The sequence below is a fragment of the Idiotropiscis lumnitzeri genome, chromosome 8 (genome assembly GCF_059441095.1).
Source record: "Idiotropiscis lumnitzeri isolate Australia: NSW breed Sydney's pygmy pipehorse chromosome 8, RoL_Ilum_1.0, whole genome shotgun sequence".
NCBI lineage: Eukaryota > Metazoa > Chordata > Actinopteri > Syngnathiformes > Syngnathidae > Idiotropiscis > Idiotropiscis lumnitzeri.
In genome coordinates this window covers 2,411,885-2,483,973 of record NC_142398.1, presented here as the reverse complement: position 1 = coordinate 2,483,973, position 72,089 = coordinate 2,411,885, and the positions used below count along the sequence as shown (strand labels likewise).

General features: G+C 42.9%; 1 protein-coding gene and 1 pseudogene across 2 annotated transcripts; both read left to right on the top strand.

Annotated features, from left to right (window-relative positions):
• Positions 1 to 230: 230 nt before the first annotated feature.
• Positions 231 to 2,002, top strand: LOC148331490 (uncharacterized). The gene has a single exon (XM_088301722.1). The coding sequence runs from the start codon at positions 664 to 666 to the stop codon at positions 1,975 to 1,977; it is 1,314 nt and encodes a 437-aa protein (XP_088157848.1). The 5' UTR covers positions 231 to 663; the 3' UTR covers positions 1,978 to 2,002.
• A 36,714-nt stretch (positions 2,003 to 38,716) lies between these two features.
• Positions 38,717 to 57,412, top strand: LOC148331489 (neuropeptide FF receptor 2-like; annotated as a pseudogene). The gene is made up of 4 exons (XR_015844770.1): positions 38,717 to 38,861; positions 45,691 to 45,877; positions 46,069 to 49,086; positions 53,909 to 57,412. The product of XR_015844770.1 is annotated as a neuropeptide FF receptor 2-like (transcript).
• The last annotated feature ends 14,677 nt before the right edge of the window (positions 57,413 to 72,089 follow it).

Sequence of the window (72,089 nt, the reverse complement as noted above, 5' to 3'; positions counted from 1 at the left end):
TACCCTATTAGGGGTCTCTCGGCCGATATGACTTTCGCGTGGATAAAGTTTGAGATTTTGTGTTGTGCAGCCTTGGTTGCAGTGAAAGCTTTGTATACACCAACATATACACCGATAAATAATAATAATGGACATTCAACTGAAAATCTTAGGTTACCTGATAAGATGGACTTTACATCATGCGCTAGGAGCAACAGCATTGCTGACTCAGCAACAATGATTTGTTTGCCGACTAACAAGGTAACAACTGCTATTATACCATGGTCTGAAGTTAAATTGAGTGAAGCATCCGTTTTCAAAGTAGGACAACATGCGTATAGTGCGCAAAGTTATGGACGCCGGTACACATGGTACTTAACTGTGAGAACTAGAAGATGGGATGGACTGGTAGCAGAAACGGGACAAGACTGGTCTGACTGGACGACTGAAAAATGTGCAAAAACTTTGCGGAAGAAACTTTCATTAACACACGTAGCGATAGGAATTCAGTTAACTATTAACTCGACAAATTGGGGATGCGACAATAATCCGTGTGAAGAATTAGATTTAAGCCCATATTCTCAAGGGGTAGATCCTTATCATACTATTGTAATTTGTGTATCTACCATTTTAGAGAATCCCGTTGAGGCTACCCCTATAAAAAATATAGAGACCAAAACTTCGATGAAAAAACGATCTAAAATGGTGCTAAAATTTAAAGGAAAACTCTCTGTAGATGATCACTTTTTGGCTGTTACAGGAGTTACCCAATTAGGAAATAATTGGCTACTATTAATGGAATCAGCTGCTAAGACTGCAAATTCTAGCTGTGTTTCATGTATGGGCCCGAGACCATTGCTACGAGTAATTCCAGCAGCTCTTCCATCAACATGCCTTTTAGAAGTAATGACAAAATTGACGCCTAATGCGGATTGCATTGCTTGGAATGATGTCTACCCGGCTACGAAAGCAACGAAAGATAAGCCTATCTTTTCGACCGATGTGGCAGTGGCTAACTTTACTTGTGTTAATCTTACAGGAACACAAAATAGAGTGGGAGGCTTATCATCAGCGTGGTGCAAAACAACTCTGCTCCAATCAGGTACACTACTGCCACGCAGCGATGTGTGGTGGTGGTGTGGGGGTACTAAATTATTTGATTCATTAAAGGACGCAGTTGGAACTTGTGCATTGGTGTCACTTCTCTTACCAGTGTCTATTTTTCCATCCACAGCAGGGGACATTCAAAGAGCAGTTGAAGGCCACGAATCCCCCTATTATTACGCCAGGAAAAGACGAAGTGCTTCCTGGAGGGATGGTGATATGACCTATTTGGATGCAATTGGCCAACCAAGGGGCGTACCAGATGAGTATAAGTTGGTAAATCAAATCGCAGCGGGGTTCGAGTCCATTCTCCTTTGGATTACACCGAATAAGAATGTGGATCGAATAAACTACATACACTATAACGTGCAAAGATTGGGGAACTTCACTGAAGAAGGATTTATAGCTATTAAAGAACAATTGGCAGCAACATCACTCATGGCATTTCAAAACCGCATCGCGGTGGACATGCTGTTGGCAGAGAGAGGAGGGGTTTGCGCCGTGATTGGGGATCAGTGTTGCACTTTCATTCCTAACAACACTTCTCCGGAAGGGTCCCTCACAAGAGCCATTACAGGCTTGCGCGCCCTGAACCGAAAGCTGAAGGAACACTCAGGTGTGAGTACCTCTGCATGGGATGAGTGGTGGAACAAAACGTTTGGTAAATATAAAAATTTGGTATTTTCGGTAATGATTTCTATAACAATGTTCACCTCAATCCTTGTACTGTGTGGATGTTGTTGTATTCCCTGCATTCGCGTTTTGATTGTCCGACTTATCTCAACAGCTCTCGCTCCAACAAATTCCAAACTACAGGAAATATATCCTTTGATTGATTACAGAAGTGCTGGTGATGGAGGAGACACTGATGACCAAGTTGATGACGACGACTGAATTTACCTGGGAGATACTATTCGTTAATCCAAAACGCTCAAATAAAAAAAAAATAAATAAATAAAATAAAAAAAAAAAATTAATAAATAAATAAAGAATGATAAAGGGGTCTACATTTGCTATCAAGCTAATGATTTGATGGAATTAAATCCTTGGAAGTTCCATTGATGATAATTTTTTGGGGCAAATGTAGAATAAACAGGAGGGAATGTTAGAATAATATTAAGAGGTTATTATACATTTGCCGTGATGCAGCTTATTTTAATATGTAGTGCATATAACATGTTGCAGTTTAATATAGTGAACTATGCTGAGTGTTTGCAGTGTGACGGGGTGATACAGGGAGACACCTCTACTGCAGGGAGGTGTCTGCAATTGGCGGGGCGGTGGCACTTCTTCAGAAGTAAACAACATCCAGAAGAGCCCTGATAAGTTGGCATCGAAGTCTGAAGCAAGCAACTGGGTCCTGATAAAGGATGTTGACGTCAAAGTCAGCTGCGATCCATGGCGACACCCCAATGATAAACCGGACTGAACCAGCTTTTGAGAAGACGAACTGTACCACCCTTGAGTGTAATCTGATTCCCCGATGTTATAAAAGGGAATGTGTGAAAAGCATCGAGGAACAGAAGGAAGATAAAGTTGTCAAATAAACTTTGTTTAACCTTTCTGTCTCCACTTGAGCTGGGTGTCTCTCCTTTTAGCTTACGAACACTATATGTCAAATTGGCGAACCTGACAACACGGAACTAAATAAAGCTGCGTCACGGCAAATGTATAATAACCTCTTAATATTATTCTAACAGTAATGCAATAAGATATGTCACAATTCACTCCAATTCCTATTTATGAATCATGGCAATTATGATAACATTAGCTGGGTTTACTTGGAGGCTTGGATGACAAATTAAACCAAATGGCCAAACAGAATGAAAATGCTCCATATAAACACCTCAATCAGAGTGAAAAGGCCAAATAGGAACTGAAGATCACTTGTACTCAGAGTAGTGTTGTGTCGTTCACAAACGATTCATTCAAAAAGAACAAATCTTTTCAGTGAACGTGTGTGAACGAATCACTTTTCTCAGTTCATTTGATCTCAGCTATGTGCACGTTGTCAATCTTCACGAACAACCAACGCTATTGGCGTTCACAAAGCAATCTGTGACGTCATTTCCCGTTCGCCAACCATTCGGTGAGTGAACGTGTCGCTGCTGTTTCTGGTTCACGCGAATGAGAACTCCATGCAGTACATCAGTTCAGTCAGTGAACACTGTTTTGTTGAGAATGATTCACGATTCGGCAAGGAAGGAACCACTCACCAACTGCACTCATTTCGTGCTCGCGGGCACACGCTTTCAATGGCATCCGTTTCTATAAGCTAACGGCTAATGCTAAATCCATCCAAGTACCGGGAGCAAGCGGCAAGCGCATGAAAACAAATAAGAGCGAATGACAAAATTACAGTCCCTCGCAGATCGTGATGAGGCGCGCCAGTCTGCAGCAGCCGGGAGAGGACGTTGTTATAAGGGACATCGTCATTTCAAAACATTTATTGCAGTACATTTCAGATAGCACATATGTGAACTTAAATATTATCCTTTCTGTCTACTGCAACTATTAAGTGGTGCAATCATCAAAATCCTTTTTACCATTAAATTGCACCTTTATTTCAAAATTGTTTGGTTGCCCGAGTGTTTTTTTAATTCTCGTTTGTAATTAAAGGCAACAGAACGTTTAACAACCAGACATGCACTCATCCGTTTAATTTGACAGCCTGCACTTCGGAAAGCGTGAAAAAAAGAACACACTCGTGAACGATTCGGTGAACGATTCTTTTTGATGAACTAATTCTAATGATTCAGTTTACTTAAAAGAACTGTTATGCCCATCACTTATTCAGAGGGGTGGTATGTTCCTTTTGACAATCATAACAGTCATCGTGTAAACAAATCATAATTATCAATATATATTTTTCACGACCATTAGGCGCACTTTAAAGCCCCAAATCTTCCACATAACAGACTAGGTGCCCAGTTGTGCCATACGCCTTGTATACTGGCCATGATTATGTACATATACTATTCACTCTAGTAGCAGGTCTGAACCCCTATTGAGCATTGCAAAGTGCATGTTGGCACACCCTGCTGGTCAAAGTCTGAACAGACCAGTATGTATGTGCAGGACAAAGGGGGCGCTGTCCACGATGTCGTAGCGGGGATCACCTCTCCGGGTCTGGTGCGAATAGGCAGTTTCTTTTAGAGGGCTTGGGAGCGTGTACACAATCACTGGACGTCTCGTCCCATTGGCTGTGGCTTCTCGTTTCCGTGCGGCGGCATGGCGAGAGTGCTGCATAGAGAGGATTGTGTGTGGCGGGCGTTCTGCGTACAGAGGATCGTGCGTGGCAGGCGTTCTCTGGCAAGCGTCGTACGTGGCGGGCGTCGTCTGCGTGGAGCGAGTTGTGCGGGCGTGATCTGCGTGGCGAGAATCTCCCGATCCTCCGGTGGCACCGTCCTTATACGCTCAGCTCATCCCTGCCTGGCCCATCGGGCTCGTCAGGTACCTAGGGAAGAAATTCACTCTCACGTGCTAGCACGCACAGACGCACGCACAAACACCCCCCCACACACACACATTGGCTGGCAACCAGTTCAGGCTGTCCCCCGCCTACTGCCCGAAGATAGCTGGGATAGGCTCCAGCACCCCCGCGACCCTATTGAAGAGAAGCGGTACAGATGATAGATGGATGGATGGATGAATAAAGCGGAACTAAGTGTTGTGTTGTGACGTGTAATGTTCCTGCACGGACACTGGGGAATAAGGACAAAAACATAAAGAATACTGCTGACTCATAACTCATGGGGTCGTCTGTCTCTCACGTACATAGCAAACATTACATGGTGTTAGAAGTGAGATGGTAATAATGGATGAGGGGGACGCAGCACAAAGACAGTACGGCTACGGAGGGGCGGCGATGCCTCAGTTAGCCGCGCCCGGGTGACTGAAGCGTTTCAAGCGCTACAGAGTAGCATCAGGACTGCATAAGCAATCGCAGGAGTTCCAGGTTCATGTACGCTGCCAGCAACGATGCGGAGGAAATTTTAAACGTCCTACCAGTGACGGATGCCGAGAAGAACTCCTACGATGCCGTTACAAGGGCTTTCACGGCGCATTGCGTTAGCAAGCGGAACATCATCTTCAAGAGGGCGCACTTCAAACGGCGGTGCCAGGAGCAGGGAGAAACTGTGGAGTCCTTCATTACAGCGGTGCACACGCTAGAAGAGTTCTATGAGTTTGGTGTTTTGAGAGAAGAGCTCATACGAAATCGCATTGTTGTGGGCATAACCGATGCTAAATTGTCAGAGAACTTGCAGTTGGATGCAGATTTAACATTGGAAAAGGCTATGACAAAGGTGAGACAGAGTGAAACAATAAAAAGGCAACAGCCTGTCCTAAGAGGGGTTGCAACCGGGACAAATCGAGACAATACAGAAGAAGTCTTCAAAGCAATTTAAGGCAACTAAAGACAAAACAGACGCCAAGACAAGTGAGTACACTAGGTGTGGACTGTGAAAGACGCACCCTCGGTCTGAGTGCCCAACACGCGATGCAGAATGTAGGAGATGTCACAAAATAGGACATTTTGCAGAAAAAAAGTGTTGATCTGCCGGAGGAGTGCACAACGTCACAGAACTCCACGACAAAGATGGAGATGAAGAAGAGTTTGCATTCCTGGGTGAAATGGACAGCATGGGGGAAGAGGAGTGGAGTGAAATAATGCACTTAAATCAAGGTGAAACACTTGAAGTTGGACACTGGAGCAAGTGTTACAGCGATTCCAAGCACCATCTATTCCCCACAAAAACAAGGATCATTGCGGGCGCCACGAAAAGCACTGTATGGTCCAGGCAGACAGAAATTGAACGTCGAAGGACGCTTTAAAGGTAAACTAAACAGGGCTCAGAAGACAACTATACAGGATGTGTACGTTGTTAATGGACTGTACAAACCATTGCTGGGTCTCCCTGCGATCAAAGCGCTGGGGATGGTAAAACGTGTCAGTGCAGTGCAGGCACAGGCAGAAGAATTTAAAGCTCAGTATCCAACAGTGTTTTCGGGGCTGGGGAAGCTGGAGGAGCCCTACAAAATAGAGCTAGAAACAGGAGCTGTCCCGTACGCCCTGTCAACTCCCCGCCGAGTACCTTTGCCCCTGCGAGACAAAATTAAAGAGTCGCTGGAGTGCATGGAGAGAATAGGCATGATTCCACCCGGTGACGCAACCCACACCGGGGTGTGCCGGTCTTGTCGTGGCACCAAAGGCACGGCCAGATAAAATCGGATTGTGTGTGGATATGACCCAACTGAACAAGTGGGTGAGAAGGGAGAGACACATCCGTCCAGCTGTAGACCACACACTAACCATGCTGTCCGGAGCAATGGTGTTCACAAAACTTGATGCCACGTCCGGGTTTTGTCAAATCCCGTTGGCTGAAGAAAGCCGGCTTCTCACGACGTTCATCACCCCTTTTGGCAAATATTGCTTCAACAGGCTACCATTTGGGATCTCATCAGCACCAGAGCACTTTCAGCGTTGAATGTCGCGCATGCTGAAGGGATGTGAAGGAGTAGTCTGCCATGCCGATGACATTGTCGTTTTTGGTGAAGACATCACAATGAGAGGTTACACTAGGTGCTACAAACTCTCAGGGATCGAGGACTGACGCTGAATGAGAAATGTGAGTTTTTAAAAGACAGAATTCTGTTTCTGGGACACTGTGTCACATCTGACGGCGTGTCGCCGGATCCAAACAAGGTCCGCGCCATCATGGAGATGCCTGAGCCAACTGATACAGAGGGTGTGAGGAGAATTATGGGCATGGCCAACTATTTGGGAAAGTTTCTCCCTCATCTCGCATCCTACACAAAGCCACTGAAGGACCTTCTCAGCGAGAAGAATGAGTGGCACTGGGGCGTGCAACAGAAGGACGATTTTCAGACATTAAAAACAGAATTGAGCTCGCAACGCATTCTTGCTCCATACTCATAATGGCATAGACGTTTGGCAGCTGACGCCTCATCCTATGGGCTCCGCGCTGTCCTCACACAGATGCAACCAGAGCGAGCATGGAGACCTATAGTGTTCATCTCAGGAGGCTTAACAGAAGCCAAAAAACACTATGCTCAAATTGAGAAAGAGGCTCTTGCGGTCACATGGGCATGTGAAAGATTAGCGCCATACATTCATGGACTGAGATTCAAGCTAGAGACAGACCTCAGGCCTCTTGTGCCTCTGCTTAGCACAAAAGCGTTGGATGAGCTCCCACCCAGAGTACTAAGGTTTCGCCTTAGGCTGATGAAATTGTCCCGGGGAAAAGGTTGATAACTGCGGACACCCAGTCGAGAGCGCCAGTTAAACACGTCCCGACACGGGATGAAAGGAACAAGGAGCTGGAGGTCAAAGTGTTTGTGGACACGGTGATTCAAAGTACAGTGAAACCCCGCTACTTCGCGGTTCACCTTTCGCGGGTTCAGTGCTTCGCGGGTCTAAAAAAAATATTCAAAAATTAAAAACTTTTTTGCCCGGGCACGATCGGGGTTCTCCATTCGCTCCGCTCCGCGGGGGCATTGTAGTTTCGCCGAGCGGCACGACGGGGCGCTGGAGCGGTTAGACGGCCGGCGTGCGCCGAAGAAGAGCGTGGGCGAAGAGGAGAGTGGACGAAAAAGAGCACGTTCCCCCGGGCACGATCGGGGGCGACGTTTCGCGCGGTTCGGACCGTACCAGAGCTCCGGCCGGCGTGCGCGGCAGTTAAGCCGAAGAGGAGCACCTTCCGCCCGGGCACGAGCGGGGCGACATTTTGCTCCATTCGGGACCGTACGAGAGCTCCGGAGGTGGCCGGCCGGCGTGCGTGACAGTTACGCCGAATAGGAGCACCTTCCACCCGGGCACGAGCAGGGCGACATTTCGCTCCGTTCGGGACCGTACGAGAGCTCTGCAGGAGGCCGGCCGGCGTGCGTGACAGTTACGCCGAATAGGAGCACCTTCCCCGGGCACGGGCGGTGTCAAGCGACCCCTAAGTTTAACCGAATGGAAGCTCCGGAGGAGGAGGGCATGCTCGCGTCACAGTTAAGCCGAAGAGGAGCACCTTCCCCGGGCACGGGCGGTGCCAAGCGGCCCCTAAGTTTAACCGAATGGAAGCTCCGGAGGAGGAGGGCATGCTCGCGTCACAGTTAAGCCGAAGAGGAGCACCTTCCCCGGGCACGGGCGGTGCCAAGCGGCCCCTAAGTGTAACCGAATGGAAGCTCCGGGGGAGGAGGGCGGGCGTGTGTCACAGTTAAGCCGAATAGGAGCACCTTCCGCCCGGGGCACGAGCGGGGCGAAATGAAACCGAGTTCAACCGAACGGAGACACGCTTCGGGGGAGCAGGTCCGGCGTGCGTGACAATTAAGCCGAAGAGGAGCACCTCTTCCGCCCGGGCACGAGCGGAGCACGAGGCTGTCAGTTATGAATGAATAAATAAATAAATGAAGAATGCGTACCAGCAGGTAAAAGTCGAAGTAATTAAATAAATACAAAAAGTAATTGAATAAATACAAAAATAATGGCTGGGGAATAAAAAAATAATAAATTTTAATAATAATTTTTTTTTTTTGTTATAACATGAATTTCACTCTCTCTCTCTCTACCCGCATTCTATATGGTGTACTGTATACAGGGGGGTATACTGTATACCTGTATAGTTTTTTTTTAAGCATTTTTGAAGGGGCGCCGCTACTTCGCGGATTTTCAGTTTTCGCGGGTGGTCTCTGTCCCCATTAACCGCGATAACCGGGGTTTCACTGTATACCAGCTACCGCTCCAAGGCTGAAAGAAATTCAGCAGAAGCAATACACAGACCCAGTCTGTGCCAAACTCATCCAATACACCTCTGAAACAATGGACTTTCATGCCGGGACAACAAAAGTCACGCTGGTGGCTCCTATCAGTCTACTACTGCCATTTGCTCTGTGTTTACAATCATGACTGCCATGATTACATGATCCCCCCCCCCTTTATTCCTTTGAGAAGAAGCATTGTTTACCGAGGGATTCTCTAATAAAATAGAGGGCTTGTTTCTGCCTCCGGCCTTCCTGTGTGGAGTTTGCATGTTTTCCCTGTGCCTGTGTGGGTTTTCGCCAGGTACTCCGGTTTCCTCCCACATTCCAAAAACATGCGTGATGAGTTGAGTCGATGCGCTAAATTGGCCCTAGGTGTGATTGTGAGCACGAGTGGTTGTTGATCTTATTGTGTGCTGCGATTGGCAACTAGTCCAGGGTGTATTGCGCCGACTGCTCGTTGTCCGCTGGAATAGGCTATAGCACGCCCGCGACCCTCGTGAGGAAAAGTCAATTAATGGATGGAACAATGTTTCTGTGTGCGAGTGATAATGAGGCCTAAAATAGGGTAGCCCATGAAGCATGAAAGGAGCTGACACCTTAATGTGATTGTGTGTGTGTGCGCGCGTGTGTGTGTGAATTGGGGTGTTTGTGCGTGTGTGTGCGTCCGTGTGGGCGTGTGTGTGCGCGCGTGTGTGTGGGGGTGAATGGGGGTGTGCGCGTGTGTGAGTGTGTGAGTGATAGGAATGGACACTGTTATCTCATCAGGGGTGGGAGTGTTGAAACTCACCTTAGTCGAAGTGTCACATCGATGTGACACCTGCGCATCTCAACTCCCTCGAAATGCTCGGCTCGTTACAGCTGCAACTTTGCCTGACTTTTTCATGTGTGTTAACTAATTATCATTTTATTTTTATAATCAATTAATCTCTCAATTGTTTTGTTTGTGAATTTGATTTAAAAAAAACATGTTTAAATGTCCGTGCCTTTATTCAAAAACTGTTTTTTTCAAATTGACAGTGGTCAAAATGTACAAAAAATGATTAGGATTCAGTTACTGGTTTTGTCCGTAACACGTCAGAAAAACAGGCAAAAATGTTGTCACTATTGTCCAAAGTAAAAGTGAATGTTTACAAATGTATTATTTTTAACCAACACGAAGACTAATAGTATTCTTTCATTTGGGACTACTTGAGAAGCTGACATTTTTTGTGGGCAATTTTGAATTCAACAAGGTACACTTAGTTGATTTGCAAAATAATTGAATTAAATGTTTTAATAATTGATTAGTTGTCCATTAATTGTTGCATCTCTTGCAGCAGCAGCAGGGACAGCAGCCAAACAGCACTAGCAACAATAGGACTCAGCAATTGGAAACAAACTGTTCAATAAATGTATGGACCTAAACTGGAATCACGACTCGACCAGCATTATTTTGGGTCTAAACTGCTGTGGAAGGATCGCTCCAGGCCTGTGAAGGAACGAGCCAAGGAAACTTACAAACACATAAAAAACTGATTCTGAAAATAGTTGATTTGAATGTGAATTACATAACTTGAATATACTTGAATTGAAAACTTAATCATTGAATTGAAAAACTGAATCTCAATTAGATGCACTGTATATTTATTCTTTAATTTGAATTGTTTGATCTGAATTTTTTTGTAGGAACTGAATCACAATAAATTTGAAAATGAATGTGTTTTTAAGTCCTCAAAAAAAGTGCACCTCACTAAAAATTAAATATTGCATATGCTCATATTCGGTTCGCGAAGTAAAAATTCAAACTTCAGTGACAGACATACGGCAACTTTAGGGTGCCTCTAGGATGAGCAATGGATACATAGGTACATAAGAATGACGATTAAAATATGTGGTATAAAGAGGTACAAAATATTGATGAAACTTATGGAAAAGTACCCTTACAGTATTTATCCCAGCACCGTCCATGGTAATTCCAAATTGTTTCTGTGTAAGCTATGCAAAGTGAGAGACTTTCAATGTCCATGCAATGGTGGCTGGCAATACTGATGATGCAGGTTTCGGCCTTCAAAACAAAGGTGCTGATCGGAGGAGATCTATGTCTTAAATTCATTTTCAAGTTTATTGGGATACAGGTCTTAACCAAAAAAAAAAATTCAGATCGAACAATTCAGATTCAAATGAAATAATAAAGATACTATGTATGTAATTCAAATATAGTTTTCTATACAAATATTCAAATTAAGCGCAATTCACATTCAAATCAACTATATTCAGATTCAGTTTCTAGTGGCGCAAATATCAGCCCATACAATACAGCTATTTCACTACAGTTGGCGCTGTAACAAAGCGCTTTCCATATGCTGTCACATAAATTAGCAGGAAATTAGAAACAAACTAAAACACATGACCAATAGATACCAAAACAACAGCAGAACAGCGACAGTCTCATGTTGTGTCCAAAGCTAAAGAATAAAAATGTCTTCAAACAAAGTGTCTTCAAACAAGTTTTAAAAGTGGACAATGAGGGGGGCTTGCCTAACATTTAATGGAAGCTCATTCCATAGGGAAGGACCTGTAACAGAAAAGTTGTGATTCCCTTGAGACTGCGCTAAATCCTCAGCACCTCCAGCCGCATTTGGTCGGAGCCAGGATTGGGATTATGTGATCCATCTTCCGAGCACAAGTTAAAAGACAAGTATTTTGGACCGGTTGGAGGGGCAACTGGTTGACTCCAAAGTAAAGTGCTTTCCACTGACATTGATTAGACGAACACCCCCAGGGAATGCTCTCGTTCATTTTCGGGACCAGATACTTGAATGTCGCCTCCACGCTTTGCCTTCTCCTCGCATCGTACTTGGACCGTTTTGTCATTTCCTCCTTGTTGAGCTCATGACATCTCGCTTCGTGACATTCACATACTGTCTACCAGTGCGGTGTAAGATGTTTTTTTTGAAGGTCAACATGGCCCCTCGCTGACTCTGTCAATAAAAGGACCTCATTAGTTCTTCCTTTTATCCTCAGAACGCTGACATTTGCTAAATTGCCTAGTGAAGAAGCAGTCTTAGCAAGCTGACTTAAACTCATCACTATGGATGAGCTTTGGCAAAGTTTTGCTGATGCTGCATAAAACATTGTGTCAACACATGGTGGTGCTAAAGTGTCTTAAATGTATATCTTTGGTCACAAATTTAGGTACACAGAAGTGTGCAATCGCACTGCATATTGCCAATTTACAGTGTGCTGGTTTTGTTGGGTTACAAGGAGTGGGATACAATGTGTGTTACATGTTAAGGCTGGGTGCTTGTGGGGGAAGAAAATCATAATCATCATATTCTGATTGATTTTGAAATCATGATTAAAACAAATGATTAATCATTTATTTCACAACATAGTATTTCGTACAAAATGTCCTTGTAAATGTGGAATGTGAAATTCAAACCTATAGCATTTCCATTCTGCGGCAGTACCACCTTAACCGTATTGCATCATTCCACATATTGAATCCATGAATAAGCAGCCGGCCTTCGTCTATTGTTCTATTTTTATTTTCACAAATCTTGGGATTTACTGGGATAATCTGGGATTGTCAATTTCTCAAATTTTCACGAGGTTGACTTGTTTGTCAATGCAAAACTACAATAGTCTGGGACCTCATGGATCTCCTTCACAGAAGCTTTCTCATTGAAGCCACTTTTGTCTTGCCTGGAGGAAATCAAGACCTCGATGGCGCTGAATTTCTTGAATTTCAATGGAAAGAAAACAAAAGTTAGAGTGTTTAGTTCCAGTTGCCCTTGTATTTCTCATCCTGCTGACCTAGCCCCACTGGCTCTGCATCTAGAGCCAAAAGTCTCGAACTTTGGTCTTAAACTGGACAGTGATTTATTATTTTTTTTTTTTTTGGGGACCACCAAAGTGGTGCTGTTGTTAAATCTTTTTTCAACTTGGGCAGCTGGCCAAGGTAGAGTATCTCCTTTCTCAAGAGCACTTTGAAACAGTAATTTAAGCCTTTGTCACATCTTGGCTAGATGACTGTAGTGCACCTTATTTTGGAGTCAGCCAATCAACTCTTGGGTTTGCTTTCCCGGCAGCGGAAAAGCAGGACTGGACTCTAAAAACGCAGGCTCAGAGAAGAGAGATTCGTAATCAAGGAATTTATTACTCCAGTAGCAAAATCTACATACAAAAACAGATCTATACAAACAATTACGCGGTACCGAAAGTGGAACATTAATCGCTGGTGGAAAAATCACACCAGGAAAACTACGCGGAAAACAGAAAACGCTTGCAAAAGGCAAGGAACAAAAACCGAACAAAAATTGCTTACCACCAAAGGGTAAGATGAGCCAATTGGCGAGCAAACACGGCCGAGAAGGACAAAGGCTGGGTGCATAGTCAATGGGCAGAAACGAGGTCGAGAAACACGTAAAGCAGTTAACAAGAATGGCGAGAATAAACACTTGGAACATGGACATGAGCACAAGGGAAAAATCCGACGCTGAGACGTCAGCGCGGCGCGTTTAAATAGCAAGGTAATCATGGTATTAATGGGCAACAGTTGCGTGGCAGGTGGGCGCGTCTCTCCAGCCGTGACGACAAGACAGGAAACAGGTGCTGGAGTGAACGCCCCCACGTCAGCTGAGCAAAAAACAACAAAAACATGAGGCATGACAGAAACGGATCATGACAGTACCCCCCCCTTAACAGACGCCTCCTGGCGGACCACCTGGCTAGCCCGGGTGCTTAGCGTGGAAATCCCGAATAAGCGAGGGGCACATGATCCAGGAGCGGGGGACCCATTGACGCTCCTCCGGACCAGAGCCTTCCCAGTCGACCAGATACTGGAACCCCCTGCCCCTGCGCCTAGAGTCCAAGATCTCCCGCACCGTGTACACAGGACCATCATCGATGATCCTCGGCGGCGGAGGTGGGGTGCATGGAGAAACCAGAGGGCATGATGAGACCGGCTTGAGCAGGGACACGTGGAAAACCGGGTGGACTTTCATGGTGGGAGGAAGCTTGAGCTTGACAGAAACGGGGTTAATGACTGAGTCCACCTCCAGCGGACCCACAAAGCGTGGACCCAGTTTGCGGGACGTTCCGGCCAAATTGAGGTCGCGGGTGGACAGCCATACCTTATCGCCGGGCTTGTACGTCTGGGCCGGGCATCGACGGCGATCAGCGATCCACCGATTGCGTTCGGAGGTGCGGGACAAGGCCGACCAACAGGTGCGTGGCAGGTGGGCGCGTCTCTCCAGCCGTGATGACAAGACAGGAAACAGGTGCTGGAGTGAACGCCCCCACGTCAGCTGAGCAGAAAACAACAAAAACATGAGGCATGACAGAAACGGATCATGACATCAACCAAGCATCTCCAGGTGGTCATAAATGCTGCTCGCCTCTTGACTGGTACTCGTAAAACGGAGCACATAACTCAGACTCTGGCATCCCCTTCAGTGGTTCCCTGCACATTTTAGAGTTCCTTTTAAGGTTATATTATCTGTTTTTATAACTTTAAATGGACTCACCCCACCTTACCTCTCTGAGCTCCTCTCCCCTTATGCACCTGCTCGATGACTCACCGCAGGCTCAGAAGGAATCGAGCCTTTTCAGTTGCTGGTTCCTCTCTTTGGAATGACCTCCCACTAAATCTTAGGCAAGCCCCCTCGCTTAAACTGGTCTTAAAACTCATTTTCATTCTCTCGCATTTCACTCAGCATGAGAGTTAATTTTTGGTTTTACTCTTTTTGTGCTTGATGGCATGGTGACCGACTGGTTAGCACGATGGGCTCACAGTGCTGTTGTCGTAGGTTTGATTCCGGCTCCGGCCTTTCTGTGTGGAGTTTGCATGTTCTCCCGTGCCTGCGTAGGTTTACTCCGGGTACTCTGGTTTCCTTCCACATTCCAAAAACATACATTGTCGGTTGATTGGACACTCTAAATTGTCCCTAGGTGTGAGTGTGAGTGTGAGCGTGGATGGTTGTTCGTCTATGTGTGCCCTGCGATTGGCTGGCAACCAGTTCCGGGTGTACCCCGCCTACTGCCCGAAGATAGCTGGGATAGGCTCCAGCACCCCCTGCAAACCTAGTGAGGAGAAGCGGTACAGATAGTACAATACAACTTTATTTATGTAGCGCATTTCACAACAGCTGGAGCTGTAACAAAGCGCTCATAGATGGATGGATGTTTTTGTGCTTTTTACTGTCTTCATTTTTAATTGTTTTATTGTGTGTTGTTCTGGAACTTACTTTTGCTCCATTTACAGCACTTTGAATACAGGTTGTCTTAAAGTGCTTTATAAAATAAAATAAAATGGGCGCCATGGCTCATTAGAGTAGAGTGGTTGTTTCCCAACCCAAAGGTTTTGGGTTTCATCCCTGGCCATTGTGACCATGCCAAAGTATCCTTGCGCAAGATACTAAACCCTTAGTTGCTCCTGATGGCATGTCATCAACAGGTAGATGTGACAGCAGTGTGAAGTGCTTTGAGGGCCTTAATAGGTGTAAAGGCACGATACAGGTGAAAGACCATTTACCATTTATAAATACAGCTGTGTTGAGTGAGTTGATGTTTTTTTAATGATAACACCAATCCTCATATTTTCATCTTTAGCTGCAACATAGGTACGTTGGGACTGTATTCCTAGCTTGAAAATGCAATTATATATAAATTAATTGGTAAGTGCACAAGAGACATCAAAGTGCTGAAAACCTGACTTGGCACATACGTGACATCACTCCCCCAAATGATAGTGCATATATGACATCTGACCATCCCATGTAGCTTCATGGTTCCCTTTATTGCTTTAATATTTCATAATGTCGACTACAGTTGTTTGTGGTGAGCCTGTTGGTTAGTAAAAGGGCAGTTTACCGTCTTAATTTTATTAATTGTTAACTATTATATTTTTCTTATTTTTTGTCCAAACTATGCATGTAACAGACAGTGGAATAGTAATTTGCAACTTTAATTGCTACATTACATATATTAATGTGTTAGTTTCTAGTTGTTAAATTTAAGTAATGTGTTATTTAGTAATGCGTTGCCAGCATCAATGGTAAAAATGATGTAATGAGTACCATAGCACATGGTTGATATATTGTTGGAAATGTGATTATACCAAAACTTCATTTTTGGACTTTGGGTGACTGAGACTCATTGGCGGGTCACATATGGTACATTGTGTGCTAGATACATGTAACATGTTGTATTACAGTGTAACTATAACTATATTGTATTACAGTGTAACTATATATAAAACACTTTTTTTTGTGATTACACTATTGCCCGGTAGTGTTTGTAACATGTTTCCCCTCACATGATGCATGTCCCTCGCATATGAACAAACTGCAGCATGTGTACCTAATGAAGTGACCCACAAGTGTGTGTCATGTGTGCATTCAGATTCACACGTGTAACTCCCTTATTGGCAAAACAGGAGCAATTTATGCTGGCCGGAGTTTGTGCCATCACTGGGGAGGTTGTTGATGGATGTGTGAGTGAACGCATGTGCGGAATGCTGCCGCTTGGCCATTTGTCGTGCTGCATGAAAGGCGATAAGAATCACACGCCAACTCATGGATGCTGTGTGTGATGCATTTACACTGTCACTGTGTTTGCGCATTGCTAGTCCCAAAGTATTTCCTGCTGTAAGGAGAGGAAATGTACTGTCACACACATACACATCTAGCACGCTCTCCTCATAATATACAATATTTATTTTGTACTGTGTTTCTAATGTACTTCCAGTTGTAAGTAGATGTGTTTTCACACATGCACAATTGCCACGCACATCCTAATATGGAATATTTATGACGACGGATTCATTTTGTGTGTTTATGTTGCACCGCTGTTATTTTCTGCCTATCACAAGGGATTACAGCAATGCTTTAAAATGTTTACTCCATATACAAATCCTCCCATTGGCACAAGAGACACATGATTAATATTCATATCAATAAACCATATCAGCTGGCCTCTCCTTGCGTAATGTAATATTTATGGATGTTTAACATACTGTTTTGCCCTTTCAACATTATAAAAAATCACATTGAAAGAGGTTGTTTAAAAAGATTTATTCCAGTGGTCTAAATGTTTCTACAGGGTCACCGTAGTTGTTCATGTTTGGTAGTGCGGAAACCAGATAAAACATAAACAAATTTCATCATCTTCTTCACATCACACATCATGTTAACAAGCTACATTTTCTCTCATGTTGCTCATTTATTTGTCCATTTACTTACGAAACGTATTGTCTATAAATCGGTGTATTTAACATTTAAAGCGAATGTAATGAGCCACTTTGATTGGTCCTGATTAAAGTCAACTGTGACCATTTGCATAGCAGAGTCTCCCACTCCCTCTTACAGTTCCACTGGACTGGGCTTGTCTACAAAAGTACCAACATCGAGTCCACCCATAGGCAGTGGTGTAGCAATGGACATGTTTAACAAGCACATAATGTTTGTTTGTCAAATCTGTTTGTCCATTTACACAAAATGTTTTTTAAGTTTTTAATAAGCTAGACTCTTTGCTGTATCAATTTTCCATTTACATATATTAAGCACAGTGTTTTGTTTGTTTTTTGGGCTTTTTTATACACAGATAAATTGCCGTGCCTCTCAAGAATCGTTTTCTTTGTTGCATTATACATCATTTTCGTCTTTCACACACACGTATGAACCAGTAACACCAGGCTGACTTGCTGTATTTGTTTGTCCATTGACACACGCAATGTGTATCATCTGTTGTGTTTAACAAGCAACTGTTTGTTTGTCTTGTCTGTTTGCCCATTTACTTGCATAATATGAATGAATGCGCACCTTTAGCAAGCGCCATTAGGTCTGTTTGAAAGAGCAATGAGATGTTATTTGTGAATCAATGCGTATTGATCATGGGCCGTCCTCCCTCACTATTTGGATCGCTGGGCTCAACAGAGAGCACTGTTCACACTGCAAAAACGCTGCATGCTTTCAATCAATGCTGTATTTATTGCTATTGATACCTGAACGCCATGACAAGACAGGATAATGGATTTTATGCCATCGAACAACAACAACAACAAAAAACTTTTGAAGCCAGCTATTTTTTTTAATCTGGCACAGAGATCAAAACACTTAAGAAGAATGTCCTTTCAGTTGAAAGAATGTGTTGTAGTCAGACAAAAGGACCACATTTATCATGCAGGCTTTAATACAATAGAAAACTATAATAATTGGTTTTAATGATAAGATAAATGCATTGTTTATCCTGCGATGCTTGCTGAACTAAGTTAAGTGGCGTGCAACTAGCCTAGATTCGTATAAAAAAAAAGTGTTACTAAGCCAAAAGATAGAACGATTAGATGTGCCTTAAAAATTGCAAACAATGTTTGCTTTTGTAACAAAAGGCCGACTAATATAGAATAAACATAGGGCTTAATTCACCTTTGGTGGTTACAATACATCAGGAGGGATTCTTAGCATTAAAGAAATTATTTGGCAAGCAGGGAAAAAGTAGACAAATGTCTTACTGATTTTTTTTTGTTGTTATATGTATGTGAATCCGTGGCCATGTGACCGACTGGTTAGCACGATGGCCTCACAGTGCTGTTGTTGTGGGTTCGATTCCGTCTCCATGCCAGCGTAGGTTTCCTCCAGGTACTCCGGTATCCTCCCACATTTCAAAAACATGCATGGCAGCTTGAGTGGACACTCTAAATTGCCCCTAGGTATGACTGTGAGTGTGAATGCTTGTTCATCTATTTGTGCCTGGTGATTGGCTGGCAACCAGTTCAGGGTGTACCCCACCTACTGCCCAAAGATAGCTGGCATAGGCTCCAGCAGCCCCCGCGACTCTTGTGAGGAGAAGCGATACAGATAATGGATGGATGGATGTAAACGTATGTAACAATCTGTAATTGTTAGACTTGTTTTATTTAAATAAAAGTGTGATAATCCAAGACAAATGTAAACTATTACTCTGTGACGCTGTATGAACTGAGTTAAGTAGATGGCTACTAGCCTAGCTTAACATGAAAGGAGGACCACATTTATGATGGCCGCTTTTCAACAAGTGCTTGTTAAGGCTTGCTAATCCAAGTTAAAGTTAGACTTCAGTCTTTGAAGTAAACTGAACTAAGGGCGGACAATGGCACCTGGGGGTTTTCACCCAAGGTGTATGGAGCCAAAAGAATTAAAGGCAAATAGTTTTTTTGACCACAATTACCCACAGGACTAAATGCGATGGAAAAATATTGGCTTTTATGAAGAAAAAAAAATGATAAAAAAGACTTTACTAACGAGGAGTGGTATGAGACCTGCCACAAAAAAACAGACTGGACTGGGGGACTTCCCACAACGGTGGTCAACAAACAGGGAAGGATTGAAAACTACACAGCACCCGTGAACTACAAAGCAAAATAAGTGAACAAAAGGACCACCACCGGGGGATCGCTGATGCGATGGGCACCTCGGCCCCTGTCAAACATTTTCCTTTGTTCCGAGAACATGTGTCTGAAGCGTTTTCCTGGTTTGAAGAGTGGCGTGCTAAAATAAACTAAATTCAACGTATAATCCTTCCAGATGATAATTATAAAATATGTTTTAAATGGAATTTTCAGGATTCTTGTGAATTTTCTTAGAGACGATAAGCATTACAAACAGGTAAAGCTGCCTTACGAGAAACACAAGCACACATCCACACAGAGGGAGCAGGAGATACAGTAAATATTTATGATGCAGAGCTGAGTATCAGGTACAAGTTAAAAGGCCACCGGCTCATCGGGAAGCTGCAATTCAACTCTAAAACTTTTCTTTTCTAATTTGCACAGCCCAAGTATAAATGTTCCAATTGTGTAAACTGAGGAAGACGGGGTTGAAGACGTGATAGCCATTTTGGACCACTCTGCAAGTCACGCCACAATGTTGGACATTGAGCACATTTGAGCTGCTACTAACCAAATCAGCAACACTGTGATAAAAAGAACTGTCTGCTTTGCAGTCTTACTATATGTGTTGTGAATAAGTATAATTGTGGACAACAATTAAAGGAGATTTATTTTACTCTGATGCATGGTCAGTCCAGAATGTTGAATGCTGAGCTCAATTGAACGCTGCTACCTCCTAAAAGCTGAGCTGGCTGCCAGGATGGCCGAGTGGTCTAAGGCGCCGCGTTCAGGACCCAGTCTCCCCAGGAGGCCTGGGTTCGAATCTCGAATTTCCCCATTGTGGGACTAATAAAGGGGATATTATTAAAACAACAGTACCATAAGGAAAGGGTCTCTTTTGAAGTTTAAGCGCATGTTGTGAATGAGTATTAAATATGAATTTGTGTATGTGTCAACGCATTCTTTTGCAAAGATTAGCCTTGTGGTGCATTTTAGCGTGTAGCCATAGCCGTGTAGCCTACAATGTTTTGTGCTGGACCCATTTGAAGTGTGTTGCTCACCAAAACAGTAGCGCTGTAGAGACAAGGGTCTCATATTTCATAAGTTGTGAACAAGAAGAAAAGTGTACCAGGCGTGAGTGATCACTCCTTGATGTAGAATTTGTGTTCCAAGAGAATCTGCTGTGTGGCCGCTCCACAATGTTGTGTTTGTCCCTGTTGGATTAGTGTCATGCAGCTTGTGTACATACAGTACAGACTGAAAGTGGCCATCAGCGTATACGAGTGTGGTGTTGTTTCAAGGAGAAGTGGTGTTGGGGTGTGCATGCGTGTGTGTGTGTGTGTGTGTTTGTGCACCTTAAAGAATGTTTGGTCATGCTTGAGCAGACTAGCTCCCTAGTGGTTTGCACAGTTTGTTTAACCCGCTGCAAAAAACTCAATTAATAGCACAAATTTGATTTGCAAGCGTGTGTGCGTGTATTTGTATAAGTGCGTGTGCGAGTATGTGTGTGCGGGGGTGTGCGTGTGTGTGTATATGATGAACATGATTCATGCGTTCTTTCCGTTGGCATCCTTGCATTAGTGTATGTGAAAGGACTCTCTAATGATTTATGATAATCCCTTCCTGTCCCTGCACATGTTACAGCACATACACTGTCACCCTCACACATACAAATACACCCCCACACACGCACCCCCCCATACACACTCACACACACACACGCACCCACCCCCACACATCCTCCTGGTTGGCGATGCCAGTCCATCGCTTACAATTTATGGATATTTATTGGGAGATATTAAGCAATTTAGGCTGTGATACGTGATCTGCAGGTTTTGCCACAGGAAGGACGGGGAGCAGGCGCCACTGGAGTGTGTAAGCCCTGCAGCACGTTGATGCTTCTGTGCAAGGAACACGACGATGCTGAGTGTGTGGGTCTGGTCAAACAGCTTGACTTTTGTCACGAGATATACCCAGGATCATTTCAGGGCAACAGATACGGAAGGACAAAGGTGGGCTCTTGACCCTTTTTTGCTAGTCAGTGCCCTGCCACCCGCCCGCAATCTGGGTAGGCTTCCGGAATCGACCCAACAACTTTATCCATAGAAATTGTCGCCCCCTCTTCACCCTGTTAAAGATGTGCTCTCAAAGGTGTTCTTACTTTGTTACGTATATGTTTATGATGTAATACTTTGTTACATGCATGCTTATGATGTAACGTTCCTTTAATTCTTTGTCGCCTCATAATAAAGTCTTCACTTCTTCCACACTGTCAGACGAGACAGGTTGTGTGTAGTTAGTAGTTATTCCTCTGTCAATACAGAAATTCTGGTTTGCTGATCCTGAAAATAGTTGGACGCGATACTACAGCTGCGTAGTACCACTCTGCCAACACACCCACATCCTGATTGAGTGATAGGAGGAGTCACAGATCTGCAGCACTTACAATCAGTTCCACCCGTCGCTAATCAGCAGGGTATAATATTTAGGTTCAGCCCCAAACAAAGGAAGGTACTGGAGTATTGCTTAGCATGCTGTCCTGCTGCTTGCCAGACCTACATTTTCTCCTGTTGTTACTATAGTCGCCGTTCCTGTAGAAATTAAGGTTATTGAATTAGGTTCTACTGTGATTTTGTGTTTCCGTTTTATGACTAGTCCATGTACCAGAAGTACTTAAGGGGTTTGTTTCTTTTTAGTACTCTTGGAGACTTTCTCTTTGCGTTGTGTAAATAGCATTTTTGGACACCTCGGTTGTTACATTCTTTCCCCTGTGGCTCCGTCTACTATTTTTCATTAGTGCGCATTACCATTTGTTTTGTTCTTGCGACGTTTTCTCACTGCAGTTTTTGTGTTGCTGTTCTTTTATGCTATTCAAGATCATTCTTCTAATCACTTTGGGTGACTTTAGAGGACCAAATGGTCATAATCAGTTGGTGGAGTATGCAGGTGAAAATCAGCCCTTCATGCGCCAGAATTTCTGCTTGAGTTCCAACAAAGGTTGGACTCTTGTGGTTCTTTAGTCCAACACTGGCTTTCCCTACCTTAGACCTTGTACACACAAAGGCATTTTTTTTAAATCTTGAGATTTATCACCTGTTACATTTTTCAAGCCAAACTGAATTGCAATCGTCATTTGGTAAGTCTGACAGGTGGTTCATCACAAATCCGTCAATTCACCAGTCCGTGCACCCTCCAACAACAACAACAAGAAAATTGATTTAAAGTTAGAAATGTCTTAAATTAGCCAAAACCAAGATCCATATTCGGGCCAAGGGAAAACAAAATCCAATCCAAGTAGCACACGCCAACTGCTGTTTAAAAATGCTCGTAGTCTTCTTCTTTTCCTGTTTCTTCTTTTTCTTCTTCTTTGTTCATGGGCGGAGTGAGGTTTGACTATAAGGGATTCAGAATTAATGGTCACGGTCAAACAGCGCCACTACACATTTCACATTTCAGTTAGTCACATGCTAATTAAAGCAGAGAGACCAGCTTTGCTCCTTTCTCTTGTGTATGTTTTCTTTTTTGTTGTTCTTGTTTGTCGCCAGGAGACAAATCTCAGGGGGATGATGGGAAGAAACACAATGGAAACATGATGTTTAGCGTCACTAATCACAAACACATAGAAACACAATGGAAACATGATGTTTAGCGTCACTAATCACAAACACACAGAAACACACATAGCATCTAACTTACTAGCAAAGAATGCATCCCCTTCACTGCCCATATATAGCCATTCATCCATTATCTGTTCATCTTTTCCTCACAAGTGACGCAGGGGGTGCTGGAGCCTATCCCAGCTATCTTCGGGCAGTAGGCGGGGGACACCCTGAACTGGTTGCCAACAATTGCAAGCCACACATAGACAAACAACCATCTGCGCTCACACTCATACCTAGGGGCAATTTAGAGGGTCCAATCAACCTGCCGTGCATGTCTTTGGAATGTGGGAGGAAACCAGAGTACCCGCAGGAAACCCACACAGGCCCGGGGAGAACATGCAAACCCCACACAGGAACCCTGCACCTCTGTGCTGTGAGGTCATCGTGCTAACCAGTAGGTCGCCATGACGCTGATATATATATATATATATATATATGGGAAACAGTTTTTAATGTTCACAGTACTATCTGTAAGCATCAGAAGACTGTATATCTCATGGGGGTGTGACTCTGCCTGACCCATGTAGCCAGGCAGAGTGTGACCCCGTGGCCCTAACTGAAATCAACTAATATGTGTGCCAAGGGGGTCATAAGGAAGGGAAGCCAAGTGAAAGCAACATAATGGCCTCGCTCAAGTCACCTATCGAATTATATGAACTAGAGGCCCAAGCTAAATAATACACACAGACATGCACACCCCCCCCCACACACACACACACCCCCACGCAGATTGTCAGACACAAACTGTCAAGCAAACCTATGCACACAGACACTGGTAGACACACACACACATGCACGCCTATACACATTGAGTTTCATTCACGTGTGCGCACACACGCATACACACACACGCGCGCACGCACCCCCACGCACACGCATGCACACACAAAATACAAGCACGGTCATTCAGGCACTCACTTTCACATACATACTTTCAATACTGTGGTGTTTTGGTTTACTGGTTTTATTTTGGCGGGACTAGTTCTCGTGCTCCACCTTGTCTGTCCAGCGTGGCTTTACTTTTCATGCTGGGCGTGGCCTGCATGCTATCTTCAATCAACACTGTTTAAGGGCCAGCCAGACCAGCTTGCAGGTGCCAGATGATTCCCACTCTCATAGTGGTACTTCAGATGACGCTACAGTCCTCGTTTCCAAGTATTTTGAGTGTCTAGTTCCCTTGTCTTGACATTAGTTCGCCCTCTCACAGCAGGCCTCCAAAAAGTTAATGAAGCGTTCCGATTCCAACCTCCAGCAAATATTTTGTGCTACCACAGCTCTTCAGGGAATGGCATTACACGCATGTTTTATTGCAGACTCAAAATGACATTTGTGACGAAATCATAAGTTTCTACTGATTGGGCTTACAGCGAAACACTTTCACACCAACTGTATGTGCTAGAAGGTTTGCTTTAATCAAAATTATCTTAAATTATGATCCTGAGAGATTAATTGGAGACAAATCACAGGAGAAAATCTCTATAATGCACTTCGCAACGTAGTCATTTATTAAGCAGGTAACCATTGCTCAGGTCAAAATGGAGGCCTACCATTGGCATAATTTTGGTGTCGTGCTTACAACGTTTTGGACGTAACTGGAAGAGAGTTGCTGCGTAGTTTTGATATTTGATCACAACTATATCTGTAACATAGATGTCAGTAAAATGTTGCCATTGTAAAATATATTACAATATAATTGAACTTTCTGGGTGTTTGTAAAAATCTTTGTTGATCCTTCTGGGCTACTGTATGATTTGCATCAGTTCATTAATGTGGTTGTAATTCAAAGCTTTTTTTAATATTGGGCCAGATATGTGTTATATAATTTCCGTATCTCCACCAAAACTGTACCACATGTGTCATTGAAAATGTTTTGATAAAATTTCAATGGAAAAATAAATAGATATTTTGCATTTGTTTTTGGAGTTTTCAAACTCTACTTGATTTTTGAACTGGTTAAAGTGTTTCATATTTTGAATATTGGTAATTGTAAAGCGTAGGATCAGGATGATTTTGATAACACTGAGATTTGGAGCATACATAGCTTTGATAACGGTGAGTACTTGTGTTTTTGTACTCTGTTTTGCAGCCACTGGTTTTCCCCACAGGACTTGCGCGGTTCCCTCTCTCCCTTTCTGGTCACGCCCATGCAGCGTCAGGCTCATGCTCCTGTACACTTGCTGCTCGTGTATCGTAAAATAATTTTTATTTTTTATTTTAAGCTTGATTAGATTTTATTTAATCTGTTCATTTCCGTGAACTATGATAACCTCGTTTCAAATGTATTATGTACTAGGAAACAAATCTGCAAATTTGCTTTACAGGCTATTTAAGCACTTTTCCTTTTTTTGTGCTGGAAAGCTGCTTAGTGTAAAGTTGACTTTTGTCTACTGCCTGTGGTGAAGCAGCATGCAGCATATTACCCTTGGCTGCTCTGTGTTTCCTACGCAACTGCGATGTTGGGCGAAAAAGACGTTGCGTACTGCCTCCCTACAAGGAATATACTCAAATGATTTATTTCTTCATTAGGATGCCCAATTATTATACCGTGACCCACATTTGTGGTACACAAGAACACATGCTCACCTTGATGAAAGGCGCGCATGGGTGCACAGTAAGCGACATGGATGACGCACAAGGGACACTAAATCAGCGTGTGCGTGTGTGCGTGCGCGTGTGTGCGTGGGTGTATGTGTGTGTGTGTGTGTTAGCATGCAGTCCCTCCAAGGAAGCCGTGCGTTTATGGATGTGTGAGGCATCAGCAGGGATCAAGAAAACATGCTGGCTTTGCTCCATTAAAACTCCACCAGTGTTTGTTTCACAACACGTTCGTATTAAATAATTTTTTTTTTAAATTAAAAAAAGGTTTTTACACAGACCTGTAGGTGGCAGCAGTACGCATGACAAATGTGATGGATGACTCACAGTCGTATCAAAAGGGAAGATCCATTTCGTCCGAGATTACGCAACACAACTCAACTTTATTTTAAAAATCACTATGAATGAAACAAAGTGCAAATGAGTATCAAAGGTAAAATCTAAAACAATTAATAAAATAGACTTACCGTATTTTCCGTACTATAAGCCGCTACTTTTTTTCCTAGATTTTGAATCATGCGGTTAATACAGTGATTCTCAAATAGTGGGGCGCGCCCCCCCAGGGGGGCTCGGTGCGATGCTGAGGGGGGCGCGTGGGACCCTGGGGAACATGCTTTTTTTCCGCCGTAGTACGGCTGAACGATGCATCGTTTTAGGACCAAAATAGGCGATATCAGACAGCGCGAGTTTGAGCTTGTCAAAGCTGTTTGTGCCCCTAGCTCACGCAGCAGGTCACGCAGTACTGATTAAAAAAAAAAAAGCGTTGCCCTGTCGCTCGTTGTCCCGGAAGTGATTTCTTTCGCCGCTACTTAAATGCTCTGCACTAAATTATCTTGAGCCGCAGCAAAACGGTCTTAATTTGAACTACAGTGAACCCCCGGTTATCGCGGTTAATGGGGACCGAGACCACCCGCGAAAACTGAAAATCCGCGAAGTAGCGTCGCACCTAAAAAAAAAAAAAAAAAAAAAAAGAAAAAACCCGGTTTTCGCGGTTAATGGGGACCGAGACCACCCGCGAAACTGAAAATCCGCGAAGTAGCGTCGCACCTTCAAAAATGCTTAAAAAAATATATATATATAAATATACGGGTAGAGAGAGAGAGAGTGAACACACTAGAACACTGTTCTACCAAACAATTTACTTACGAACAACCAATCAAAAACAAAACAAACATGCAAACACTAACATAATTAGTCCGTCGTTTTGCGCAGGGGCATGAAGAGCTTTACTGCTCCTCTTCGGTTCACTAGATGCACCAAGGGATAAAGAGCGTTTGGGAGGCATCACGAATGGCTCCACAAAACTTTTACACTTAAAAAATTACTGCGAGACAAAGACTAACTAACCGCGATCTATGGCCAGAAGCGTATTGTACATACGTATACGAGATGAGCGTGGACTGATGGGCATCGGGAGAAGCTTGGGCTACTGTAGTGAATTGGCCAATTGCCCGTGGTGCTTACCGTATTGTATGTGCATTTCTTTGCGTTTTAAAATTTTGCAAAATGATGCAATTATATACCCCCCTGTATACAGTACACCATATAGAATACGGGTAGAGAGAGAGAGAGTGAAATTCATGTTATAACAAAAAAACTAATTATTATTTAAACTTATTTTTTTTTTATTCCCCAGCCATTATTTTTGTATTTATTCAATTACTTCTTTTTGTATTTATTTAATTACTTCTACTTTTACCTGCTGGTACGCCGTCCGGTGTGCCCTGTGAATGTTATGATCCTCCAGCAGAGCTGGAGGATTGAACAGGACTCTCCAAACGCAGACCCGGGAAAAAAGGTGGTGATACAAAGATATTTATTATAATCACAATATAGTCAGTGTAATCAGCGCGTCTCGCAGCACGAGACGATCGCTGGAGGAACGCACACACAGCTGAAAAAACAAAAACACACGCGGCATGACAGGCACGGATCATGACAGTGAAATGAAAGGTGGCATTCTTCATTTATTTATTTATTTGTTCATTCATAACTGACAGCCTCGCGCTCCGCCGGTGCCCGGAGAAGGTGCTCCTCTTCGGCTTACTGTGACGCGAGCATGCCCTCCTCCTCGGGAGCTTCCATTCAGTTAAACTTAGGGCCCGCTTGGCACCGCCCGTGCCCGGGGAAGGTGCTCCTCTTCGGCTTACTGTGACGCGAGCATGCCCTCCTCCTTGGGAGCTCCCATTCGGTTAAACTTAGGGGCCGTTTGGCACCGCCCGTGCCCGGGGAAGCTGCTCATCTACGGCTTAACTGCCATGCACGCCGGGCGGAGCTCTGATACGGTCCGAACCGCGCGAAACGTCGCCACCAATCGTGTCCGTCGCCACCAATCGTGTCCGGGGGAACCTGCTCTTCTTCGACCACTCTCTTCTTCGTCCACTCTCCTCTTCGGCGCACGCCGGCCGTCTAACCGCTTCAGCGCCCCCTTGTGCCGCTCGGCGAAACTACAATGCCCCCGAATATTTTTTAGACCCGCGAAGCACTGAACCCGCGAAAGGTGAACCGCGAAGTAGCGGGGGTTCACTGTATATGTAAGTCCGTGCACAGCAGCAGTAACAAGCTACGTGATGGCAAATAAACGACTCCACTAACAAGTAGCGTTCTAAACGAGGAAGCGAGCAAGGAGGCGCTAAGCGTGCTAATCACTAAAATGTATTGCTTCGATGTACGCTCGCCTTTTAACAGAAGTCTGACTTGAACCGCGTTTGGGCAGAGAGCCAGCAGCTATGAACAGAAATGTTGGATTGCAACCATTTCGTATCAAACCGTAAAATAAGATGATGGCTACATTAGCAATTTAGCAGACGCTCTTTGGCCGGCAGACGGAAAAGGCTGACGTCATCACGACGAAGAGATTTCACGTGAAACGTATTGTAAACATATCGTTAACATCAAAATGGTTGCTTTATGTTATTTATATAGAATTTTTTGTTTAAAGTCCCCCTTCCTCTTCTTTTTGTCTTTTTGTTAGGGATGTTTCTATTAAACAAGCCTGAACAAAATGAATCAACCAGACAAGATCGTCTTTGTCACTCGCGAGGAGCAGCCCCCTGAGCAGTCAGGGGTGAAGCAGTTGCTTCCTGCTCCCGCGTGGTTTTTATTGTATCACATCAAAGCAATTTGAACATGCAGCTCATACAGGATAGGAAAGCTCAAACTTGACTTTCTCACACTCGCCCACGCTCTTCCTGCTTATTAAACAGTTTCTCTTTTACAACATATCTTTTTGGCTCAAACTGCTGGTACTCCTCTTGCTGAAAAAGGGAGTGACTTCACTTAACCTTGCAGTGCCAGGCACTTCGGCTACTTTTTATCAGTCTGGAATGTGCACCTAGTTTGTGTCTTCCGGCCAAAAAGTATTGCTGCTTCTCCCCACATGCAACAACAAGCTGTTAATAAAGTGGCAGGGGCCATATGAGGTCACCCGGAAGATGGGTCCAGTGACCTATGAGATTTTCCATGCGGAGAAGAAAAAAATAAACCGACTTACCATGTGAACCTCCTCAAAGAGTGGAAGGAGCGTTCAAACCAGGCTCCAAAGGAGGTCCTACTCGCGCGGAAGGTGGAGGAGGACGACGATGATGAAGAGGCAGAGCTGGAGTCCTCGACTACGACAGATGCGCCTGCACTGGCACATCTGAAACCCAAGCAAATCACTGAGATGTGTTTAATTTTCAAGACGGTGCCTGCTCTTTTTTCCGCCAGCCCAGGGAAGACGACAGTGGAAGAACACGTCATTTGTCTCAAAGAAGGACAACCAATTCGTCAGCGCCCCTACCGAGTTCCTCAACACTTGGTGGAGAGACTGGCCAAGGAGCTAGAGGAAATGATGAAGCTTGGAGTTGAGCCTTCCAAGTCGGAGTGGTGCAGTCCGGTGGTTATCATCTCCAAGAAAGATGGTTCCCTCCGCATCTGCATTGACTTCCGGAAGCTCAATGCAATCTCCCAGTTTGACGCTTCTCCAATGCCCAGAATTGAGGACTTGCTCGAGAAGATTGGAGCAGCTAAATTTATTATTACCACACTCGACCTGTGCAAAGGATACTGGCAAGTTCCTCTGGAGGAGTCAAGTCGTCCTTACACAGCGTTTCAAACGCCAGCTGGACTGTTCCAGTTCACTGTCATGCCATTCTGCCTGAACGGAGCACCTGCGACCTTCCAAAGACTGATGGACAACGTGCTCCGAGGATGTGACAAGTTCAGTGCGGCGTACCTTGATGATGTGGTGATTTACAGCAAAACTTGGGAAGAACATCTCCAACACTTGTCTGTGGTGCTGGGGAAACTCCAAGAGGTGGGATTAACACTGAATCCCTCAAAGTGTGAATGGGCCCGGCAGGAGACAGGAACTTGGGGTACCAGTTGGGACGTGGAGAAGTGCGTCCTCAAATGGATGAAGTGGATGCTATCCAGAACTGTCCACGACCTCGAACCAAGAAGGAAGTTCGGTCCTTCCTGGGACTTGTTGGCTGGTACTGGAGATTCATACCACAGTTTGCAACAATTGCCGCTCCCCTCACCGACCTAACATGTAAGGACAAAAAGAATCCTGTTGAGTGGTCTGAGGACTGTGAAACTGCCTTCAACAATCTGAAAAAGCACCTGTGTTTATCTCCCGTTCTCAAGAGTACTGATTTTGAGAAAAGATTCTTAGTGCAGGTGGATGCGTCTGCTATCTGTTAAGGTATAAAATAGTAGGGGGACTCTTTAAGCGCAGACACAGAGAGATATAATTTAACAAAGGTATTTATTATTACAAAGGAAAGCACAGTTAATCTATATATCTATATCAATAAACAAACGCGACACCGGCAAAGATGGACTCACACCAGGAAACCAAAAGAAACTGACGGCGGAACAAAAAGCGCTTGCAGAAGGCAAGGGATGCAACAAACATAAATTGCTTACCGCAAAAGGGCAAGAAAAAACCAATTGGGATGAACGAGAACCAAAACGAGCAGAACCTTAGCAGAAACGGAGAAACACGAACAAAAACACCATACGCAGAATGCAGTACGAGAAGACTATAATTCACCACTTGGATCATGAACATGAGCAATGCAGGAGAATATTCCGACGCTGAGTAGTCAGCGTAGGAGGCTTAAGTAATGACATAATCAGCGAGTTGACAAGAGACAGGTGCGGGGCTGGTGGGCGCGTCTCTCCGGCCATGACAACACGAACCAGGAACGAGCGCAGGAGGAAACGCCCCCACTCAGCTGGGAAAACACAATTAGCATGGCATGACAGAAATGGATCATGACAGTATCCCCCCCTTTAACGGACCCCTCTTGGCGGACCACCTGGCTTGGACGGGATGAGCTGCGTGAAAGTCCCGGATGAGAGATGGACACACGATCCAGGAGCAGGGAATACCATTGACGCTCCTCCGGACCATAGCCTTCCCAGTCGACCAGGTATTGGACCCCCCTTCCCCTACCCCTAGAGTTCAAAATCTCCCGCACCGTGTACACTGGGCCACCGTCGATGATTCTCGGAGGTGGGGTGGAAGGAGGAACCAGAGGGCAAGAAGACGCAGGTTTGACCAGGGATACGTGGAACACCGGATGGATCTTCATGGTGGGGGGCAGCTTGAGCCTGAGTGACACTGGGTTGATGACCGCTTCCACTTCGAATGGACCCACGAATCGCGGGCCCAGTTTGCGAGATGTTCCCACCAGGTTGAGATCGCGGGTAGACAGCCACACCTTATCGCCCACTTTGTAGACCGGGCCCACCAGAGCCGCAAACTTCAGCCACAGGAAACCAGATATTCCACAGTGGAGAAAGAGGGTTTGGCCATAAAGTGGGCCTGGAGAGCTTGCGCTACTATCTGATTGGACATGAGTTTGACCTGGAAACTGACCACAGAGCCCTCACATGGATCAACAGCATGAGAGACAACAACAGTCGCCTTACCAGGTATCTTTCACTGCAACCCTTCAAGTTTACCATCCGGCATCAAAACGAATAGGGTGGCAGACTATCTGTCAAGATTGCCGCACATCGTCAATCTCCGGGAGGAGGGGGATGATGTGAAGGAGCAGCTCCGTCAATAAGCATGGTCCCGGGAATGCAATTGTGCACACGCATTCACCGCACATTCCCGTACTGATGCATTCAAGTCCATCCCGTTTCATACATATGCACCCACCTGGCACCACATCAATACCACGTCAGTCACAGTTTTAATAGAGCGACCGAGGGTGCACACTTGGTAGTTTTATTATGGCGCACGTTCAAGTTAACACTCACCAGTCACGAGACGCGGCAGACAACAGACACGACATGGCACGACATAGAGGAAGACCAAACCAGAGGGAGCCTCCGCATTTCTTAAATGTTTGTTTCGCGTGACAATTATGTCAGGTGATGCCCAAGGGGAGGGGCGAAGCATATATAGAGGGAGTTGTGTGTGAAAGAGAGAGAGAGAGGAGAGGTGCTGCAGTGAAGGTAGTGCTGGAGAGCGAGACAGTGACGCATTTTGCAACGTAGCTGACATGGTAGTTGTGGTTGAACTTCATTCAGTGGTTTTGTAAATATATAGATAGATACCCTTATTTTTGTAAATTACTATATTTTCACTTTTTTCTGGGTTTTTGGACTTTTTACTGTGTTGCACTTTGGAAGGTGTGAGAGTATGTAAATAGTTTGTGTATTTTTAATCATGTTTTTTATACACTATTTGTATCAATGATAATTACACACACACTCACGGACACGCACATCATTGCTTCAGCACACATGCGCACACCCACACGCTTGTTTTAAGTTTCACTTTCCATAGGTTTCGTTTTTCTCTGAATAAAGTCCAGAGGGATGGGCGAAGAAGTCAGTGAGAGTGCGGGAGAGTGAACTGGCAAGACGTCTACTTCACTTCCTGGCTTCTCCTCCCATCGCGATGGAGAAAAGACAAAGCCTTCCCTGGTTATTCTTCTGGTTCTCTGCATTTAATTCAGTCTAATGAAGGCGTCAGGACCTTTTAAACCTGACAGAAGGGCTGTACAATAAACATCACTGTTGCACATATTCTGGCTACGCCATTTATTTTGGAGGAGTGTCGAAAAGGAACCCGCGACAATTATGTACATATTAATAACTGTTTGGTTTGTTCATGTCAATAAAGTTTAAAAAACAAAACAAAAACATAGAGTAAATATTTTGTGACGGTTCGGGTCGGGGAGGAGGGCTTGGCAGTCTCTGATTATTTGCAGGTTCGCGATCCTTCCAGCCAGGCCCTCCTCCGGAGAAAGTAGGCGTCGGCTCCGGCGCACCTGCAGCTCGTTGCCGGCAATCAACGAGCAGCATAAAGATCAGCCACGCCAGGAGCTCGACGCCGGATTATCTCGTCTACTCACGTGGTACTGGCCATGTCTCGACACGCTGCTCGTTCGCCTGACTCTTTGTTCCCTCGTGCCAGTCTGACCTCTGTGCTCTTTGTTCCCCCTTCCAGCCGACCCGAGCCCGTCCGGTCCCGAGCTTCCCGCGCCCGTTCCCAAGTTCCTGCCCGACGATCGTCTCGCCCGCGCTTCCCTCCATTCGCCGCTCACCTGCTTCTTCCGGGCCGCGCCCGCCGCTCCTCCGCCAGCCAGCGAGCGTCTCCCGATGCACGCCGCTCCAACGCCTGCCCGACCACCCACGCTCCCGCAGCCGCGCGCCCTGCCCGGGCGTAGCACGCACACTTCGGCTCGCCGCGCCTCCTCATCCCCTAATAAATCGGGTCTCTACCACCTCTGTCGCTCTTGGGTCCTCCTTCCCTCACACACGGTTCGCGCAACCGCGACATATTTATCATCTCATCAATATTTGAGTACTTAGTTTCGAGTTCCTCACAATAATCGTTCTCAAAGTTTTTTATCAATTTAGCTTTGTTAAGGGATTTTATTGACAATCTAACATCAATATACAAAGAACATGTACATTAGTACGAAATGTAAAAAAAATTGGTGGTGGGGGGCGCGAATTGTTTTCTTCTTGCGCCCCCCGCGTGACAGGAAATAATTGAGAAGCACTGGGTTAATACAACGGTGCGGCTTTTCTGTGGATTTTTCTTTCACCGGTAGGGGCGCTCTATAGTTCATAAAATACGCTAAATAAATCTCGATTTTTTTTTTCTCTTGGGTCTGTTCTGTTTTAATTAGCAAAGTTGATGCCGTGTTAAAGGGCACTGTTTTAAGAATCTGTTTATATACCTTTATGAGCATTCACTGTACAACATTGTTCAGTACATGCAGTAAACAACTAGTAGAGTTGCTGCGGCTTATATACAGGTGCACCTTACAGTCCGGAAAATACATAATTTCTTGTAGTAATAACCATTTTTAAAGCAGTTATGCTTATTGCCAGCCGTTTTAGAGGATTTGTATTGATCTTTCAAGTCCCACAAAATATTTTATTCTATGACAATACAAGCTTTTTTTGCTCCCCCTTTTCCCCTTTTATATATATATATATATATATATATATATATGTATATATATATATATATATATATATATATATATATATATATATATATATAGTGGGGCAACAATACACAAAATTCCCAGTTCGGTTCGGTTCGAAACATTAGTGTCACGGTTCGATATTTTTTCTATACAATTTTTTCATTTAATTAAATCTATTTTAGCAACACCTGACTCGTTTTCGGCTGCGCGTACTTTGCAACATGTTAAAAAAAACAGCACAATGAAAAAAAATACGAATATTGTACGAATACAAAATAAATTACCTGAGAAATGATCCATCTTCTGTGGTGCATTCTAAGCAACAGATTACAGTATATTTGGCAAATAAACAGCTCCTTAACAAATACAATTTAGACTATACTTATCTTGTGAAGTATATATTCAGCACCATTAACTTATTAAACAAAACAGGACCTTGAACTTAAACTCTTGGGTTAAAGATATAGTCTATATATGGTATGTAAAAAAATACTAAAATATTTATTAGAACATTTCTTTATTTTATTTATTAAATTAAAAATATTTTTCCGCAATTCATATTTATCAGTCGAGTATACATAAAAAAACAATTATCTTCCTTCATATCATTTAATTTGAAACATCATTGTTTTTTAAAATTTGAATCATTGTAACACAAACTCATCCAAATGAAGTAGTGTATCATCGTGGGTGCTTGACTGTATTTTCAGAATAGGCAGAAAATAAATACTTTATCCCTTAAATTATTTTTTAAACCACTGTACTTTGTATACAAATAAAGATGTATTGGAGTGCATTGTACAACTACAAAATATTTTAAATTAAATCAATAAAATAAAACAGGTATAGTTGCGTTGGGGCGCACTAATTTCCATCCTCCGTAACTTCTTTCAGACTTTTCTGGTTAAATCATCAGTCGTGTGACTTTCGAGCAGCCGTGTCTGAATAACGTTGCATTTTATGTTCCACTCCACAGTGAAGTTAAGTGCCGTAACAGTCAGCTGGCGCAGCGGGGGCTGCTGACAAAGCCGCTGCTATTTTGACTCTCGTCTTGTTGCACAAATCAGGAATTGCAGTATTGGTGCACAGGAACCTTAGAACGTTCCACTCATTTTCACATTGAAGTGATTTTGGCGTAAATGTGACCATGTTTGTTGTACTTCCACCGACGTAGTTAGCATTGTGTGACACTTGCAACCTACTGTTGAAGTTGTAGTCCACGACACGCTTTCCGTCTGGTGCATACTTGAAAAATAAATTACTTCCAAACGCTAGACGTGAAGTTTGGCGGAGCTTCTTCCGCTTCAGGTATGCTTTATAGCCGTGTTGCAACCGCTAGCGAGCTTCTCGTGCAGTTTGAGCCAAAAAGAATGTGGAAGGGGCAGTAACGTACAGTGAATGGGTCTGCGCTCGCCAATCCAGCATATAAAAGGCGGAGTATGCAGCGTTGCTCCTCATCGTCATAACATTTTGCTTATTGTTCGATCCAGTGCGCACCGAACCACGGTATCGAACGATTCAATACAGATACACGTATAGTTGCACCCCTAATATATATATATATATATATATATATATATATATATATATATATATATATGTATATATATATATATATATATACATATATATATATATATATATATATATATATATATATATATATATATATATATATATATATATACATATATATTAGGGCTGTCAAAATTAAAGCGTTAACTCAGGTGATTAATCCAAAAATTTTTAACTCAGTTAACTCAGTTTGATTTACTTAAAAGTTTACTTAAAAAATAATTTGTATTCTTTGCAATTATTGTGCCATATTAGCACATCTCTGAACAAAACACTGTGTTTAAATTACCACTGGGCCTTGCAAACCAACACTGCTGGAGTGTGGCGCTTGTGGGCAGTTTTGAGAAATGTTTTGAAAATAAATTTTTATAAAGATGTCTCCATTTAGATCGTTTTCAAGAATCCAAGAAAGCTATTAGAACAGTCTTTGAATTAAATATGCTTCATATTTGGTAATTTTGCATCAATTCCAAGATATTATTCAAGTAAATATCTGTTATAAGCTTCGCGAAAAATAGTAGTTGAAAAATTTGATTAATCATATGTATATATATATATATATATATATATATATATATATATATACTCATACATATATGTATGTACATATGTATATGTATATATATATATAATGAAAGACATATATGCAAAAAAAATTTAATTTCTCATTCATGTTAATTGAATAATAAAAACAAGTAATATGCATGCTCCTCTACACGTCTATCCGTTTGTCTGTCTGTCTGAAAATAGACAAAATTGTAAAATATATTTGCGAAAACTAAACTGATGTGCATATTGTGCTGGGCCACCTGGAACAACAGCAGGCCGGGAGGAAGGATACAACCTCTACGTGGTCTCCCGGACGAGTCGGCGGTCCCCCGTTGACGACGAATGTATCCTGCCGGCACCCATATTACCCCACGACTCGGTCCGGAGGACCGGTCAGGGAGAGGGCGCCGCCACTATCTCCTGCCACCTTTTGGCTATGGCTCCTGCGGTGCCCCCGACTCATTCCCCTCCGGCAGAGGATTTTCGGCGACGCACCTCCCCCTCACAACGGCCTCTCCACCGAGCCGCAGAAGGTGATTGCGCTAGCTGGGCGAACCTTGGGAGGTTCCGCCCAGGCGCCAGCCCAACAACAACAACAACAACAACAACAGCAGAGCTATGCCAGGATGCTCTTTGTGCACTACAGCTCAGCATTTAATACAATCATCCCAGACATCCTCATCACCAAACTGGACATTCTCAGCCTCCCCGCCCTCACACGCATTAAGGACTTTCTGACCAACAGACCCCAGGCTGTGACACACGGCCCCTACACATCCTCCACCCAAATGCTGAGCACCGGTTCCCCTCAGGGATGTGTGCTGAGCCCTCTCCTGTACGCTCTCTACACCGATGACTGCAGCCCGGCCCACGAATATAACACCGTCAAATTTGCTGATGATACGACAGTGATCGGTCTGATCTCAAAAGGAGACGAGACAGCATACAGTGAGCAGGTCCAGAGACTATCGACTTGGTGTAAGGACAATAAACTACAGCTGAATACTACAAAAAACAATGGGTTCGTCATCAACTTCAGGAGGAACAAGACTGTACCACCCCCCCTCCACATCAAAGGTGAGTGTGTGGAGAAGGTCAACACATTCAAAGTTCCTGGACACACAACACTACAGCAGTGATAAAGAAGGTCCATCAGCGTCTGCACTTTCTGAGGGTCCTCAGGAAATTAAACCTGGGTTGCTGCTGGCCATCTACCACTCATCTATCAAGAGTCTGCTGACTTCCTGTGTCTCTACCTGGTACGGTTGCTGCACTGAGGTAGACCGAGTGATGCTCCAGAGGACAGTCAAAACAGCGCAGAGGATTATTGGCTGCTCCCTCCCCTCCCTGTCGGACATTTACACCACACGGTGCCTCAGCAAAGCTCACACGCTCTTCAAGGACAATACTCAGCTATGCTAACACCTCTTTGACCTGTTGCACTCTATCAGGTGCGACAGGTGCATCTAAACACTAACAGACTGAAAAACATTTTTTTCCCGAGAGCCATCTCCATGCTGAACTCTCGCACACAACTACCCTTACCTTGTAGAACTGCAACATAATATGTTTTATTTATTTAATTTCAGATTTATTTTCAGAAATCAGAATAAGGAGCACTGGGAGGGAGAGCCGTTAGCCGCTGCGTCTATGCGCGTTCTATTGCACTGGAGAGGGGAGCTCTACACTCTTGTTGTACACTGAGTACAATGACAATAAAGGGCATTCTGATTCTGATACCGAAAAGAACTCAGCTGAAGATAACACTTGTAAACACATTTTTACAATTTATTTTTAATGCAATCAGAGATGAATGTAAACTTTATATATTAATGTTATGTGCTGATTCTGAATCTGCCGTCGTTTTTTTCTTTCTTTTCAGATTTTTATAAAAACGATAATAATAAAAATGGTAACAATAATATAATATGTAATACAGTGAGTAATATTTTTTAATTTAGGTTCAGCAACAGGTGGATTGTTTTCCTCAAAAGGCGATGATTTTGATGCATCATTTTCTAGACATTGAATTATATGGCGTGTTGAATTTACTCAATTTTACTTCCTCAAGTGGCCGCATGAAATAAAATCATCTGGATCAGATATATTTTCAAGTAGATGTATAGCCTACTTATAATAAATCTGAATTCATGTGATTTAATTTTGTGCAACCACTTGAAATAAATTTGAGTATATAAAAAAATTGTGTACTTGGCAATTTTTTAAGTGAACAAATTTAGTAGCGTTGTTAACAACATTCAATTCTTGTAATATTTGAAAAATATTTTAAAAAATAATGAAAAGAAATGATATGTTGGAGGGTTTATAATGTCTAAAGATAGAAAAGATATCTATAAATCATGCAGATGCATAGCTCCCAGTGGGGATACCACTAGGTTGGACGTGTGTATTAATGCATGACACGGCAACCAACGCACACACACACACACACCCCTACACACATGCATGGGCGCAGTCGCACGCACGCACACACACACACACACAATCTCCTTTTGAGCAAAATGTGTTGTGACGTCAACTCCACAAAGGGGATGTGGGAAGCCATACAGTGGGGGATCCTATAAAACTTAAATAAATCAAACCTATAATACCAAGAATAGCGTGGTGGACGACTCCTCGTTTACGTCAGTGCACGACAGCACTCCTGCTTTCATTTTAGTAATTTATTCAAATTTATTGAATCATTTGTTTGTTTTTATTTAGTCTTCAAATTTGACATTGTTGCTTTCAGCTACCCATTCTCATTCTCTCCGTGTGGAAACCGAATGCTGCTTGGAAGTCAGGCCACTGTACCATTACACCATCAGTCACGTGAGTGTTGATTAAATTGCAATTATTTCAATCGATCGGTGGCGGTGTAGCATTCCAAGTGGGAATTAACGTCTTTGCTGAGGCGTGTACGAAGACGCGTGCAGCCTGATTTAGGTCGTTTGCCATCGTAGTGGAGATTGGCTCTTTCGCCGCCCGCCTGGAGTTCCTTGAATGAAGATGGCCCAGAGAAAGACAAAAGGCGTTGCAAACGTGATGGGCTGACGTAAGCCTGCAGCAAAAAATCGAAACCTTTGATTAAAACGTTGCATGACAGGCTATTATTAATTTAGAAATGCTGGGCTAGGTTGCTCCCTTCTGAGTTGGTCAAACAGTTAAGATATCAACAGTTTGATGTGGTTCTCAGTATTTAAAAATTCATCCCTCAATGGTTGAATCACTTTGCTTTCTCCCGGTTCTCCAGTTTCCTTCCACATTCCAAAGACATGCATGGTAGGTTACTGTGACACTCTAAATTGGCCCTTGGTGTGAGTGGGAGCACGGATGGTAGTTTATCTTTGTGTGCCCTGTGATTGGGGGGCAACCAGTTCAGGGGGTATTGCCCGAAGATAGCTGGGACAGACTTCAACACGCCCTTGAGTGGGAGTGAGGAAATGCAGCTCAGATGACGGATGGATGGATGTATATCATGTGAAGACCCACAATAAAAGTCACATGAACAAACATAGGCTCAAATTCGGTAGGCTTGTTTGTCATATGTAGATACACAAAAACAGAGACGCCATGGCCATAAACACACAGGATATCTGTTTGGTTTGAATCAACTTTTTTGCTTTGTCATGGCCTACAGAATTATATAAAGAACAGACAATATAGGCCTGCCTTGAAAGATAGTCTTCTTGAGAAACCTCATATTTGGTAGACATATCTGTCATGACAAAGCTCACATAAAGGTTGCCGGAAGCCATGCCTAAAAAGACTCAGCAAGTCTTACATTTAGGTTTGAAATGGACACGTTTGCTTGGTAACATCCTACATAATTTTCAAAAAGAATATAGCCTCCAAAGACACTTTCAACCAGCATCCTTAAAATAATAGACATATCTGTCATCTGACCCACGGTTTGAAATTGATAATGTATATGATAATGAAATGGTATTGCTGCGATTGGCTGGCAAATAGTCCAGGGTGTACTCCACCTCCTGGGATAACTGGGATAGGCTGCATCTGCGACCCTTGTGAGGAGAAGCGGCTAATTGTAATGGCCTCTAGTATTTCTGTAAGAATTATGTCCCCAAAGACTTTTTCACAGAGCAACCACAAATCTGATCGATGTCTATCGAGAGTAGACCCACACAAAAACTCCCAAAAATCCATGCCAAAAAAAGCAAAGGGAGTTTGTCCATTTTGGCTTGAAACAGACATTTTGGCCCTGTATCTGCCCAGAGATTTTTTGGGGGAAAATTCAAATTCCAAATGCTGTTTCATTTAGGAACATGACATTTGGTAGACATGTATATTGCTGGCGTCAGGTGCAATCCTTGTACCTCCAAAATCATCACTGCTTCGTCAGCCATTTTTAACATTTCATATTGGTTAAAGGGGACGTCAACCCCAAAAATCCAGTAGTAATATAATGCTATATGCGCCTTCACTAGTCTCAACATGCCATTCTGTTTAATATTGAGTTTGTAAAATATGAGTTAAGCAGCAGAATCCACCCGTTATAAACCATCTCATGGGCGGCCATTTTATCACTTCTGTGGACTGAAAATGTCACAGTTGCTCAGGGCTCCGGTAAGGACCAATCACCTCTCATCTGTTTTCTGAAGCTGAGCCTTGATTGATCGTTACCTGAGCCCTGAGCAACTGTGATGTAATTTTCAGTCGACAGTAGTGACTAAATGGCATCCCCCGGAGATGGCTAAAAGCGAATGGATTTTACTGCTTCACTCATACTCTGCCAATGCCATGTGTTTTGAAACAATTCTGATACTGCTTATGATCAATTACAGCATCAATAAGAGTGACTAGTAGCGAGACTGATACCCAATCGCCAGGCTACAATGGGTTAAGTTGTCTGTTATATCCAATCAGACAAGCATGAACTACAATGGGTTAAGCTGTCTGTTATATCCAATCAGACAAGCGTGAGCCCTTGAGTAGACACTGCTTATAATCAATTACAGTATCAAATAATATAATAGTCACAACTCATGATCAATTGCTATGACTTATTATTAACTTCAGGATCGCGGATCGTCGGCGACTTACATGGACAACAAACACTTCACTGCGTTAAACAAGCGGCACATTTTATTTAACCCACAGTATAAAGTGTACAAGCAAGCAAGCAACAATTGTATTTCAGCTCATAGATTACTTGCAATACATAAATCTCATTACCGTGTGCTGGAAGGACGGAGAGCCTCGGCGTCCTCAGTAATGCGAGCAAAAAATACGATGCTGGGCGTCCGCGCGTAGAACCCTCAGCTGACTCTACTTACGTTTTGCCTCCGTTACATTCTTATAGCCAATATCGCACCCCATCCCCTCCCGTTCGAGTGCGCTTTGATGGTTCGCATGGCCCTTCGCACAACTTTGGCCTTTGCCAATCCTTACTCCCTTTTCGTTATCGGCTGTACCTTTTCGCATGAGTCAGACATTCCTGGTGCTTAGGCCCTGTGCAAATTCCCTCCAATTATTCCCATTCTCATAACACATAGATACAGCCTGTGCAAATTCTCATAACACATAGATACAGCCTGTGCAAATTCTCATAACACATAGACACAGACATCTACTAACGCGTGTATATAGGTATAAAATGGTTATTATGCAGCATTTATGTGGTAAAACAACATTAATAAACCATATTTCACTTCACCATGTTTCCTCTAATGGGCCTGCATAGAACATATTGTTGTAAAGAAAATGCTTGGGTTGACTTGCCCTTTAATGTAGTGTAAAAATAACACACACACACACGTGTGGACTGACCAATAATATAGATTTGTGAAAAATGGGAAATTTACCAAATTTCGACATTGGAGGATTCTGCCTGAAAAGACGCAGGAGGTCAGACGTTTTTGGCTGATGTCACCATATAAGACCAATTTTCCAACGTCCTTTGAAAACTGACTTATACCCGTCATTGTTTTTGTGTGTCATCTTGCATGTGGGTGGACGATGGCAGTAAAGTTTGATGAGTCGCCTTTTTGAAAAAAGTTCAAATAATTCAGCTCCAGTAGCCGATTTCTCTTACAAACATGAAACTCAAGACATATCTGTTATGACGTGACCCACAAAAACGTCTCAAACACCATGACCAAAAAGACACAGGTAGTCTGCCATTTGCTTTGAAGTGGCCATTTTAGCGTCATTTAGAACCTTTGTTGGGGTTAGTCAAATATTGACTTGGGACCAGAGATTTTTTGCAATCAAATTTCTACCCTGTATAATAGACAGTGTAAGTAAGTAAATATTATTTTTCTAGCACTTTTCACAGAGAGGGCTCACAAAGTGCTTCACAAACAATCAAGCATCAGCATTAGATATAAATAAATAAAATAAACAACAAAAACTAGTGAAATATTTTAAAAATGCAATTAGTGTACTGGAATGCCCGCCTTAAAAGATATGGTTTTAATTGCCTTTTGAAAATGGCCAAAGAAGCGGCTTCTCCTCACAAGGGTCATGGGTGTGCTGGACCCTGTGCCATCAATCTTCAGGCAGGAGTACACCTTGGACTCGTTGCCAACCAATCGCAGGGCATACAAGACGAACAACCATCCGTGCTCACAAACACACCTAGAGCCAATTTAGAGTGCCCATGCATGTTTTGGAATGTGGGTGGAAAACCACGCAGGCACAGGGAGAACATTCAAACTCCACACAGGAAGGCCGGGGCCAGACTCGTACCCTGCACCGTGCTTGACAATGAAGGGCTCTGAACGTAATTGTACGTAGTTTTTTTATTGGATCCTAAAATGAACTGGCAGCCAGTGCAAACAGGAGTGATATGACTGAATCTTTGAAATCTTATCAGAAGCCTGGCAAAGTTTTGAACTAATTGGAGGCGGTCTAATTAAGTTTCGTTGAGACAGGAGAAGAGAATTACAGTAGTCATTACCTGAAGAAGCAAATGCATGAATGATAATTTCTAGCTCGGAATGAGATAATATGGATCTGAGTTTGGAAATATTTTTGAGGTGAAAAAAGCAGTTGCTAGTTGTGATTTTGATGTGCTCATCAAGAAGCACGGCATGATCAAATATGACTCAAAGGTTTCTCAAGATAGGGCCACTTTTTGAGGTAAAATGTCAAGGGGCAACAATTAACGCCTCAGTTTTGGCTGCATTTAGCTGAAGAGAGTTGCATTAATTCAACCCTTAACTAAGCTAATTCCCTACCATTTTTACTGGCGCAACACCCTCAATAACAGCGTTTTTCTGGATTTTGACAGATTTTACAAGGCCCACAGAATATTGTGTTCTAAGGCAATATAAACATGGCACATGCCAAAAGAAAAAAAATGACTTCTTTAATATGAAAAAAAGTTTGATTTTGTCTTTTTTTTCATTCTCCAGAATTCAGCATTAGAAAATAGCTAAATTTCATCAAAATTCCAATCCCTGGGGGAAAACAATTGCAAATGAGCTTTTTGTAAAAAGCATGCATTTCAAGCATAATTTAAATTTTGACACGACTATTGTTGCTTTTGCAACAGCTCAAACATTTAAATAATGATTTCCTTCTGCAAAACAAAATAAACATCACCACAAAAAGGGGATTTTGATAGCATCCATCCAACCATTATCTGTTCCGCTTCTCCTCACGAGGGTGCTGGCGCCTATCCCAGCTGTCTTCGGGCAGTAGGCGGGTACACAAAACTATTTAACGACTGAACTGGACTATATACACAAGCGCATGTGAGTGCGTGTGTTATTGTTGCGACAGATTAACATCTTTCTCTTTCTCTCCCTGTCACACGCTCTCACACACACACACACACACACGCACACCCCCTCACATGCGCACACATGAAATTAAATTGACACCAGCGGGACGGAGGGGGGGTTGGGGATCAGGTCATTGCCTAGCATCCATTTTACTGAGTAATTTGAAATGAGTGGAGTTTGCATGTTCTCCCCGTGCCTTCGTGGGTTTTCTCCGGGTACTCCGGTTTCCTCCCACATTCCAAATACATACATGGCAGGTTGATTGGATACTCAAAATTGCCCCTAGGTATGAGTGTGAGCGCGGATGGTTGCTCGTCTATGTGGACCTTGCGATTGGCTGGCAACCAGTTTAGGGTGTACCCCGCCTACTGCCCGAAGACGGCTGGGAGAGGCTCCAGCTGCCCCCAGCGATCCCTGTGATGAGTAGCGGAACAGATAATGGATGGATGGATTAAACAGTTTTCGTCATCGTCTGTGTCTTCATTGCTCGATGCCTCAGGCGAAATTACCATATGAACCACGCAGAGCATCACTCGACGGCTGCTTCCTTCCTTTGTTCGACAAACGAAGCATCATCGTTAATGCACAGCAACTCGATCGCTGACGTCTTGCTTGGAGGTGGATGATTTTTTTTTTCAAAAGGCAATCCTCTAGGGTTAAATGATTTGTTTTGTTCATGCTACTACTAGTACTACTATTTCTAGGCTCTCTCCGCCCTCTCTGGTCTCGTCGCTCTCACCACGCTACTCCAACACGCCCACTCCCACAAGTCCTTATTCTCTTCAATCCCTTGCGCGATGACTGGCTGATCTTATACTTGCTGCTACCTGCTGGCCTTTTTTTATATAACATTGCAGTGATGCCTTATCCTTCAGTCAGAAGCTGCTTGAGACCATCATTTACACTCTCGCATAAAAATAACGGAAGACGTATGGTTGGCGGGGGGCTAAATTTCTGCAAACGTGTATATGTACATTTTATGGATTAACAGGGAGTTTGTCGTGCATATGTGACAATTTCATACGCTTACTGGTTAAACAGTCGGAGATAATTGACTGATTGGAAGCTCCTCAGAGACAGGAGAGTCAATGTCCGAACCTAGTGTAAAAACAGGGTCCAGCGTGCTTCCCTTTATGTGTGTCGGCCATTGACATGATAAGAAAAATGAAAAGAAACTGTGAGATTTATAAAGTTTGTGACCATTTTCAGGCACAGTGAAATTACCCAGCATTTAGATTCCCTTAAATTTAGTGATTGAAGCAAAGAACTCAATGAATTCAGCCAAAAAAGTGACATAAAAACCAGGTGGACAATAAATTAAGAGACAATAAAATGGATTGGCGCGGCCAACTATGGCAATTAACAGTTTGAATGTGGTAAAAGTTCCACAGTTCACCCTCGGAGAGGAGAAACTGTCTTTGAGCAACAAAGCTCGAAATCCACCATGGACAGTGATCTTTGAGGCACATGAGAATGAGCAATCCCTTTGTGATGAAAAATGATTGAGAATGAATGATTTGCTGCAAATTGAGCAAGCGTTTAGCAAAGCTAGCTTGAAAGATTTAGGACCGGTGTTGCAGACTTTGCATATAGTGTTTGTTTTTTAGGAATGTCCCAGGCACAGATTAAAGATTACAAAGTTATAGACATTACAAATCATTCATTTTCTTGGTCAATAAAAAAATAATTCATCAATTTTATTATTATTATGATTAATCTTATTATCATTAAGGATATATTGAGGAAGAGCATCAATGATGAGGCGGTGCTGGATTTTGGCTTTTTTTCTGTCCTCTATATGCGTACACAAAGTCGGGCCCCTTTGACCGCAAAACCTATGCGGAATACAGCCCAGCTACGCCACTGCTAAAAACTAACAGAACCTTCACATGTATGCTTGCTCACTCCAGCTCCGTCTGCTCTGTTGTGAGCGTGTGTGTGTTGAGTGCACGCACACTTACCTCCCTTCCTCACCAACTTGACACTCAGTCGCTCGGTAGAAGGCGAGCTCGGCGGTTGCTCCGTGGTGGCTCAAAACGCTGACATCCGACCTGGGAATATCGAGTCTTGAAGAAATTCTTCATCAGTGCCGTCCTGGTGAGTAAATTACAGCTTTTTATGTATAAGTTCCTTATTGAGAATGCATTTCATTGTTCTATTCAAGGATTCTTGCATTTTACTGTGTTTAGATAACTAAACGCTAGCGGGAGCGGGAAAGACCAGTATATAAGTATGACATTTAAGGGTAATATGAAAACTGTAATATCTTATGTGTTTTTCCTCCACAGTGTGGTGTTGGGTGGGGTTGGGGTGTTGTGGGAGTCTCTCACATGAGGTCCACCTGCCTGGAAGGTAAGAAAGTCTATTAGAGGCAGATGTTGGATTGTCTCACGCTGACACTCGCCCGCGGGAATTCAGGAACCAATGCCGGGGCAACAGCCTAAATGAGGACTGAGGATATATTTTTGGTCTTTTTTCTTCTTCTCCCATCTTGCTCCGAAGAATAACGACAGCCCCAGGAAATGAGAGCAAAACATTTTTCTCTTATTTATTTGGTCTTTGAATGGATTTTAAATAAGGAGGATTTGTGTTGTCTCTTTGAAATTTTCCTTTAAGGAGTTAGTGCAAATGGAATTAATGGTAATAGTACATTCCACAACTTGTCTCATAAAATAACCTAAAACATTAAAAAAAAATACTGAACAGCAAAGAAAATTTTCATGTTAGTGAAAAGTGTATTATTAGCAACAGCTGTTCATCCATCCATCCATCGATTATCTGATCCACTTCTCCTCAAAAGGGTCGGGGGGGTGCTGGAGCCTATCCCAGCCGTCATTGGGCAGTAGGCAGAGTACACCCTGAACTGGTTGCCAGCCAATCGCAGGGGACACAAAGACAAACAACCAGCCGCGCTCACAATCACACCTAGGGACAATTTTTAGTGCGTTCAACCAATCTGCCACGCATGTTATTGGAATGTGGGAGGAAACCGGAGTACCTAGAGGAAACCCACGCTGGCTCGGGGAGAACATGGAAACTCCACACAGGAAGGCCGCAGCCGGAATCTAACCCTGCACCTCTCAATTGTGAGGCAGACGTGTATCCAGTCGGTCACTCTGCCACCAGCATCCAATCCTACCTATCATAAGTAAAATAAATCATGTCACTAATTAAGACATTTTCAAACCGAAGCCACTCTCAAATGAACAGGCTCTAAACCAGTTCCAAACCTTATCAGATATCAGAAGTCATCTAATGTGATTTGTTGCTTCTGACTAGCAAAAAAAAAGATAAATAAATAAATATAAAAATAAGAACTAAAAAAGAGAAAAACTTGTTTTGCTAATTAAACCAGTTTCAAGTACAATTCTGTGTTGGCTGAACTTTCTAACTTTCAGCAGATTTCAAACTGGTTTTCAAGCCTCCTTGATCATCAGAAGTCGTGTGATGTGATGGTTTTTTTTGCTCCCGTATAGTAAAACTAAATTTCAAGCCTGATCTAGTAATTGTGTAATGTGATTGTTTGCTGCATAGCAAAACAAAGTGAAATTAGATTTTAAAATCATTTTGCTGTTTAAGTCTGTTTCAAAACACATTCCATATTGACTGACTCAATCTGGGTTTATTTCAAGCTGTTTCAAAGCCCCATCAAGTGTTCTAAATCATATCAATATGATCATAAGTCATGTATTGCGATACAACTGTTCACTCCCGACTGCCAAAACAAAGTGAAAAACTTAATTTAAAAAAAAAGTCAACTGTGTACTTAACCTATGATAATTAAGCCAAGTTTAAACAAAATTTGTGTCAGCTGACTAAATCTGAGCCAAATTTAAACCTTTCTGTGCATTGCGAGGTGAGTCTTGTGTCAATACCTAACGCCTGTGACTTTAATCTTACACATTTGAATTTGCGACTCGATTTTATGACATTAAACATTTGTCTTTATGTTATTTTTAGTTTTAGCATTACCAGTCCACAGTTGGCGGGAACGTCGTCTTCTTGATTTTTTGACACACTACGACAGCTCCTACTACTGACACCTACAGTATAATAAAAGTGAGACTATCAAACAAGATGATGGGATTATATCAACGTGCAGAAAAGAAAATATTTACTTAAAACCTCATCCCAGGATATGTACTGAAAAGCGCCGGGCAAGGCCGAACACTTTCATCCTTCCAATTAATTTGCCGCTATTATATCCTTGGCAAAAGAAATCCACAATGCTTTTCCACACAAAAAAAAAATCATTATTATTATATTGACTAAGGAACATGAAATTTGCTGGACAACCCCACAAAAAAGTCTCAAAAAGCCTTGATTGAAAAGGTTCAGGAAGTCTGCTATTTTTGGTAAAAGATGCCAGTTTGGCTCAGAAATGAGCTTCAGAGTCTAAATAAATAAATAAATAAATGAGCCCCGAAAGACCATTTCCTTTAGCAATGTCTGTAATGAGTACACAAAAAAAAGTCTCCAGTAGCTGTCCACAAACAGAAGCAGCAAGATGGCCATTTTGGACAAAAAAAAATTAGACTTATGGAGATTTTTTAGCAATCAGTTCTGGAGTCTTAAATTCCAGATCAATTTCGCTGAAGTAATTTTTGAATGCAAGGCATCATGGATTCTCACCGGAACGGCCCCTCAGACTGGACCTCATCCCGGCCCAGCTTCTCTCCACTGCTGGACCGACTCAACGGCACACTCAACCTTGGCTTTAGCCCGGGAATCCCGACCTCCAACGATGTGTCGGACCTGGAAAGCATGCTGCTATGGACCCTGCACGAGCCCAGCACCATCGCGTTGACTCTCATGTACAGCCTGTCCTTCCTGCTGGGCTTCGTGGGCAACCTGATGTCCCTGCGGGTGCTCACCAACCGCCGGAGTCGACGTCAAGCGGGTGTCAGCGCCACCCGGAGCCTTCTGGTCAACTTGGCTGTGTGCGACCTGGCCGTGGTCTGCGTGTGCATGCCTATCACGCTCGCCAGTCACATATACACCGCATGGTCGTATGGTGACCTGTTGTGCCGGGCCGTTCCCTTCACACAGGCTGTCTCTGTGTCAGCAAGCGTCCTGACCCTCACCGTGATCAGCGTCAACCGCTACTATAGCGTCCGCTCGCCGCTCAGGGCGCGATCTATGTTTACCCGCCGGCGCATCCTGGCCACAGTCGGCGTGGTGTGGGTCACCTCGTCTGCCATGTGCGCCCCCATCGCCATCATGAATCATCGGCAGGAGATCAGCTTTGAGACCTTTTCCATTCTCGTGTGTCAGGAGGAGTGGCCTAAGCATCGCCTTAAACAAGGGTACGTACTCCAAAGCTAACATAAGAACACACATTCAAGGGTTAGATATTAGGGGTCAGGATGTGAGATTTGGATTCGGGTCGTGGTTTCCTATCTTGGTGTAACAGGAAAAGTGACCCAAACCTCATTTTAAGCAAGTGTACATCCAACAAAGTCGAAGTAGGTTTTCATGGAGACATGGGGTTTTGGGGTTGGGATAGCATTAGGAGATGCGTACGGGGGTTAGGTCACAGGCATAGCGGTTTGCTATTGATAGAGAGTAGTGGCTAGCGTTTTAAACTTGAGTGTTAGAGTGTTTGGGTGTTCCGTTTAACAGTTGGGGTCGTTAGTTCAAGGAGATAGGGGGTAGTGCATGTTAAAAAACATTCAATACATTTTCTTTGAGACACTGGGTAAAATTACGATTGGTGTTACGATTAGAAAGGGTATCTACTTCAAAAGTAGCCTATTCAGGATTTGGGTAGGTGTTAGGTTTCGGAGGTTGCATGTTTAAATGAAGGGCTTTAGCATTAGGATTACTGCTAGGGGAAGGTTTAAGGTTTGCATTCTTCGTGTTTGAGTAGGATTAGGCCAAGCATCCCCTAAGCCAAGGTTAGCAAAGTAGATGTAGGCTTCTATCGAGTCATAGGCTTTAGAGTTTTAGGGTTAGAGTTTTAAGGTTACGGATAGCATTTTATTTGGAGAAGGGTCAGCGTTGGAGATTAGGGTTGTGTTTAGGAAATTTTAAAAGATTTTTCTCCTTTTCTTTTAAGAGAGACTGTCATTGTCAGTACACTGGCCAACTGGAGAATGTTTAATTTGAAAGAACTATTGGGTTAATGATGTTCATACCTACCTACCTAACCTGTAGAAAAAAATGGGGAGTCAAAACGCACCAGTCGATGATATTAAGGAGGGAGGGCCAACTACGCTATGGATAGTCTCGAGAGGGGTGAGGATTAGGTTTAGGCACCAAACCTAACCCTTAACCTGACCCTAGTGCATAATGAGGAAAGTGATATAAAATCAATACATGTTAAAAATATATCAACAAAGAATAAAAGCATCTTATAAACTAAAAAACATGCAGTTTGTCCCGACTCGTGGGAAGGAAGGAACGAGAGGATAAGTGCTGCGCCTGACTGGTCCGATCCTGTTCCTGTCATGATCCGTTTCTGTCACGCCACGTGTCTGATTGATATGAGAATGAAGAAAATTGGAAGTGAGCAGATGCCCCCGCAGAGCTACATATATGAGCCAGATGCGGCGCAGACTAAAAGCACATGCGCATCGTTCCAGAAGACAGCCCCAGTTTTCGATGAGGTCTCTATCTGAAATCGTCGCCCACTCACTCTCACGCTGAAGCTGGCGGCTGCAAGCTATGTAAGACTACCGTGACATGAAAACGCAAGCTGGATAGTAAAGCGCTAATGTTGTTGTGCTAACGCCTTTTCACCTGAAGATCATTGTTGTTACCCCACTGTTAGCTGGGGGGACAAGGGGGGATAAAGATTCATGCCCGGCTGCCTGCTGACCGCTGCCAGCCGTCGTCAGCCTCGAGAGTTGACACAACTTTAGCGTAGCTATATGTCTGAAATATAACCAGTCGGGATTTGTGTGCACATTCTTGCTCTTGTCCGGTTCAGCTTGTAAAAGTGGAGAATCGCTTGGTACGGTATTTTTGTTTTTGTGGAAGTGATCACATGAGCTCACGTTTGATGTCAATAAATCCAAACTACTGTGCAGAACGCTTCTATACCTTCAAAGGTTGAATTGGACAAGAGTAATAATGTGCATTTGCATTTTGGTGGCGATCGGTCGCCGTTTTAGACAACAGAACTGATAGGCAATATTACCTCACTTGCCTCCCTGCTGTGACGTAGGCGCTGAGACTGGAACAAATAACAAGACGAGCTCCAAAAGGAAGCGTGCCAATTTGTCGTAAATCTCATTAAAAAAAAAAAACATGACTTAAGTTCAGAAAATACCAAATTAAAAAATTTGGTTTCACAAGTAATTCGACATAATACAACTGATAAAGAATGAAAAAAACTTTATTTGGTATATTTGATGAAATAACCACTTTTTTGGGGCTCTTTCTGTTTTCGTTGTATTTACTGCCTCTAGGTTTTATCCTACAAAAACATGGAATTTCATTCCATTTCTATGCGGATGACAGTCAGTTCTATGTCCCGCTGAGCAAAAATGACACTTTCTCCTTGAGACCACTTCTGTCCTGTCTAGAGGAAATCAAAATCTGGATGTCACTCTTCTGCTGTTCATCTGTTATCTATTGTACATGTTTTTATGTGTTTCAATTTGTGTTCTAATTTCCCGCAAATTTATATCACACCATATGGAAAGCGCTTTGTTACAGCTCCAGGTGTTGTGAAATGCGTTATATAAATAAAGTTGTATTCAGTTGTATTGTATGTCACTTAATTTCTTGAATTTCAATGAAAAGAAGGCAGAGGTTATGGTGTTCGGTCCCAATGGCCCTTCTACTTTCAACCCTATTGACTTTGGCCCCCAGGGATCTTATCTAAAGCCAACAGTCTCGAACTTGGGTTTTAAATTGGACAGTGATTTTAAATTAGATCAGAAAATCAGTTCTGTTGTTTCATCCAGCTCCTTTCATATTATGCAGCTAGCTAGAGTGAAGCCCTTTCTTTCCCAGCAGCACTTTGAAACAGTAATCCATGCATTCGTTGCATCGAGGCTTGATTACTGTAATACACTTTACTTTGGAGTCAACCAGATGTCCCTCAAGTGCCTCCAACTGGTCCAAAATGCTTGTCTTTTAACTTGTGCTCGAAAGATGGATCACATAACCTCTCTCTTCATTGGCTTCCAGTGCAATTTAGAATTTGCTTTTGAGAAACTTCTGCCCGCTGTCTCAGGTTTGCGTACCAAATGCTGATGGAGGTGCCGGGGACTAAGTGCAGCCTCAGAGGGGATCGCACCTTTTCTGTTGCCGGTCCTTCCCTACGGAATGACCTCCCATTAAATGTTCGGCAAGCCCCCTCTCTGTTCACTTTTAAAACTCATTTGAAGACACATTTTTATTCTTTAGCTTTTAGCTCAACATAAGACTGTCGTTATTCTGCTGTTCTTCTGGTATCTACTGTATATGTGTTTATGTATTTTAATTTGTGTTCTAATTACCTGATAATCTTTATTACTCCATATGGAAAGCGCTTTGTTACAGCTGCAGCTGTTGTGAAATGTGCTATATAAATATACAGTGCTTGGCACTTGACCCTCTTTTGCCGGTCAGTCCCTTGCCTTCCAACCGCAATCTGGGTAGCTTTCCGGCCTCGACCCTCTGGTCTTATGCATAAAAATTGTCGGCCCCAGACCCCATACAGAAAAAAAAAGCATCCATGCATGACGCTGCCGCGGTAGACTCCGGATCTCACAAAGAACAACAAAACATTTTACTCACCCCATAACATGAGTGTCACCTTCATGTGCACTTCAGGGACCACACGGAAAACATAAACTCAAAAAATATTATGCAAGTAAGTATGCACAGTTGGTAGTGGCGCTTTCGACGCGTTCGGAGGCAATTTTTGTCGTTTGCCCATTTCGCGAGTCGGTGCATCACACGCACAAGGTCCAATTCGTGGGCCAGACTGTCCATCACCTAATCCACCTCCGGCCGTCATTAATTGAACCCTTTTTTAAAATTTGTCACCCCCTGCTGCAAAAATGCACGTCCGGCGGGACCAAAAGTCCGGACTGTTCAGACCCCGGGACAGACTGGCCAGCTCTGTCAATAAAGTTGTATTGTATTGTATTATATAATTGCCATTGTTAAGTTCATCCAAGTGTCCCTTTAAATTGCGGAACTCCACGCCTGGACCTTCTTGGAGGAAATGCTGCATTTATAAGTTGTATTAAAACGCTTTTGACTGGGATCACCGTATCCTGAACCACAACAAAAAAAGGATGTAGGGAAATCTGAACAGCCATTCTAAAAAAAAAACAGCCTTGAAAAATCCCCAAAAAGGTTTCATGGTTTGCATGGTGGCGGGTAGAGGACCCAAGTGCAGAAGTCTACAAAAAGTAGTTATTAAATCTTATTTATTTATGACAAAAGCAAAACAAGGCACTTTGATATAACGAAAAATAATACAATAAAAAATAATAACAAAATGCAAAAAAGTTCAGTCAAAAATTAACTACAAAACACACGACTGCAACAATGAATTGACAACTAAATACAAACATACAAGACAAGACAACAAGGTACACCTGTACAAGACATGAGTGGCAAGGGAAGCTGATTGATTGACACAAGGAACAGGTTTGACAAGAACTGGAGTAAACAAATATATAACAAGCAAGACAAAACTTGAAAAAAAGGTACAAGGGAAAACAAGAACCAAAACAAACTCTATTGCCAACAATCTATAAAAACACAGTACATGACAATGTGTTGTATGCGCACCTTTTAGGGGCACGGACTTGTAAGGAACATTAGCTTAACACATGAGTTGTGGCCCGCAGGAGCTCTTCGTGAATGTTCTCATTTTGCATTTATGTGTTTATCTATTTGTCCCATGCAACAAATTTCTGAAATGAAATTGGCGATGGTGGCTCCCCTTGCGCACGTGGCACTCAAATTGAGTTTATTTCTGATGACATCACCTACCAGCTGGGCAACAACAGCATGCTGGTCAGCATGCTGCCGTTGCCCTGTAAGTAGTTGTTGACTCCAGCAAGACCAGCACAAAAACACAACTAAACTATGTTAGTCTATGCTATTTTGTTTTGTTATTTTTAGCAGGCAAACCTTGTGAAACACTGTTTTGACCTGATTGTTTCCTCCTGCATATAGATACAACGTGTTGCTGTTTGCTATGCTCTACTGCCTTCCGGTCACCTTCAACCTGACCATTGGCTTCCTGACTGGCCGGCGACTGTGGGGTGGCACGCGGTCGGCCTTCGCTGACCTGGACCCGCGCAGCCAGGCCCTGCACGCCTCTCGCCTGAAGACCCGGCAGAAGATTGCCAAGATGGTTGTGTGCCTTGTGCTGCTGTTTGCCGCCTCATGGTTGCCGCTTTACGTGGCTGACCTGTGGATTGACCGCGAGCTTCAGCCGCCGCCGTGGCTCCTCCAGACCCGACCGTTTGCCCAGTGGCTGGGCCTGACCAATTCCAGCCTCAACCCCATCTGTTATTGTTTCATCGGGGACCTTTACCGTTCTGCCAAGGTGATACGGACGCGCTACTACCAGAAAGTGGCCGCCCTCTTCAGGGGGGGAGGCGTCCCCAACCTTAGCCGCCGCTACGGAGCAGGACCACGTGGCCACGGCAGTCGCCATCTCCACCTCGGTGGCGACCATTCCTCGATTGTTGATCGGATCGGACTACAGCATCACTGACTGGTGCCGGTCAAGCCCAAGCTTGTGCGAAAACAACAGTGCCCTATTCCCCTGCCAGTGGCGCACATTCAATCCCACCCTCGATCCCTCCCTTGGCCCCTTTCGACTCGACTTACTGCCATCACGGAGACACTCAGCCTATGACAACTTTGAGCCGTTACCCCCGAGGATCGAGTCTGGAACAGAAACTCTCCCTTCAAGGTTGCATTCGGGAGTCAGACAGTCCACTTTGTGTGCTGATAAAATGACAAATCATTAACTAGGGTGCTCAAGCATCCTAAAGATGCAGAGAACGAGTTATCATTTTGGTAAACCATTGCAAGATTTCTCACTGATGTGTATCGAACTTCCCACGAAAGCCAATTATCATTCAAAGCGTTATTTCCCGTGTTGGGCGGCGCTCACGCATCCCAAAAATATTTGCATTGTGCCACTCGAGAACCCCAAAGACATGAATAAAACTAAAGCAAGGGAAATTGGTAAAATCGTGCAAGAGTGACTGAATCATGCACTATAGGTCACTACCTCCTGCGACAAGGCACACGGGCAAAAAACTATGCACCACATGATAAAACAAATCATTAGCAAGCGAACGGCGCTCGGGCAGGTCAAACACTCCAAGAATAGAACTGGTGCATGAAATTTGTTTTTTTTTTCACATGGATGTTATTTGTTAAACCCAAGGGGTGAAGCTTGAGCATCCCAAAGAGGCTCTCGGGATTGCAGTCGACCAATACAAAGAAAGAGAAAGAAAACTGTTTGGCGTCAAAGGGGATTTTTTTGGTAAAATCTCAAGGCATCACACCACTATTGCGTTTTGAATAATCCACTGAAGCAAGCAATCATTAGAAACTGTATTTGTCATGACGAACGACGCTTGAGCATCCTAATTAAGCTCTCTGGGTGGCGCCCAAGCGTCCCATATACACAGAGATGTAACTGACTGGTTTTGGTCAAATGTCAGGTTTTGCATTGATGATATGTGTTGAATCCTCCATGGAGGCCTGCAATGATTACTGTATTGTTCACGCGAGAGACTGCATTTAGAAGAAGATTGTTTTAATCAAATCCTACACACTGACATTGTATTATAAATCACGCATGGATGCCAGGAACTGTCTTTATCACAACAGCCGGTGCTCAGGCCTTTCAAGGATGCTTTGTGGTCGTAGAGAATGGAACTGTAAAGTGAAAGCTGATCATTGTGGTAAAAAAAAATCACAGCAGTTGTGTATTTGTTCTGCCATAGATGCCAATTAAATAGTTGACATTCGAAAAAAAATTTTAATCATCAGGTGCCGCTCGAGCATCCCGAAGACACTCTTTCTGGCGCAGTCACACTAGTCCCAGAATTGTAACTGCCGTGTGAGTTGATTACTGTGGTAAAATCCGAAGGATATTGACTGTTTTATCCCCTGTGGAGTTCTCAAATAATTCAAAACTGTATTTGGCACAAGCATCCCAAGGAATCTTTTTGGGCGGCACTCGAAAATAGAACATAAAGATGTTCTCTAGTTGCAGAGAATGAACACCTTTTCTCTCCAATCTCAGAAAGCTTCACAATGTTATATGATGAATCCCCCACAGTGGCCAAAAATCATTAGAAACAATCTTTGTCACGACGGGCGGCATTCGAGCATCCCGATACCCTCTGCGGTCGCTGCAAATAAAACCGGCCATATGAGAAGTGATATAAAAGATGATCATTTTGGAAAAAAATGTCATGATTTTACACATTAATATTGTCTGTTGAATTCTCCCACCAAGACCAGAAGTAATTTGAAAGAGTCTTAGTGTCTCTGAGCAGTATTCAGGCATCTAAAAAATACGGAATGAAACTGATGATTGAAAGCTGATCATTTTGGTACAACCTCAGAAATATGAACGCTTATGTTGTGTGTTAAATCCTCAATGAATGCCAAAAATAATGTGATACAGTATTGATCAAGTCAGTGCTCCAGCATCCAATGTGTGTGTTAATCCCCAAGGAAGCCAGAAATCATTAGAAACAGGCTTTCTCCTAATAAGTGCATCCTAAAGAAACTCTTGAGGCGGCACTTGAGCACCCGAGAGACGCCTCTTACTCTCACGAGGGTCCCAATTGTGCTGGAGGGTCCCAATTGTGCTGGAGCCTAAAACCCAGCTGACTTCAGGCAGTAGGCAGGCTACACCTTGAACTGTTTGCCAGCCACCAATTGCAGGGAACATAAAGACGAACAACATCCGCGCTCACAATCACACCTAGGGACATTTTAAGTGTTCCATTAACCTACCATGCATATTTTTTTAAGTTTGGGAGGAAACCGGAGCGCCCAGATAAAAACCACACAAGCACGGGGAGAACATGCAAACTCCGCACAGGAAAGCAAGAGCCGATCTACGAACCCACAAGTTCTGTATTGTGAGGCAGATGCGCTAACCACTTCGCCACTTGAAAGATCAGTTTGACAAAATCTGTTTTTGTTAAACGTCACGGAAGTCAGAAATCATTACAAACATCCAAAGGACACTTGGGAGGCACTCGAGTACCTCAAAGATGCAGCAAATGAAGCTGGCAAAAATAATAATTTTGAGCTGGTGGAAGGTCTGAGTGCTTTGAGATGGGCTCTCCAATCTCTGGGTTTGAAGTAGAAGTCTGAGGTGAATAGAAAGCTTCTCAGTGGCAAGACCCCCGTGGTGGATGAGATCTACCCAGAGTTCCTAAAGTCTCCTGTAAGGTCTATTCAGAGGTGCTGGAGAGGAGAGTCCGGAAGTCGTATCTTAGATCCAGGAGGAGCACTGTGGTTTTCATTCTGGCCGTGGAACAGTGGACCAGCTCGACAGTTGAGAGTTCGCTCAACCAATCTACATGTGTTTTGTGGACTTGGGGAAGGCGTTTGTCCTTTTTTTTTGTCTGTGGGGTGTGCTTCCGTGTATAGTGAACTGAACCCTCAGATATGGGCTTCAAATTTCACTCCCTCAAGGAACTTTCTGGAGGGCGAGGGACGTGGGTAAGGGGTTGAAGGGGGCGTAGTGGAGAACTCTGACTGCAGGCTAATTTGTGCTGTGACATGATTGGCGATTGTGACACTGTCACGTGACACTGCTCCACATTAAGACATTCACCTGCTTTAAAAACTGCAGGGTGGCGGATGTCTTGAAGAGCTGTTTCTTTTTACTTCCTATATCATTTTGAGAACGACTATTGTGAGGATCTCGAAACTCAGTACTGTTGTGCAAATATTGATGGGATGATAAACATTTATTTATTTATTTTTTTAACTTTATTAACATGAACAAACCAAACAGTTATTAATATGTACATAATATAGAAAAGACAAAAAGAGCCAGGGGAATTTTAAACAAAAATTCTATATAAATAACATAAAGCAAGTTTTAATGTTTACTATACGTTTTTTTTTTTAACGTTTACAATCCGTTTGACGCCAAACCTCTTTGTTGTGATGACGTCAGCCATTTCTGAGTTCCAGCCTGAGAGCGTCTGCTAAATTACTCACGTAGCCGTCGTCTTATTTTATGTGTAGATGCATAATGGTTGCAATACAACATTTCTGCTCATAGCTGCTGTCTCTCCGCCCAAACGCGGTTCGAGTCAGACTTCTGTTAAAAGTCGAGCATACATGAAAGCTATTCATTTAAGCGATTAGCGCGCTTAGCGTCTCCTTGCTCGCCTCCTCGTTTAGAACGCTACTTGTTTGCGGAGTCGTTTTTTTGCCATCACATAGCTTGTTGCTTCTGCTGTCCGCGGACTTACATATAGTTCAAATAAAGTCCGTTCTGCAAGATAGCTTGGCGCGGAGCATTTAAGGAGCGGCGAAAGATATCTCTTCCGGGTCAACGAGCCACAGGGCGACGCTTTTTTTTAATCAGTACTACGTGACAGCGCGACGCATTTTTTTAATCAGTACTGCGTCACAGGGCGACACTTTTTTTTAAAACAAGAACTGCGTGAACTAGGGGCACAAACAGCTTTGACGAGCTCAAACTCGCTTTGTCTGAGATCGCCTTTTTCGGTCCCAAAACAATGCAAATAAACATGTTTCCCAGGGTCCCACGCGCCCCCCTCGCACCGATGCTGAGGGGGACGCAGCCCACTATTTGAGAATCACTGTTCTAACTTATCACGTTGATATTAAAGGAATATAAGAGTTGGAGCTTAATGTAGTTCATTAGATGTTGCTGCATCCTGTGTATGAAAGAGTGAGACTGTGAAGTGCTGAGCGTGTGACTGGTGGAGCAGAACAGGGTATGTGGTGCAGGAATGTGCAAGAATGGAATGTTTTAGAAGCAGACGGTGCTGAGCGAGACGAGATGACTCGGGGGGCAGAGGATGAAGGAGCAGCCATCAAAAGATCCCACGCAGGAGGAGCCATGGGATTCGGCGGGGGAGAAAGACCAATGAGAGCAAGCTAAAGTTAACTGCAGGATACACATAGCCAATAGATTCATGCCAGGATGCCTTTGTCTCTGTACCATTTGCATATTGTATAGTATGAATCATTACTGGGCAACTCGGATGCAGAGTACGTCTGCTGGTGGCAACAGAGGCGTACCGAGTTGTATTGAGAGGGACCCGAGACCCAGGTGCACATGTAATCAATAATCTGTGTATTAGGAATAAATCCACTCGTGCGTGAAAATGCCGGCTTCCTGATACCTTTCTATTGCAGAACGAGCGCGCATATTGTTGGATGAGTGAGAGTTGGGTAAGGTCACAAATTGGAGTCAGATTGCTAATTTGAGTTTACATTGATTTAAAATTAAAGTCCAACATTGATTTAAAAACTAAATTCCAACAATATCAAAATGCCTCACCTTACCTTGTAAAACTGCGACATAATGTGTTTTATTTATTTCATATTTATTTTCTAATCACACATATGTCATTCTACGCCTTTCGACTTTATTGTGTGATTCACTCTATTCATGCACTCCCATTTTACATGTTTCACCCCCAAATTCTCCATTCATTTCCAATGGGGCATTCAACATTTCACGTTTACATGTTTCCAGTTTGAAATTCAAGACATTCAGTCATTCATTTCACATTCCTGTAACTCCTTTCACATTATTCATGTCATTCACTGTATTCATGCATTCCCATTTTACATGTTTCACCCCAAAAATCCCCATTCATGTCCAATTAGACATTCAACATTTCACATTCACATGCTTTCAGTTTCCATTCACATTTACGTCATTCCACTTAGGAATTCAAATATTTGAGCTCATTCAACTGCCCTTGGACTGGCAGCCACCTCTGATTCACCTTGAATACCCCCAGTGAGGCAGCCATCCTGGACTGGGACATTAGCCCCCCTAACCATCTTGGAGAAGGATGCCAATCCACAGTAAGTGAAACTGAAGTGACAGCATCATATCTGAAGTGAACTAGGAGTGACGTCACAAAACCGGAAGTAAGCGGGGGATGACATCAAGAAACCGGAAGTGATGTAAATCAACCGAAGTGACGTAATTCGAGCGTAAGTGAACCGGAAGTGACGTAATTCGGCCGGAAGTGATGTAAAACGACCGGAAGTGGCGTAAAACGACCGGAAGTGACGTAATTCGTTCCGGAAGTGAACCCCAAGTGATGTAAAACGACCGGAAGTGAACCAGAAGTGGCGTAAAACGACCGGAAGTGAACCAGAAGTGACGTAATTTGACCGGAAGTGAACCAGAAGTGGCGAAAATCAACAGGTGAACCGAAAGCGCTGGAATTCGACCGGAAATGAACCGGAAGTGCTGGAATTCGACTGGAAGGGAACAGGAAGTGATGTATATTGACCGGAAGTGAACCTGAAGTGATTGAATTCAACCGGAAGTGACGTAAATTGACCGGAAGTGATGTAAATTGACAGGAAGTGAACCGGAAGTTAAGGAATTTGACCGGAAGTGATGTAATTCAACAGGAAATTTATCGAAAGTGATCGGATTTGACCGGAAGTGAACCAGAAGTTACAAAATTCGACCATAAGTGAATCGGATGTGTCGGGAATCTAACGAAAATGAACCGGAATTGATGGTATCAGACCGGAAATTAAACCGAAGTGACTGTATTTGACCGTAAGTGACGAGATTAGACTGGAATAGAACCGTATGTAATGGGATTTGACCGGAAGTGATGGGTTTGAGAATCATTCAAAGTCATTCAATGTTATTCAGTATCATTCAAAATTATTATTATTACCAGATGTTGACCGGCGACGAAATTTGAGCGGATTAACTTGATTCACTGTATTTGAGTGTCAGAAATTCATCCATTCCAAATGGATCTTTACAATTCACGTGTACATGGTTTCAGTTAGAAATTCAAAACATTTATTTCAGTCATTTCACATGACTTTTTCCTCTCTCACATTCTTCACTTCATTTACTGTATTCGCGTTTCAAAGATATTTCCCCATTCATTCCAGGCTTTCCCAGGATTATTGTGTAAAGGCTGATTCTATACTTGCACTTGCACATACTTGTGTGGTTCAGAAGTGAAGCACACGTTTCCCACTTGGCAGGTTGCCAGTTCAAGTCCCGACGGGGAAATTTCTTTTTATTTTTTTAAATTGACACGTGTCCATGCTTTCACATTATTCACCATTTTACATTATAATATTATCTCAATCAATTTATTCATATTCATTTCCATTCAGTGTCATTCAACATCTTTCACTATCATTCAACATGCTTCCACCTTCCATGATTCACGATCATTCCACATTCTCATTCAATTCTACTTTCAACGATTCAAACTCATTCAGTTTCATTCTCTATGATTCAAAATCATTTCAATATCATTCCGCATCCTTCCACCTGGATGGCTTCAGCACCTCAGCCTTCACACGCAATTTCTCCAGAAATTGCATTCTCTAGTTAATAAATTAATCTTTCATTGATTTAATTGATATATCTAAATAAAATATTTGTTATATTGCACTGGAGAGGGGAGCTCTGCAATCTTGTACAGTGAGTACAATGACAATAAAGGGCATTCTGATTCTGAAAATAAGCACATAAATATTAAAAATACATTTAAAATGAAAAATTCTTTAAAATGGAAATATTGAAAACATATTCAACCAAATAGAAGAAAAAAAATACATTTATGCCAATTGTTTCAACATAAGAGTGGCTTGGTGGCCCGACTGGTTAGCACGACGGCCTCACAGTAAGAGACAGCAGCGGTCGTGGGTTTGATCATGGCTCCGACGTTCCTGTGTGGAGTTTGCATGTTCTACCCGTGCCTGCGGGGGTTTCCTCCGGGTACTCTGGTTTCCTCCCACATTCCAAAAACATGCATGGCAGGTCGATTGGACACTCTAAATTGCCCCGAGGTATATAGCTGGGATAGGCTCCAGCACCCCCGGCAACCCTATTGAGGAGAAGCGGTCCAGATAATGGATGGACGGATGGATGTTTCAATAATAATTTACAAGTTAAATGTGATTTTAAAAAAATTAAATAATATAAAATGTGTTTCCAAAAGTATGTAAAATCTTGATGGTTCTTCTATTATTATGTAGAATCTGTATTATTAAATTTTTAAATTATATAGGAAATTATGCAAAATCAAAGTTCTTACTGCGACATATAACGACGCAACACACAGCAAAATACAATCTTATTTATATAGCTCATTTCACAACAGCTGGAGCTGAACTATCATATAAATTAAATATAGAATATGGCAGTAACATAATAGTTGATTTAAAATATCTATCCAGCCAAGATGGCATTTTTCACTAACAAGCTCAGTTTATATATTTTTTGATCAGGAAGCTGAAATTTGCCTTTTTTTATCCATTCGTTTTGGAGAAATTAGGAAATAAGTGACGAATTGAAAATGGCTACTTTTAATGAGGAATATGGCCATATTGTCCGCTTCAGCCTGTGTAAGTGATCGATCAGCACGGTATTATTGATTAGTTGAGGTGATCCCATGAACTCACTTTTGATGTCAAATGCAAACTATTGTACAGAACGCTTTGATTCATTCATAGGTTGAAGTGGACAAGAGTAGTAATGCGCATTTGCATTTTGGTGGCTAACTGACAAAAGTGAGCAATATTACCTCGCTTGCCTCCTTGGTGTGATATGATACAGCTGAGCTCTAAAAAGAGGAGTGCCTACTTGTCGTGAATCTCATTACAAAAAAAAGCCCTTAAACCACTACTAAGTCTTTTTTTGGCTGGGAGGGGGGGTTGGGCATTAGAAATTATGGCATTTTTACATGCAAACCTATTACATAAGTGCCAATGCAAACCTTTCATGTAAGTGCCAATGTTAACATCGATGAAGCGTCCCTTTAAATTTAATAAACAAAATAATCCCCCAAATTAAGCAAAATTATAAATTATTTCTTTAACATATTGAAATTAAATGTGAAAATACATGTGAAAAAATAAATATACACATTCACTTTCATGAAAAATGGATATAGTTCGTTTCTTACATAAAAAAAATAAAAGAAAATTATTGCAGAAATAAACAGAAAACATTTAAAATATTTTCCCAATTCAGTTTCTTGTTTTGTAATTTTTCATGTATTAAAAACAAATTATAAAGAAACTGAAAAATATTCCTCAAATAAGCTTTTAAACAATACAGAAATAAGATACTGTAACACCAGCCAAATACAAAAAAAGAAGAAAAAAAAACTACAGAGATTGTTGTCACGTGTTGGCCACAACCACTTCTCGAGCATCTGTTTTTTGTTGCTGTCCGCCTCTTGGCATCTTTCCCCCATCACCCCCATCATGCCCACCCCTCACCACCCACTTGATTATCTGCTTCCCTCAGCCAATATCAAAGGATTAACTCTTGAGTCCTCCTCAAAAAAATGATACAAGAAAAAAAAAATCTCAAAATTCTTTCTTGTTTTTAAACTAATTTTCGAATGGGGCACTGTATTTTTCTAACAATTTCCATGTTGGTGCAAATTTCATGTTGACGTCATATTGTTCTGTATTTTTACCAAGGCGTACAGTCTTGTACCTTAATTTGATGGCATCTGTGCTCTGCCATTTTTTGTTAGGCAACTTGTTGTGACATATCGTAATGTAAGGTACTGCTACGCAGTACCTAAGGTAGTTTTCTGCTCTGTTCTTTTCGCTGCTTTCTTACAAATAGACTTGATGGTTTAGAGTATTTAAGATCGAGTTACTCAATGACACACGTCAAGCGTTCTTCCATGTCTTCTGAATCAATATAGATATATAACGACTTTTACGTTGCCACTTTCATCTCCTGTTTGCTTCTGGGTCCAACTGCTGCTCCTCACGTGACCGTACGTAGTGACCATCAAGGACCCAGAAGACTCAGAGGACACAATGTACCACGGGCTTCATCACCCACTCCAACCCAGCCCCACACATCCAATCAAGGAGGGAACGACTCACTGACCACTGCAAGGCCTTTTCGCCAGGAACCCAACATTCGGTCACCTGAACATTATTCTGGAGAGGTCGCAGCCTTTGGCCGATTCTTCTTAAACTGTTCCTTGGTTTTTGAGCAAGAACCTAACACATTTTTGGACGATCGCGCCAAACTGGCCCATGTCAATAACACTCTTCGGGGAAGAGCAGGGAAGTGGGCCAATTCCTTGTGGGAGTCAAAGTCAGAAACATTGGAATCATTTGTTGCCAAGCATCCCCAGTAAGAAGCTAATTTTGTCGCGCCGACGTCATCTGTTTAGAAACAAAAGCTATTTGCTGCCCTGAGCAGTGCTGTTAATTTTAACACCGCCGAAGAACATACTGTTGTTAAGTGTGGGGGGTGGGAGGTGTCAACATTGATGCCTGGCTCCCTCCTCACATTTATCAAAAGATTAGCGTAGCTAAATGTCCGAAAAACAAACAGGACTATCGCCCAGTAGGCTCCAGCACCCTCCCGCGACCCTGTACAGGATAAGCGCTGTGGATAATGACAAGACTATTGACCTTTGTGATGTATCTGAATGTATCAGTTGCTACACAGTTGCTATCGTCCTTTTCTGCTCTGCTCTTTTATGTCATATAGGCTTGATTTTAGAATATTTAAGATCAAGTCACATTGCCAGTATGTCTTCTTCCAGTGACAATGTCAGCATTCTTTCATGTCTTCTGAATTCAGCCCTGCTTGTTTTTACTTGGAATTTTTGTATATAAAGATTTTTATGTCGCCACTTTCTCTTGTCTTCTGGGTCATGACAACACTGCTGTTATTTTCTCCAGATTCTTATTGACATTATGCACAAAAACACAGTTGCAAATTGGCCTTGGCGGGTGCTGCTGTGAAATAAAAGCGCACTAAAAACGGATGTAAGTGATCAACAACAATGAACAAGGCTGTCTCAGCACGTTTTCAGGGACGGCTGCTAGGATACCATCACCAAAATGAAAATAATTATTTAACCCAACATTAAACTTAAATAAAAATGCACATGTTTGTGTAGTTCCCTCCATGAGCTGTCACCGTGGATGGTTTGCGTGTCCCAATGATCCTTGGAGCTAAGTTGTCTGGGGCTTTTTGCCCCTGGTATGGTCACCCATGGCAAACAGGTCCAGACTAAGCATGGCTCCCAAGAGCCCCTTATGATGACGGAGATAATTGGACCACGATTTCCCTTGCTCAGACGCGATTCACTGGAGCCCCCCTCTGTAGCCAGGCCTGGAGGTGGGGCTCGTCGGCGAGCGCCTGGTGGCCAGCCTGCACCCATGGGGCAGCTCAGCCCGAAGAGGCAACGTGGGTCCCCCTTCCCATGGGCTCACCACCTGTATTCTATCTTCTGCAGACCTTGCTGATTATCTGATCATTTGAATCAGGTGTGCTGTAGCAGGGAGAGATGGAAAATAGGCAGGACACCAGCCCTCGAGGAACAGGAATGAGGACCCCTGCCTTACACAGACAGGCAGGAGCAAAGAAAGGTCTTAGAATATGAACAAATGTGGCATCGGGCACTTAACCGTTCATTTTACACGTTACAGCAGTGGCCTGCATTGCGCAACAAAAGCTTTAAAGAAGGGCTGTCAAACTTGTTTATAAGATACTAATTTTGCCAATTTTGGTCACTGGGGAGTATGATGCATTTTAGTTCAAGTTTTGATGTTTTTGTCATGTTATTAGATTAATAATGGTTATAGACTGCTGCGTTGTAGTGTATATTCCATGTACATAGTTTGGATTTGTTTGAAGGTGATGTATTAGATGATAAAAGCAACTGTGTTTCTTATTGGGCTGGCCATTTTTCGCTTGTCTGCAGCTGCCTTGATGAGGACATCTGCCATTGGTTTCAGCATGTGATTGTGGCAGCAGGTTGCAAGAGTGTTTGGGGAGGAAGTAAGAATGACACACAACAAATTATCATTTTATCAGCGAGTTCTGAAGAAGCTTAATAATGTATTTGCAGATGTGATCAGCAGACAAAACTTCCTACCCTGATGCTTTCCATGTCATGGCTTGCGATTTTACTGTTGTATCAGAAATGCCTTCTCCTAATGGCAGCAATATGTGGACTTTTCAACAAATTACTCTGAATCAGGTCCCCAGCAATGTGAAGGACACCTGCTGAACATTGCCTTGAACCTATTTCAGACAGCCAGGCCAACTCGCAGTATTTTCTTTTTTCCAGCTTACACATGACCCTGAAAGAGAGTTCTACCCATAAGTAAAAAAAAAAAATAAATCAAGGTTTTTCAAGTTTTTAAAACTGCTAAATACCCACTGAGAGATTTTTAAATCTGCTGCTCAGAGAAAAGACTGTGGCTCTTAAGGAATATCATGCTGCTGTGTCTGGGAACATCCTATAAGTTCTTGTACTGACATTTTTATCTTCACAAAAGACTGCAAGACAAACCAAAATAAACTATGAATCAATTGGAAGGTGGGATCTGTGTCGTGTGCCCGCTTGTTGCATTTGTCTCCAGTGATGCTGAGGGTTACAAAAAGACTAAATATATCATGCGTAGCTCCAACAAAAATGCCAGGTGTTTGATAACGACCGCGAATATACATAAAATGAATGTTAATATTGGCTAGAGCGCCAAACCAACTACTGTTTCACAGAGAACGGTTTTTAACACACCAAACCACGATTTTTAACACAAACCAAATTATGGAACATTTTTTGGATTTTATAAAAGAAAAGAAAAACTTGATAAAAGCTGTGCCATTTGTAAATTGTGCCAAGCAGAACTAAAAGTACACTGGTTCAACAACAAATCTGGGCTTTCATGCCATGCGAATACAAAGTGGTGTGTATTGTGAGCTGAAATTAAGGAGCAAATAGCTGCATGCCAACAATGTTCACACACTGCAAATAATGGCTCACGTTATTCCCAGCTATTTCGGGAAACTTGGCCACAATTCAGCACGAGCTAAAGGAATAAACAGCTGCAATAACCTGTTTAATTACCAAGGGATTATGTCCTTACAGTATATTTCAGTGTAAAGATTTTCAAGACTTGCTGCACACCTTAGAGCCAAGATATGCATTGCTCTGCCACTTAGTTTCCAGTGTTTACTCTGAATCTACTTCATTCTATTTTGTTTTCTTATCCAATGAAACAAAAAGTTGTTCAGCATTTCTACTTTTTGTCCATGTCTATAATTAAAAACAATGACATTGACATTATCTTTATTTTTTTCAGTGCTATATAAATCAACAATGCTTAGTGATAAGGGGTCTTTTACATGTTCGAAAAAGTTCCAAGAATGTCATTCTATACATTTAGGTTTTTTTTTATGCTCGTCTACAACAGCAATATTTAGCGCTTTGTTTAAAATATTGAACCGAATGTTGAATCAAATCGTTTCGCTGCTAAACTGAACCGAATTGTATTGAACAATTCTGCCTTTACGGACACAGGTTTTTTTTGTATCAAATCGTAACCCATGTATATAGATATGTTTCGAATCGGTTTTATATCAGAGATTCCCAAGCCTGGTATGAATGTAGCCCTTTCGTATCTCATATCACTTTTGAATACCTAGTGCAAAGTAGATATGAGGGAGTTCCTTAGGTTCGTCTCGAGGAGGAATAGATTTGGTAGATTGAACCAATAAATCAACACACAAAATAAGCAACTGGAGCCACGAGTATGCTGAATGAAATGAACATATATTTGCAGCAATGAAAAAATATTTACAATCCCTGCTTATCTAAAGCTGGCTTCCAAGCTCACAACTCTCTTTGCTTGGGCCCCCAAGTAATTAAATAAAAAGTAACGAAACAATTGTTCCTTCCAGTAGGAAATGTAATCGTCTTCACTGTTCTGGTATCCACGTCAAAGTCATTTGTCAAAGATATTAGTCGGTGAGCAATTTTGGTGTCCAATTCGACTACGGATGCAGTTCACAGCCCTACCACAGTGCAGAAAAAGGCAGTCAGGTTCAGCAGATCAAGGGTCCAAAATCCAATTCATGATTTGTCAAAAACGTAGCCTGAATAAAACAAGGCTATATTACTAGAATAGTCAAATATCTTTAATTTTATGGGGAAATGAAAGCTGGGCTTTCTGTCCCGGGCTTGCCCCCAAAAAAGGGTTCAATTAACAAAGGCCGAATGTAGATTTTAGTCCAGCCGTCGAATTGTACCTCATGCGTGAGATGAGTTGGCGAGGCAGCCAAAAGTTCATCTCAAAAATTGCCTCTGAACGCGCCAAGGGCCATTTCCAACTGTTTGTGTATAAAGAGACATGAGACAGCAGTCTGCGTTGAAGCATGCCTGTAGTTCCTTATTCTGACATCACGTAACCCATGCCTCCCACCTGCTGCAATTAGGGCACGCCATTGCAAAATACTGCTGCAAGGGCATACCATTGCAAAATACTACAATCCCTATAAACAATCATTAGCCGGCTAATGTATTATTCAAATCCGCTTACCTTATTATGGACTTACTATGGTGTTTGGTCAGACCGAAGTGGGTTATCGGTTTGACTTCCCCTCTGTTCTCATTTTATAATAATAATAATAATATTCCCTTTATTAGTCCCACAATGGGGAAATTCGAGATTCGAACCCAGGCCTCCTGGGGAGACTGGGTCCTGAACGCGGCGCCTTAGACCACTCGGCCATCCTGTTGTATTGTGTGATATTGCCCACCCCCCTCCCAACCCCAGTAGCAGGTGGGAGGCGCAGGTTACATGTCAGAATAAGGAAATACAGGCACGCTGCTCTCTTCTGACACAATATTGCACGGACGTTTTTTTTTTGTTGGGGGTGAGGGGAAAACGAGAAAGTTTGTCACGACTACCAAAATTATCAGCAGTTCTATCACAGGGTGACGCAGGAAAGGAAGGCTCTGAAGTGTTTGACCAAAACTGTAACAGCATGACACTGTTGCAGCCTTCTCCACTCTAGAGAAAATTAATACCAGCAGGGTCATTGGGAGGGCCCACAACATCATCAAGTATAATGCGCACATGCTGCACAATATACCTCATATTTGGTATTTTTGCATCAATTCCAAGTTATTATTCAAGTAAATATCTGCTAAAAGCTTCGCAAAAAATTGTAGTTGAAAAATGTGATTAATCATGTTTAATCATGGAATGTTTTGTGATTAATTAGTTAATCACAAATTAATCACTTGACATCATTTATATATATATATATATGTCTATATGTGTACATATATATATATATATATATGTACATATATAAATATATACAGTGAACCCCCGGTTATCGCGGTTAATGGGGACCGAGACCACCTGCGAAAACTGAAAATCCGCGAAGTATCGTCGCACCTTCAAAAAAAAAAAAAAAAAAAAAAACCCCGGTTTTCGCGGTTAATGGGGACCGAGACCACCCGCGAAACTGAAAATCCGCGAAGTAGCGTCGCACCTTCAAAAAATAAATAAATAAATAAATTATATATAGCGCACCTTCAAAAATGCTTAAAAATATATATATTAAAAAAAATATATACGGGTAGAGAGAGAGAGAGTGAACACACTAGAACACTGTTCTACCAAACAATTTACTTACAAACAACCAATCAAAAACAAAACAAACATACAAAAACAAGCAAACACTAACATAATTAGTCCGTCGTTTTGCGCATGGGCATGAAGAGCTTTACTGCTCCTCTTCGGTTCACTAGATGCACCAAGGATAAAGAGCGTTTGGGAGGCATCACGAATGGCTCCACAAAACTTTTACACTTAAAAAATTACTGCGAGACAAAGACTAACTAACCGCGATCTATGGCCAGAAGCGTATTGTACATACGTACACGAGATGAGCGTGGACTGATGGGCATCGGGAGAAGCTTGGGCTACTGTAAGTGAATTGGCCAATTGACCAATTGCCCGTGGTGCTTACCGTATTGTATGTGCATTTCTTTGCGTTTTAAAATTTTGCAAAATGATGCAATTATATACCCCCCTGTATACAGTACACCATATAGAATACGGGTAGAGAGAGAGAGAGAGTGAAATTCATGTTATAACAAAAAAACAAATTATTATTTAAACTTATTATTTTTTTTATTCCCCAGCCATTATTTTTGTATTTATTCAATTACTTCTTTTTGTATTTATTTAATTACTTCGACTTTTACCTGCTGGTACGCCGTCCGGTGTGCCCTGTGAATGTTATGATCCTCCAGCAGAACTGGTGGATTGAACAGGACTCTCCAAACGCAGACCCGGGAAAAAAGGTGGTGATACAAAGATATTTATTATAATCACAATATAGTCAGTGTAATCAGCGCGTCTCGCAGCACGAGACGATCGCTGGAGGAACGCACACACAGCTGAAAAAACAAAAACACACGCGGCATGACAGGCACGGATCATGACAGTGAAATGAAAGGTGGCATTCTTCATTTATTTATTTATTTATTCATTCATAACTGACAGCCTCGCGCTCCGCCGGTGCCCGGAGAAGGTGCTCCTCTTCGGCTTACTGTGACGCGAGCATGCCCTCCTCCTCGGGAGCTTCCATTCAGTTAAACTTAGGGCCCACTTGGCACCGCCCGTGCCCGGGGAAGGTGCTCCTCTTCGGCTTACTGTGACGCGAGCATGCCCTCCTCCTTGGGAGCTTCCATTCGGTTAAACTTAGGGGCCGTTTGGCACCGCCCGTGCCCGGGGAAGCTGCTCATCTACGGCTTAACTGCCACGCACGCCGGTCGGAGCTCTGATACGGTCCGAACCGCGCGAAACGTCGCCACCAATCGTGTCCGTCGCCACCAATCGTGTCTGGGGGAACCTGCTCTTCTTCGACCACTCTCTTCTTCGTCCACTCTCCTCTTCGGCGCACGCCGGCCGTCTAACCGCTTCAGCGCCCCCTTGTGCCGCTCGGCGAAACTACAATGCCCCCGAATATTTTTTAGACCCGCGAAGCACTGAACCCGCGAAAGGTGAACCGCGAAGTAGCAGGGGTTCACTGTATATATATATCAATATATATATCCAGTTAAATTCTCTAATTATGATCACATCAAAACGTTAAGAATCAATCTAAATGCAATCGATGCATCAAATCGAGGACCAATAGACTGAGAAACAGTTTCTTGCCGAGAGCCATCTCCATTCTGAACTCTCACACACACACGAGAACACCCCTACCTTGCAGAACAGCATTGTGATGTGTTTTTATATACCCTATTCAGTACTAAATTCCACTGCAATCTCTTATTTATTTATCTAATTTATATATTTGTCTGTATTATTGTTGCATTTGTATAATAATAAATGCAAGGTTATAACATTATATTCTTAGCAGCTGTGTTAGAGATTAGTTTTAGTTTATACCTACAATGTGTGGTTAAGATAAGTAGCAACATACTGTGGATACATAATTGATGAAGAAAAAGGAGCTTCATGGTCTATTTTATACAGTCCTCAATCTTGGACTATTTTTGTGATTCCCAGTCAGTTTTCCTTAGGTGGCTTACTTTTAACAATACAGTGAACCACCGGTTATCGCGGTAAATGGGGACCGAGACCACCCGCGAAAACTGAAAATCCGCGAAGTAGCGTCGCACCTTAAAAAAAAAAAAAAAAACACTGTATATATATACTTCGCACCTATATATATATATATATAGAAATATATACAGGTGCGAAGTAGCGGCACACCTTCAAAAATGCTTAAAAAAAAAATATATATATATATATATATATATATATATATATATATATATATATGGGTAGAGAGAGAGAGAGTGAAATTCATGTTATAACAAAAAAAAAAAAATTATTATTAAAACTTGTGTTTTTATTCCCCAGCCATTATTTTTGTATTTATTCAATTACTTCTTTTTGTATTTATTTAATTACTTCGACTTTTACCTGCTGGTACGCCGTCCGGTGTGCCCTGTGAATGTTATGATCCTCCAGCAGAGCTGGAGGATTGAACAGGACTCTCCAAACGCAGACACGGGGAAAAAGGTGGTGATACAAAGATAGTGTAGCGACTTTGTAAATGGTTCAAGGGTTCTGTGTTTTCCTCTTTTCTGTGGAGGCTGTGAAGGCAGCAGGGGAGTGAATGTTATGTTGTTGTCGTTGTGTTGCTCTCTCTCTCTGATCGGCGTGGTTGCGGCCAACAGCAGCCGTTTTTGGCTTAATAATAAAAGCGTTCGCTGATGGACAAATTGGCCTGATTTATTATACAACGTTACAATATTTATTATAATCACAATATAGTCAGTGT

Bases quoted from the DNA above. Each gene is read 5' to 3' on its own strand.
- LOC148331490 (XM_088301722.1), top strand. From the start codon at position 664: ATGAAAAAACGATCTAAAATGGTGCTAAAATTTAAAGGAAAACTCTCT.